This window comes from Pelmatolapia mariae, linkage group LG5 (assembly GCF_036321145.2).
Source record: "Pelmatolapia mariae isolate MD_Pm_ZW linkage group LG5, Pm_UMD_F_2, whole genome shotgun sequence".
In the NCBI taxonomy this organism is placed as follows: Eukaryota; Metazoa; Chordata; class Actinopteri; order Cichliformes; family Cichlidae; genus Pelmatolapia; species Pelmatolapia mariae.
In genome coordinates, this window is record NC_086231.1 from 3,086,685 (window position 1) to 3,149,432 (window position 62,748).

At 41.5% G+C, this 62,748-nt stretch overlaps 1 protein-coding gene and 1 long non-coding RNA gene across 2 annotated transcripts; both read right to left on the reverse strand.

Moving 5' to 3' along the window:
• Positions 1 to 875: 875 nt before the first annotated feature.
• On the reverse strand, positions 876 to 22,428 carry LOC134627350 (butyrophilin-like protein 1). The gene is made up of 6 exons (XM_063473355.1): positions 22,241 to 22,428; positions 18,058 to 18,399; positions 12,618 to 12,884; positions 9,277 to 9,300; positions 3,010 to 3,108; positions 876 to 2,843 (listed from the first exon to the last, which is right to left on the reverse strand). The coding sequence occupies exons 1-6, from the start codon at positions 22,371 to 22,373 to the stop codon at positions 2,803 to 2,805; spliced, it is 906 nt and encodes a 301-aa protein (XP_063329425.1). The 5' UTR covers positions 22,374 to 22,428; the 3' UTR covers positions 876 to 2,802.
• A 35,981-nt stretch (positions 22,429 to 58,409) lies between these two features.
• On the reverse strand, positions 58,410 to 59,542 carry LOC134627349 (uncharacterized). Its single transcript, XR_010093897.1, has 3 exons — positions 59,433 to 59,542; positions 58,943 to 59,120; positions 58,410 to 58,506 (listed from the first exon to the last, which is right to left on the reverse strand). It is a non-coding gene; the product is annotated as an uncharacterized LOC134627349 (long non-coding RNA).
• Between the last annotated feature and the right edge of the window lie 3,206 nt (positions 59,543 to 62,748).

Below are 62,748 nucleotides of genomic sequence, written 5' to 3' on the forward strand. Positions count from 1 at the left end.
TTGGATGGACATTGCTGCTCAATTATGTTTTTCATCAGCAATTTAGCAAAGTTGATGGTGATGGTGGTGTGTGTGTGTTAGTGAAAGACAGAGAGGGAGAGCAAGAGACAGATTTTGTGTTACATATTAGCTTTGTAATATAAGCTTTGGTAACACTTCATACTACCAAGTTCAAATTTGGATGCAAAATGTGAGCACTCAGGTCACATCAGAGTACAGTGTAAGAACAAGCATTTTGACCTACGAACTTCTAATCCCTGTGATTCCGTTGTACAGTTTGAGCAGGAGCTGAATAATGCAACTGAAAAAAAAAATCAAAAAAAAAAATCGCAGTGTATGCCCAGCTTAGCTCCACAAAGAAAATGAGTTAATAGGAAATACCATTTTTTATCAATACATCTGGAATTTAAGAATACCCTGAAATATTTGGTTATACATGATGGATAATATTTCATAATTATCTTTTTGGAGGAAAAGAGGTTAAATGATTTAAATGAACAAAAGATAAAAAGGAAATTCACTCTTCTGCACTGTTTGTGTAGAACAATTAGTTTTTTTGAACTTCTTAAAAGGATTCTGGAGAACCCAGCCCAAATGAGATTCTGGATGATCGTGAAATGGTGTGGCCAGCCATGCCATCAGATTATGGAAAATCTCTGAAGAACTGAGGCAAGCTGTGCCTTGGATTTCACATAAACACTATGCACTATTAGTGCTACCTGTTAATAGACAATTGGGTTTGCACACTGACACTTCCTTACAGTAGTGCTGTTTGGGTCTCAATGAACATTAAAGGACAACAACTCAGACTGGAATTTTCTCACTTCAGGATGGGAAGACTTTAATTTGTTTTATTCATTTAAGGAAGCTCCAATACAATTCAATGCAACTGTTTTCATGTCAATTTCTTATTTTGTTTTGTTTTATATCTATTGACCCTCCACCAAACAAAGCAGTATTTGTATGCAAACTTGTTGACTGTGACTGTATATGTTGTTGATGATTTGTAAGGAGGCAATAAAGATCCCAGTTGTTCACTTCCGAGACAACCCCTTTTGTAAATCTCTAAATCAAAACCACCTAGATGTCTAGGATCTCTATTGAAACTGATATTGTACTGTCCTGAGTAGAGGCACTACATATACCAGATATTATTTTGTGGATAAAATCAGTCAATAGAGGATAAGAGTCCTGGGTTTATATGTTTTATTAAAATGGTTTCCTGGCCTCAAAATGTCTTTTATCAAAGCACAGCTGCTTCAAAATAAGAATTATTTTGAAATTTGACTAAGACAGTAATACATTTCCTCTCTTTATGAATCTTTAAAGAAACACATACACCAAAAACAAAATAGTAAACACAGAAGTTTGTTGTTTCATCTCTTATTCAGACTTGTGCACCCTTAAGGGCTCTCTGAAATGGCACGAATATAAAAAAATCTGCCAACAATTAACAGCATAAATATAACTTGTAAATAAAAAAATAAATAAAAATCAACGGAGCCAACAACTACATACTACAGCACAAGTGTACCTGACAGGCCTGCTTGGCAAACAGAAATATTTTTATATAATAATAATGACAATAATGTATACTTAATTGTTCCCTGTGGGGAAATTCCTCCCTGCATTTTACCCATCCACTCAGTGAAGCAGTGGGCAGCCACTGGGCGCCGGGGGAGCAGTGTGTAGGGACGGTACCTTGCTCAGGGATACCACACGGTAGCCGCACAGTGGATTTGAATCCACGACCTTCCGATCATGGGGCCACCACTCTACCTACTGAACTATCCCTGCCCCTGCAAAATACTCACATTGATTTACAAGAGAAGTGCTGAGGGTTCAGTTTAATCAAGTATTCCAACATGAGTACACATGTTTAACTAACCTGAGTTAAATATGAGTCAAGAAGTTTAGATTCTTCACCATCTGTATGACAGCTTTCGACTGACAAAACCTGATATTTTAACTTCTCAAGTCTTAACATTAAGGGTCCCTTTTATCTTAGGTAAATTAAATTTTGCATTTCTTATTATTTATCAATTTTTGTTAGAGCTACAATTATCTTAATCTGTTATGATGAAAACAAACCATCACTGTCCCTATTAATAACATGAATGTCAGAGAAACCTCCAAAAGTTGATTCTGTTCATCTGGACGTAGCGTTTTGTGGGAGAAACATTTCGTCACTCATCCAAGTGACTTCTTCAGTCTCAGCTGACTGCAGGTTTCCCCAATCTTATAAACAGTACATTTGCATAATGACTGAAACCAGCCCACTGAAGGAACAATGGGCTGGGAGGTCAGCATGCATCAAGAAATGTCAGAGAAAATTTGGTCAGCAAATTATTTATAGAGCTGCACACTTTTATGTAAGAACACATATCACAATGACATGAAGTCATTTTGTCATTTTGACAAAAGTCAAAATGTGTTATTCTAACAATATCTGAGTAAGACAGTATAATTACTGTTAAAGTCATGTTTGGAAGCAAGTTTTGATTACTTTAAGCTTAAAGTTAGGCAACTACAGTAAAACCTTGTACTTTGGTGCATTTAAAAGAGGATTTCTTGAAACATCTTCATGTCATTAGCAAAGCTTTCAAATGCAGCTCAGATCTGTACTGAAAATGGGAAAGGAGTCAGGAGGAGCAATGTCCTGAGCCAAGACGAAGAAGAGTTAACACAAACCAACTTGCTCTCCTGTCCTGATTAAAATCTCAGATGAATCAAAGGGAAAAAAAACAGATTTAAAGTACCACCACTTCACACTTTTGAAGGTTGTTTAGAATCAAGAGCACTTTACACCACACCAAGTTGTCCATTTTCTCTTCTTTGTGAACCTGCAGGAAGGAAATCAAAATATTCAAGAAGCACACAACTACACAGGTCACCCACTGAATGGAGCAAACAAAGTATTTATCTTCTTTGACATAAATCAAAGGTTAAGACCTAACATCAGGGAGTTATGAAGAATTTGTGATATTATAGTACATTAGTAAAACTCACCTTTCTTCACACAGTGTTTTTTAAATGTAAGCCCAGCCACAACACCAACAATAACACCAACAATAACACCGATGAGTGCAGCAGCCCATACGGGGAGCCCTGAAGAAGAAGAGAAAAAAAAAATTCAGACTGTGACTGCATGTCAGCAATAAACAGCAGGTTTAAACAGCGAGCTCAGTGATGTCAGCATAGATAATCCTGTTTCCTCCTGCTTGTTTCCACAGTTAACAGGTTGGTTCTGGTTTTGCCCAAAGCAGCGAGGGTGATAATGTTAGAGCTTCATCCTCTATGAAGGATGTTTGAGTCTCTGGGCTGCTGCTCAGAGACATTTTGCTTACATCTGAAAATAGAGATTACAAATACTTGAAAGAGGAAGTGACATGATCTGGAACTGATTTTCAACCTGGATCTGAATAGGGATCATTTTTACAATTTCAACTGTGATAACAATAACGTGATTTTTTTTTTTTAAACATTACATAAACATGAGCTATTTCAAGACTTTTTTCTTCGATGTTCATTCTTTTTAATTGGTTAAATCTAAAGGTGTCCCTGCTTTTGCCATCAGGAACCTTCAGCTTTGGCGCAATGCCTCTTTTCCACTAGACCTACGTACCACCTCAATGTGTGTGGGGTCATAATGGCAACACAGCTGAAAGTCCCACGATGTATTTGTATGCGGCACAAACACAAGAAAACAATGAGGGACACTATGGCCTTTTGTCAGACTCAGGGATGTTTAAAAAAAAAAGAAAATGGCAGTTTTGAATTCTGTGAAGGAGATGTTCTCACGTCTTAGTGGGTGATGCCATTGACTAGCCAATCAGTGGCATCCAGTCTGTTGACATCACATTTTCGACACTTGCTTGGAATCTTGACTAAGTAGGTACTTAAAAAAAAAACAAACAAAAAACAAACAAACCCTTAAATCTCTGTGTGGCGGGGGCGTGGTCTCTGGCCTGCTGCAGAGGAGGGGTGATGCAGTGTGCTCAAGGGGTGGAGCGAAGAGCAGGTGTGCCTGGGCAGGGGATTAACGTGGAGTTGTGTTTTATGTTGTCAGTGAGAAGCAGAGAGGCAGAAGGCAGCAGTGAGCCACCAGGGGAGTGTCTGTGTCCCAGGCTGAATGAGCAAAAACCACAGTGTATTTGTGTGTGGCAAGTAAAAGGGTTTGCTGCCTTCATTATAATTTTAATTGAAAAATAAAAACAGTAGAACCAAAGTTAGTTAGTGCCCTTATTTTCTTCCACATGTGTGACTGTAACATTGCTGGGTTTTTACATTTTTTCCCTCCATCTAATCTGCTGAGTTATCACTAAAACACTCAGTGGTACATTTGGCTCAGTGAGTTTGTTTTCTTTTCACTTGTGGTTTTGAACATATAATTGTTTGTCATGATCTTATTTCCTAAGGATGTCTTTTTATGTCTTTAACAATTGTGTCACACCAGCTTTTTCTAAATTCATCACTAAATTATTGTGAAGTGTATGAGATTACTGTGAGTGTGTTTGAGTGATTTCACTCAAGAAATGTCTTTCATGTCACTTCATACGGACTCATTCCTCCTCTCAACACCGCATCATTAAAACAGAGTCTGAGAGCCTCAGTAAGAGTCTGACTCTCACAGCAGTTTAGAGGCTGACGATGAAGCTGCTTCCTCTTCCTGTAACCTGTGAGCAGTACAGATGACAGTGCAGGTCTTTTCAGTGACCCGTTTAGTAAGAAGTATGTTTACAGCTGTGTCCTAACAAAACATTTCAGGTTTTAGAAAAGCACTGAAAAATATGCATATTTTAAATCACTTTAAGTGATATATTGTATAACGGGTCTCCTGATTATGGCAGTTTTAGTCAATACTGAGCTCATGATTGTTTGACACAATTATATAAAGACTCAGGAGAAACTGTGGAAGTTTATAAAAGGAGAAACTTTTGTTTTAAATTAAGTGAATTTCTTTGAAGTTTAACCCTAAAAAGTCTCAGTCATCATCAGGGACCTTAACCCTCAGACTATTAGAATGTGATTTAAAACAACAACAACAACAACAACAACAACTAATTAAATACCACCAAAATAATCACAGATCGGGCTGCCTGGCATTAATGTCATCCCCTCCCTCCAACCAGAGGCTGTTCTGTTGCCCCCTTGTGTCTCTCCCCATTTCTCTCCTGCTTCTCTCTCCTTCTTCTGTGCTCACTGGATCTGGTTGTCTGTGGTTCTCGGGGGTGGGGGCTCGCCCAGTGTGCCTCTCCTGGTGGCTCCATGGGAAATGGTATGCCAAGGTCTGATGGCTTTGGGAACTTCCTCTTCTTTCTTTTCCTTTCCCCTTGATCTAACCCCCTGTGCTATGCCCAGTCCTCTAGAGTTGGGTGGAAACCTTCCACTCTTCTCAGGAGGTGGCAAGCCGGATGGGCACTCTGTGGGCTGGGTCATCCTGTGCCACCTGTGCCTTGGTTGCGCCTGTTGGATCTTGGGAGGTGCCTTGAACACTGGTGGAGGCCTTCCTGCATGTTTCTAGCTTGGCATTCTGGTGTCCACTGCGACTTGGTCTTTGCTGTAGGTTGCGGCCACTTGGAGTTTCTGCTTGTGTGGGTTTCTGTCACCATTCTGTGTTTTTGTTCAGGCTCTGATAATTTGGATGGCAACCAACATGAGCCACCAAACGACTTGCTGTTTTTTCTGTCCTTGCTTGAGTGTTTGGTTTCTGGATTTCATGGTGGTGTATTTTGCCCTCTTTGACGGTAGATGGTTTTTGAGGATATTAGGGGTGAGATGTTTGTGAGGACCTGCGCACATATTCACAGGGGATGAGGGGTTGACTGATGTCTCAAGCTTTACCGGCTGGCTTATATAACATTTCAGTTTGCTAATACTTTCTTTTTTCCTTGCTTAATACTTAAGGCCCCTCCCCCTCGGCCCCATGATGCTGCCATCACCATGCTTCACTATAGAAATGGTGTTGGTCAGGTGATGAGTGATGTCTGGTTTCCTCAAGACATTATTTTTGGCATTCAGGCCAAAGTGTTTAATCTTGTTTCATCAGACCAGAGAATTTTGTTTCTCATGGTCTGAGAGTCCTTCAGATGCCTTTTGGCAAACTCCAGGCAGGCTGTCATGTGACTTTTACAGGGGAGTGGCTTCTGTCTGGCCATTCTACCACATAGGCAATGTTCCCTCTAATTGTGTGAATGCCTCAACAGGCATTCACACTATTGAGTTCCTGTTTCTCTTTATACTTTATTATTATTCTAGTTGCTCCGACCTTTGCTGGTTAACTACTCCCTCAGTTTTCAGCCGATTTTCACCATTCAAACTTTAAACTGTTCCGCTCCTTCTGCTGAAGCATGCTATATCTTTTGGTGCTCATAACTTTTATACTTTTTCAGATATTAAGCTTTTTATGCCAATTTTTGGCCCATTTTGCTGAGTGGGACCACATTATCAGTGTGATCACAAGTTTTGCTTGCCAGGCTGAGCCATGTTTTAGCTCAGTGAGATGAGCTGCCGTTCTCAGACTGGGAGGCCCGGGTTCAAATCCCGCTTATGGCAGCATTTTTTTCAGTTAACAGTTCAACTGTTTTAACTCTTTTCAACACAAATTTCAGCTTTTTCACCTCTTTTTAGCAGAATTTTCAGTTTTTAACCACTTTTCAGCACAAATTCCAGCTTCTTAAGCTGTTTTTAGCACAAACTTCAGCTTCTTTACCTCTTTTCAGCAGAAATTCTGCTGATTCACCTCTTTTCAGTACAATTTTCACCTCTTTTCAGTACAATTTTCACCTCTTTTCAGCACAATTTAGCTTCTTCAGCACAGTGCACATTTTTTCTCTCATCATATCTTTGCTTAAGACCAGACCTGGTTTGGCTCAGTGGGATGAGCAGCTACCGTGAGATCTGGTAGGAAGGGTTCGAGTCCTACATGTGATGGATGCTGCACATCTTCCCTGCTTGCATGTAATGTGCTTTCTTAACACTGCTTAGTGTACCATCTCAAATACAACAGTTTTTAGGCAAAGAGTTCAGTGTTTTCAGCAGGTAGTTTTCCTTCTTCTGCTGTTTTCAGATTCCACTACACGGCATTCACACTGCATTTTTGCAGGAAATGCAACTTTTTCTAGTTTTTCATGTGTCTGAGCAAACACACAAACTCCCTGAGCGGTCCCTTGGACCACTGTGAGCAAAAGCAGACGTGTGCACTGTGGTCACGCCAGCATCAAATCCATCCAAGTTACATGGTTTATTAAAATAATCAAATTACAGCATTTACATTTATGTTAGACTACTTTTAATTAACTGCTTTAGCCCACTTACAATGAAAAAAAAAATCTTGTTCATGACCTGTGTAGTATGTTAACACTATTGGAAGTAAAAATAACTTGAACTCCAATTTTGAAAACACAACTTTCTTTTTTTTTAATAAAGCTCTGACTTGTATTATGAGTCTGAGTCTGTGGTCTGGGAGAGAGTCCTGTAACTCTGTCTGCCAAATACAGTATATAATGACCAATGTTGGGCAATTAATTATATAGTTACTTCTTCAAAAAAGTAACTGAGTTATGGAAACAAAGTTTTTTGCACCTAAAAATGCAGCCAAGGTGTTTTTAAAAATAAACATTTCAAACTATTTACAGAACAATCAGCTGTTCTGCATCAAATCTGATGCAACACAAATTATTTGTGCCACTCCAAAAAATTATTCTGTCCTGTAACACCTGTAACATTCAGCAGTCGCCTCATTGTTCTGACACACACAACAAAACTATTGACTACACTACACACTAACTACACAAGATTTGCGCTAAACATCGCAAATCTCTCACATCTCAAAACACCGCCGTCACTCCTAAAACAAAGCAAAGCTAGCTAAAACTCTCTCCCAGACCACAGACTCAGACTCATAATACAAGTCAGAGCTTTATTAAAAAAAAAAAGTTGTGTTTTCAAAATTGGAGTTCAAGTTATTTTTACTTCCAATAGTGTTAACATACTACACAGGTCATGAACAAGATTTTTTTTTAATTTTCATTGTAAGTGGGCTAAAGCAGTTAATTAAAATTGATTAGCTGCGTATATACAAATGTGAATCGCATTATTGGCTGGACTATGGGATAAGGTGGCATCGTTCTAAGATTTTTTTTTTGTGCGCAACACAGATTTTCTGTGCGCAGAGACCGTGCCAGCAGTGCGCAATTGCGCACGCGCGCAGCTTAGAGGGAACATTGCTTATAGATGTGATTGGTGAAGTGCTGCAGAAATGTTTCTTCTTGAAGGTTTTCCTCTCCACAGAGCAATGCTGAAGCTCTGCCACTGACAGATGACTGATGCCTCTGTGCTCACTGGGACCTTCAGTGCTGCAGTCACTTTTTTCTACCCTTCTACCAAATTTTCATTTTTCTTATTGAATTGAAAAATTAATTTAATCCATTTTGGAATAAAGCTGTAACAGGACAAAATTTGGAACAACTGAAGTGAGACAAAATTTTTAGAATCACTTCATTTATAACTCAGCACCATAAAGTTTCATCTGTTATAAAGTTTAATTTAAATTACATTTAAATTAAATGTTAAGGTTTTTCTGACATTGTTATAAAGGTATTTGAGGCTGAGTAAATGTTGATATATCATACAGCATTAAATTATATATTCTGAACAAATCCAACAAACAATAATATGATAAATGGTAAACCTGCACACTGATTTCTGTAAAGGGATCGATCTCTGATTTTACACATGGAAATATGCAGGACCTGAGCAGTGTCAGTCTGCCTGTTAAAACTGCTGTAGTATGTGTTCTGTTGCTCAGGAGAAGCGGTGTATAATCTTTAAATAAAGTCAGAGTAAAGCCATCAGTGTTTTGTCTCCTTCTGAAGAAGTCAGTGAAGCAAATCAAATATAAAACTGACAGTTGCAAATTCCATTTTTTAAAGTCATTCTTCTTTGACTTTATAATTTCTGCTCACCTTGCACTCCTCCCTATTTCTCTTTTTACATTTCTAGCCTTCATTAATCTAAAAGCCTGTGCCTGCATAACTTGTAACTTCAACTGCCGAAGAAAATTAAATACTTTTAAACAACAAATATTTCTCCTTTATTTCCTTCTAAAAAATTAAACATTACATTATTCGATTTTTTTTTTTTAAACTTTACCATGACTTCTTTATGTTCTTAACAGATCTTTTTGTGTGACTTATTGTGCTGGTTCCTGGAGTCGGGGGGGGGGGGGATATTTTTTTGTTTACCTTGCTGACTGGCTGGTATTTTGGACTTTACCTGAGGGTGGTTGATCCGTCTTTTCTGTGGAAACAGTACAAAAAGTTTCTCATTAGACAAGTGTAACAGACAAAGATGCATACACATCAGAAAACAACATGAATTTGAGAAAACAAATTGTGTAAAATGGTGGCCAAACCTTTCCAACATAAATGTTCATGATTAAATAGATGAGGCGGCTCATAAAAATACTTTTCATTTACTACACTTACTCCAACTAGTAGCAATTATTTCAGTTTAGGTAACAAGCTCCATGTAAAGTTTGGCTACAATAGGTGACACCAGGAGCCCATGGCACATCCATGTTTTTCTCTGTAGAAACCTTGTTGTATTTAAAATATGTGGTGGTAAGGCAGAGGTCTAACAGTCTGCAAATCTGATCGGGGGTGAAGCTGGTTCTGTTTTCTAAAAAGCTGTCTTGTTGTAGTCGTTTTCTGACAGTCTCCACTGCCTCAGTTGTAGGTATGTATGTGAACAGAGACTACATCGAAGGAGATTAGTTTCATCATGATCCATCATCTCGAGTTTTTAATGTGATGGAGCATGTTCCTCACGAGGGGAGCTAGGATAGTGGTGAGGTGCTTGGAAATGTTGCAGGTAGCTGAGTTAATATTGCTAACAATGGGGCAACACTGGCCAGAAAAAATTCCCTCCAAATTGGAGTCTATTAGATAGATATGATACAAACCACTGCATGCACAGTAAAGAAGGTCAGAGATCAACTAGGGAGAAAGACAAAGTCAGCCCTTATGTTGCAGGTTTATCAGAGAAACTCCGGAGATTCTTCTCCAAGCACGACATCCCAGTGTACTTCAGACTCAGCCACACACTCAGACAAAAACTGGTTCACCCGAAAGACAAAACTCCTAAACACAAACTTAACAACGTAGTGTATGGTGTACAGTTCAGCAAGGAGTACTCAGATCTCTACTCTGCGGAAACCAAACAGCCAATCCATAAATGTATGGCACAGCATAGAAGAGCCACCTGGACAGAACAAGAATCGGCTGTACATCTGCATCTAAAGATCAAAGCATCTACATGAATGTTAAAATCACCCACTTTATTTTATCTGAGCTGAGCACTAAATCAGATTAAAAAAAGTCTGAGAAATCAGAGAGAAACTCTGTGTAAGGCCCAGGTGGATGATAGATGATAACAAGTAAGACTGGTTTGTGAGTTTTACAGCTGGGGTGGACGAGGCTAAGCATCAGGCTTTCAAATGAATTAAAAGTCTGTCTTGGTCTTTGGTTGATTAATAGGCTGGTGTGAAAAATTGCTGCCACACCGCCCCCTCGGCCTGTGCTTCGAGGTTTCTGGTAGTTAGAATGACTCGGGGGTGTTGATTCATTTAAACTAACATAATCATCCTGCTGCAACCAGGTTTCTGTAAGGCAGAGGAAATCGATTTGTTGATCAATTATTAAGTCATGTACTAACAGAGACTTGGAGGAGAGAGACCTAATATTTAATAATCCACATTTCACTGTTTTACTCTTTGGTTCAGATGTGGATACTGTATTGTTCTTTCTTTGTGATTTTTTATGTTTAAGTTGTTTATTGCTGGTTTTTAGTTTGTTTTTTGTCTGTCTGGGAGCTGACACAGTCTCATTGGAGATGGGTTTTTGGGGGGGTAGCAGGAGGAGAGAAGCTGCAGAGAGGCGTGTAAGACTGCAACTCTGCTTCCTGGTCCCAACTCTGGATAGTCATATTTTGGGGGGGGGGGGGTTAATAAATTTGTCCATATTTCTAGAAATGACAGCTGCTCCATCCAAAGTGGGATGGATGCCGTCTCTCCTAACAAGACCAGGTTTCCTCCAGAAGGTTTGCCAATTAAAGCCCACAACGTTTTTTGGACACCACTCAGACAGCCAGCAATTTAAGGACAACATGCGGCTAAACATGCGAGTCATGGTATGACTAGGGAGGGGACCAGAGAAAACTACAGAGTCCAAAATTGTTTAAATTTCCATCAGTGTTGCCTGCTCTGACCCCTGGAAGACAATTGACTATGGGTGCTGCGGTCTTTACCTTCACATGTCTCAGAACAGAATCACCAATTACCAGAGTTTGATCCCTGGCAGGTGTGTCGCCGAGTGGGGAAAAACGGTTGGATACATGAATGGGTTGGTGGTGTACCAGGAGCTTCTGTTTAAGACTGTGCTTCCTCCTCACTGTCATCCAGCCATCCTGTTTCCCCGGCTCAGGACAATATGCTGGGGCCTATGCTACCTTCGGCTGCACCGGCTACAGGGGCCTGGCTAGCTACGGGTTGTTCAAAGCCGTAATGTCAAGTCTCCAATTCAGTAATCCTCCAGAGCTGCAAATAGGCTACATTTATTACAAGTATCATTATTACTAAAGGAGGCTGAGGAGTAACTGGACAGGAAACTTCAGGAGGTACAAGTGAAGAGGCCATACTGCTAGTGAGTCAGCTACGAGTCAAGCTAACAAATCCCTAAAGACATAGTGAGTGAATACTGTGACTATAATTAGCGAGTGAACTAACAGAGTGCTTCAGTCAGGGCATGTGAAGATTATACTATGAAATAAGACATTATATAGAAGTTTTTAATTAAACTGGCTACACAGATAAGCTACACAAAAACACCACTGTGTCGTAACAGCAACACAAAATGATACTCTAGAGCAGGGGTGCCCAATCCCAGTCCTCGAGAGCTACCGTCCTGCAGCTTTTAGATGGATCCTTGTTCCAACACACCTGAATCAAATGAATGGCTTGTTATCAGGCATTTGCCAAACTTGATGGCATGCTGAAGAGGCAATCAAACCATTTGATTCAGCTGTGTTGGAGTAGGGATGCATCTAAAAGCTGCAGGACAGTAGCTCTCGAGGACTGGGATTGGGCACCCCTGCTCTAGAGAGAGCCAACAACAAGTAATAGCACCACCCAGAATGTGAATGTGATGCCATTGATGTTTAAAAATAAAAAACAAAGCAGAGTAAGATTTACCATGAGAGTGTTATTTCTATAAGTGTCTGTGAGCATGCTCAGGTTTAAAAAACACCAAGATTTTGATGGAGAAATGAGCTTGGGGCATCATGTGAGAGTTCATAAACAAATCAGTCACAACAGCAAGTTCATCTTTTATAATATACAGTATATGTTTTTGAGTTTAGTTTTTTTAACATTAGGTTAGGAGCTGACAGCTTTTTTTCAGCACGCACATTGTCGCTCCTGAAGCCAAATCTTTTTTATGTTCATGTTTTCATAATTTAGCTTTCAGTCTTTCCTCCCAGACCACATTCTTAGTGTTCAGTCTAAGCACATATTTACATTTTAGTCTTCAAACTTCTTTGAAGAATTATATCCCACTCACCATGATGCACACAGATCTCTGAAGAAATCCGATGCCACTTTTCCATCTGTGTGGCTACACAGCGATAACAGCCAGGCTCAGTCACAGTAGTCTGGACGATGACGTGAAAGCGACCTTGTTCTTCTTCTTCCTGCACCGTCTTGGAAGGAAGTGTTTTGTTATCACTGTCCCACCACTCAACTGTAGGTTTAGGAGAAGCACCTGGAACTTCACACTCCAGCAGCCCCTTTTCTTTAAGTATTGTGACATATGGTTTTGGAGCTGCGCCTGTGAGCACATAATAGACAACAAACAACAGTGTTAACAATGTAACAATATGACATGTTATCATCAATTGTTTCTACTGTTTCTGCATAAATTAGTTAGTCTGATAAAGAAAAAGCAAAGCAGAGTACCACCTTAATCCTCCAGCATTGTTAACATGAGTCTGTGAAGTTTTTACCGTAAATAACACTCGTACATTATAAAGAGATGAGTTTGGGCAAATTTGCAGAGAAAGAGAGAATGATGCATTAGAGCAGCTAGTCTATATATCCATTGGTTGCAATCAGGGGCGATTCTAGGATGCCTTGCAATTAATATTAACAGAATATGCTACTTGCAAACACATCCAGTCTTTTTCAGCTTTGAAAAACTTACAGTGGCTTGCAAAAGTATTCGGCTCCCTTGAACTTTCCCACATTTTGTCACATTACAGCCACAAACATGAATCAATTTTATTGGAATTCCACGTGAAAGACCAATACAAAGTGGTGTACACGTGAGAAGTGGAACGAAAATCATACATGATTCCAAACATTTTTTACAAATAAATAACTGAAAAGTGGGGTGTGTGTAATTATTCAGCCCCCTTTGGTCTGAGTGCAGTCAGTTGCCCATAGACATTGCCTGATGAGTGCTAATGACTAAATAGAGTGCACCTGTGTGTAATCTAATATCAGTACAAATACAGCTGCTCTGTGACGGCCTCAGAGGTTGTCTAAGAGAATATTGGGAGCAACAACACCATGAAGTCCAAAGAACACACCAGACAGGTCAGGGATAAAGTTATTGAGAAATTTAAAGCAGGCTTAGGCTACAAAAAGATTTCCCAAGCCTTGAACATCCCACGGAGCACTGTTCAAGCGATCATTCAGAAATGGAAGGAGTATGGCACAACTGTAAACCTACCAAGACAAGGCCGTCCATCTAAACTCACAGGCCGAACAAGGAGAGCGCTGATCAGAAATGCAGCCAAGAGGCCCATGGTGACTCTGGGCGAGCTGCAGAGATCTACAGCTCAGGTGGGGGAATCTGTCCATAGGACAACTATTAGTCGTGCACTGCACAAAGTTGGCCTTTATGGAAGAGTGGCAAGAAGAAAGCCATTGTTAACAGAAAACCATAAGAAGTCCCGTTTGCAGTTCGCCACAAGCCATGTGGGGGACACAGCAAACATGTGGAAGAAGGTGCTCTGGTCAGATGAGACCAAAATGCAAAACGCTATGTGTGGCGGAAAACTAACACTGCACATCACTCTGAACACACCATCCCCACTGTCAAATATGGTGGTGGCAGCATCATGCTCTGGGGGTGCTTCTCTTCAGCAGGGACAGGGAAGCTGGTCAGAGTTGATGGGAAGATGGATGGAGCCAAATACAGGGCAATCTTGGAAGAAAACCTCTTGGAGTCTGCAAAAGACTTGAGACTGGGGCGGAGGTTCACCTTCCAGCAGGACAACGACCCTAAACATAAAGCCAGGGCAACAATGGAATGGTTTCAAACAAAACATATCCATGTGTTAGAATGGCCCAGTCAAAGTCCAGATCTAAATCCAATCCAGAATCTGTGGCAAGATCTGAAAACTGCTGTTCACAAATGCTGTCCATCTAATCCAGGGGTGGGCAATTCCAGGTCCCGAGGGCCGGTGTCCTGCAGGTTTTAGATCTCACCTTGGGTCAACACACCTGAATCACATGATTAGTTCATTACCAGGCCTCTGGAGAACTTCAGGACATGTTGAGGAGCTAATTTAGCCATTTAAATCAGCTGTGTTGGTTCAAGGACACATCTAAAACCTGCAGGGACACCGGCCCTCGGTGCCTGGAATTGCCCACCCCTGGTCTAATCTGACTGAGCTGGAGCTGTTTTGCAAAGAAGAATGGGCAAGGATTTCAGTCTGTAGATGTGCAAAGCTGGTAGAGACATACCCTAAAAGACTGGCAGCTGGAATTGCAGCAAAAGGTGGTTCTACAAAGTATTGACTCAGGGGGCTGAATAATTACGCACACCCCACTTTGCAGTTATTTATTTGTAAAAAATGTTTGGAATCATGTATGATTTTCCTTCCACTTCTCACGTGTACACCACTTTGTATTGGTCTTTCACGTGGAATTCCAATAAAATTGATTCATGTTTGTGGCTGTAATGTGACAAAATGTGGAAAAGTTCAAGGGGGCCGAATACTTTTGCAAGCCACTGTAATTCAACTTTGTAAACATCAAAATTTTACCTTTGAAAATTATATAATCAGTTAAATGACCTATTGTCAGAATTATTTGGAATGAATAATCACAATTTTCAATATAATACACCACAAAGGCTCAGTTGTGTTGACCACAATTTTCAAAGTAATTTTAAAAACTATTTGCACCATATAAGAGAAACAACAACAGTGGAGCTACTCATGTCATGTTTATGTTTGGAACTTTGATTTCTTTTTTTGGGGGGGGGGGTTTACAGGGTTTGTTTGGAGGTGTGCTCCTCAACCTTTGATCAGCTGTAAAACAGCCAGTTTTAGTTTAAGGGTTGTTTTCAATAAATAGCATGCTCATTCCCATGTCTTGTTGCATGGTCTACTTGGAACCTTGTTAAGAAATATGATTTTCAAAAAAAGAATAAAAAAAAAATCAATCAAAATATGATTTCTTTGCCCTTTTTCAAGTGGTCACAAACTTTCGATTGGGACTGTATGTTGTGTTGTTATTCATCTCAGGTTGAATTTGCCTAATTTTAAAATCTGCTAAGGACAGACCAACTGTTTCTGTTGTTACACAAACCTTACAATTGAGGGAGTACTTTCTTTTTAACCATGGCTTCTAATAAACAAAGGAAAAAACAACAGTAAAATAAAACTAGTACATGAGTATTAAAAGAGATGTGATCTGTCCCATGTTCTCTAACAAGGCAATGCAAAAAAAGTTTTAAAAATATATGCATCAAATAATTTAAATGTGATATTACAGCATTAAGTTTGATTATGCTGCCCAAACATAAACCAAATCATCAAATAGAAGCTGTAACTTGGGTGCAAACAAAAGCCGAGGAAAGACTTCATTATCATCTTTTTTCATTTCATTTCTTTGCTTTTTTTTTTTTTAAGTAGAAATACTAATTGTATTTTACATGAGAATAGAATAGCCCTTTGCCATTGTACACAGATGAGGAAACTGTACATGTAAAATGGCTGAAACATCTGAAAGGTAGTAGAGATTACAATAAATACTTTTTAAACATAAAAAAATATAATCCCCATTAACTATGATTGTCCAGCACACCAACATTGTAGCATAAAAATTTCTTATATGTGCGGATAAAAAACCAATATCATAAACATTTACTTTAACCGTGGACTGTTTATAAAGATAATCTTTAGACCTTATGTAGTTCTCACCAAAACAGGTACCTTTTTGTCTTTTCCTACTACTTACACGTTCACATAAACACAAACGAGCATGTTAACATCAGTATCGGCACAAACAGGACTCACCTGGAAAGTTTCGGATCTTTAACCTTTTGAAACGCAGAGGTTGTATGCGACCTAATTTTACCTGTAAAATTAATAAATGAAGATACTTGATATTCTCCTGTTGAACGGAAACACAGATACAGTCGTATTACACGTCGTTTGAAAGCTCAGATATTCTTTTTTCAGCAGATTCATGAATGTCAAAAAAATTATTTACGACATAAAAACACTTACGTCTTAATTTATTTTAGTAAATAGTTAGTAACGTTAAGGTTAGCATGTTGCATCCCCATTAGAAAGTCGTTAATCGGACCAAAAAGAGACATCTACAGACAAATAGGAGCTCGTTTTAACGAACAAAACTCACAGATTAACTTCCGCTCGTTTAAATTCAACCGGGAGTAAAGATATCCAGAAAAAGGTGAATTTATTCTCTTGTGAAGTTTTATCGGAGTTACAGAAACTTTTAAAATAAGAAGATTAAAAGCAATTTCAAAGCGTTGACGACTAATTTGTACCAATCATTGTAACGTCTCTGACATCAGGAAACACCCACGAGCAAAATTACCCAATCAGCATCGATTGCCGACATAAAATAACGACCTCACGACACAATTAATTCAGTCAGCCAATCAGAAAAGAGCATCATTACGACAGCTACGTGGGTGTTTGATTGACAGCTACTCTCATCCAGTAGAAAGTCACCGCAGTGAAACCACTCTCAGTTTGAAGCCGGGAAAACCACCTGTCTGACCATATATGGAAGGTAAAGTAGTTGGCCTCGCTGTTACAATGAAACGAAAACAAATCAAAGAAAACTATTTAATCTGTCAAAAAAGACCCGATTAAAGTATAATAAATGTGTGAATCTTTGTTTTAATTATTTAGGACATCGTTTTGAAGTTGAGTTTAGCATCTAGGAACATGAGAAATGTAAAAAAAACCTGAATGAATCCTTATTATTTGTTAACTTTGAAGAGATTTTTGTGGAGTTAGAAATAATTTGTCATAGATTCTCTGCTTTGCAATTCGAATTAATCTCTTTAATATCTTTAAGTTAATTCAGATTATCAGCATGAAACTTGGCATATTTATTGTAGATTAAAAAAAGATGATATCCTGTAAATTTCAGCCTTCTAGCCCTCATAATGACCGATTACCTGTCTTTAAAATATGAAGTAAAATCTTAAAAACATCAAGGCTTCAGTGATTTCCTGTATAATCCTCAAACAGACGATCTGTGTTAGAGCTAAAGGTAAAATTTACAGACTACATTAAAGATCACAGATTTTAGTTCACAGTGTTGAAACAAGCAGGTATTAGCTATTTAAGGTTTAGAAATTATTAAAAAGTTTATTCTGGTAGTTACAGACATGCAGAAGTGCACATGGCTGTGAGAGGCTCTAACAAGTTAATACGGGCTCTGAAAGGAAAAAAAACAACAACAGGTTAGTAGTGGTAGGTTCTCATTAAGTTGGCAGTCAAATAAATGCAGTGTTTATAGCTGCATTCACAGAGATTTTATTTTTTAGGGCACTTCAGATTTTTGATATGGCGCAGGTGCAGGACCAGCATGCACATGGGAAGGTCTCAGTCTTTTTCACTAAATATTGCAAATATCACTGCAGGTGTGCTGTAGGAGTGAGGCCCTGCCAGATGTGCATGCTGACTTTTTCATCTGTAAATAATCAGCTGGTTTGTAACAGCACTCACCAACAACAAGCTCAATGCGGAAGATTTTTTCACTGGGCTTTATGTCTGGGAATATACAGGTATAGGTTCCATTGTCCTCCACCCTAGTTTGTTTTAGTCTTATGGAGGCGTTTCCGTACTTCAGCTCTTCTGGAAAATGTGAGACTCGACCTTTGAACTCCACATCTTGACCTGGCAGACCATTATTGTAATGATGGCGATTACGATACATGAACACCTCCTTTCGAGGGACTTCCTTAACCCAGTCAAACAGCATTGACTCAATGTTCTCATTGGTGTCGAGGGAACAGGGTAAAATAACATCATCATCTTCTCGCACAGTCACTCTGGCCACAGGTGTCTCTGAAAGACAAAGCATGTTTTAAACAGGGATAAGGATAGAAGAAAAGTCAGGTATGAGGCAGGGGCAGTCAATCAGAAGGAAATTGGCTTAAAGCACAACGGTTTTATTTCAGAAACTAAAAAACAGTTCAGACTCGAATTTTAGCTTTCACGAAGATTAAAAACACATAAAAATCACAATGCATTCACAATTAAAACCCTTCTTTATTTTTTCCTACAACAAGAATTCATATTTATATATTAGTTACCCTATTTTCCTGTTGTCATCACAGTTCCACCTGTAGCCCCACAGTTTGAATGACTGGTTTAAATGGAGGCTGAAGGAGCTGAAGAGCTTGTTACAGAGAGAACTAACTCAGAGGCACCAAGGCCCAGACTGAGATAAACTGTTCCAGCAGAGTCCAAGACTAAAACATGGAGCTGGAAATGAGTATAATAGCTCATCTTTACTGCATGTATTACATTTCTGTTTACAGAAGTCAGAGGGTGAGGTCCATTAAAGAGGACTCTCTCTGAATATTGATTTCTGCTAATATGACTGCATCCACATGAAATGCTCCTCCATCCTACCAACACACAGCTCCACTGAGTAACATATATGTGATCAGAATCAGAATCGTGTTTATTGGCCATGTATATGTGCAGACAAATACAAGGAATTTGGTTCTGGTAGATGGTGGCTCTCAAGCACAGCAATGTAAATCACACACACACACACACACACACACACACACACACACACACACACACACACACACACACACACACGTGTCTATATATACATTACACATGCACACACATACATACACAAAGCTGTATAAACCAACTATAAATAACTAATCTAAACTTATATACATAAAATACAGAAATGAAATGAGGTGGAATGAATACTACAGAATGTACACAAGGTGCAGTTGCAGTCTGGCAGTGGGAGCAGTGTGACAGGTCAACTGTTTAGGAGGGAGATGGCGAGGGGAAAGAAACTGTTCCTGTGTCGGGTGGTCCTGGTCTGCAGGCTTCTGTACCGTCTGCCAGAGGGCAGCAGATCAAAAAGTCTGTGTCCAGGGTGTGAGGGGTCTGTAATGATTTTCCCTGCCCGTTTCCTGGTTCTTGAGAGGTACAGATCCTGGATGGAGGGCAGAGGGGTGCCGATGATCCTTTCTGCTGCCCGTACAGTCCGCTGCAGTCTGCTCCTGTCCTGTTTAGTGGCTGCACCATACCAGACTGTGATGGAGGAGCACAGGACAGACTCACTGACCGCAGTGTAGAACTGGATCAGCAGCTCCTGTGGAAGACTGTACTTCCCCAGTTGTCTCAGGAAGTATATCCTCTGCTGGGTCTTTTTGAGGATGGAGTTGATGTTGGTCTCCCACTTCAGGTCCTGGGAGATGGTGGTACCCAGGAACTTGAAGATCTTCACAGTGGATACAGGGCTGTCTGATATGGTAAGGGGGAGCAGTGTTGAGGGATGTCTCCTGAAGTCCACTGTCATCTCTACGGTTTTAAGAGTGTTCAGCTCCAGATTGTGCTGACTGCACCAGAGTACCAGCCGCTCAACTTTCTGCTGGTATGCAGACTCATCACCATCCTGAATGAGGCCAATGACGGTGGTGTCATCTGCAAACTTTAGGAGTTTAACAGCCGAGTTCGTGGAGGTGCAGTCATTAGTGTAGAGGGAGAACAGTAGTGGTGAGAGGACACATCCTTGAGGGGCACCAATACTGAGGGACCGAGTTTCAGAGGTGATCTCCCCCAGCCTCACTTGTTGCTTTCTGTCTGTCAGGAAGCTGAAAGCAACAAGTGAGGCTGGGGGAGATCACCTCTGAAACTCGGTCCCTCAGTATTGGTGCCCCTCAAGGATGTGTCCTCTCACCACTACTGACACTGTGATGACACTGTATTTATTTTTTTCTGTAAATAGAAATATCAGCTTATTCACGATTAATTTTCTAATCTTAGAAATATTCTGAATCCTCAGCTTTATAACTGTAACAGTTTTCTATAACAGTATTACAGCTGACAGCAGACCCGACATGTCTGTGAGCTGCTGTTTGGTTTTCTTTGTTCTGACTTTTTGTCTTTCTGTTTTTGGCCACGATCACAAAGTTCAGTACAGATGTGACTTCTCCATCTTCCTGGTTTGTCCTTGGATCCAAGCACCTGATACCTGGATTCATAATGAAACACTCCTCAGCCGACCTGCAGGCATTTACTCTGTTATCATACTGTTGTCATGTTGTACCAGCTGTTAGCATGCGACTGCAGCATTTGTGTTGTTTTCAGCCTCTTCTGAAGTATTTCATTTTAAAATTTAAGAGCCCGTCAAATACTGCAAATACTGCAAGTTACTACAAAGCTGTGTGGAAAGATTGTGAATTAATTTCTGGTTTGGGGCAAAGATCTTCACATGATTAAGGAGAAAATGAACATAGGTGTAAACCCTGATTGCATTATTGTAGGCTGATGAAAGTTGTTTAGCAAAATAGCAGGGAATTTATCAACCTCTTAACATCCAGCAGGTCACCAGTGAACCACATGTGCTAGTGTTAGGTGTAGACTGGCTTTTAGCTACGTGCTAAAAAAGCAGAGTTTCAGAAAGTAGAACATGTTGCCTCTCAGTTCAAGTGTCTGGTGTGCATTTTGGTCTTGTAGTTCTTCTGGGATGATATTTCTGTGTGTGGCAAATGCATAAAAAAGTCATATAAAGAGATAAAAGTGAACATAATCCTGCCCCCAACCAGGTCACCAGGACCAGGTGGCTCGAGGTTAAAGAAAGTTTCTGTGACAGCAGGTTTCTTCATGTACACTTGATGAAATATCACTAATTCAGGCAGCAACAGTGTCAACACTGTGAGGCCAAAAATGTTTCACTGATAAAGATTTGAAACACATCCAGTCTGTGTCCTTTTCACCAGCTGAGCTCTCAAAAATCTTCCTGCCAGTTTGAACCTGCACATCAGAGTCAGTAACAGCCTCATGTTAATGGGCCACACCAAGGGCGTAGATTTGGCATGGACGGAAGGGACATGTCCCCACCAATATCCAGTGATTATTGAATCGCTGGATATTGAATTGTAATTTTAAATGGTTTAAAAGTATGTAGAATAGCATATGTAGGCAAGTATATTTGTCCCCTTTTATCAAGAAGCAATGACAAAAAGGAAAAAGAAAAGAAACAGGGCAGCGTTCGGGGGTTGAATCATCCGTCCCCACCAATGCCAAAACCAAATCTACGCCCTTGGGCCACACAGTGTTTTAACTCTGACTGTAAAAACCTCAGGAAATGGAAACAGGGTACAGCCACTCTCCATCCTTTTTGGGGCCTGGCTGTGCCACTCCCTTTAAAACTGGCAGCAGGTGGCGCTGTAATAACACATACAAGGAGAAATGAACTTTATATACACTTGCCTACTTATGTGTTTATGGATGACATCTGTCCTCCTTTTACTAATTAAGGATAATAATAATAATAATAATAATTTTATATCATTGTTGATGTATCTGAATCTCAGTTGTTTCAGTTTGTAAAGAAAAAATAAAACACACAAATTTCATTTTCAGTGACAAACAAGTGTCGCTGTTCCGACAGGAAAGAAAACAGATGTGTGTTTGCAGGAAACACAAACCGCTAACAAATACGCCACACCTGAAAAAAACGTCAGGGTGAAATAATAAGATAATCTGATCTTAAATAATAAAAAGAACATTATCATACTGTTGTAGAATTGCTGCACCATTATCTGCTCATTATTTCAACATCAAAATGCGGCTGCGTTAAGCAGCAACCTGAACATCGCCAGCGCCTGCACACATGATCAGTCTAAATCAATGCGTTTCTTACCGAATTCAGCACCAAAGGTCAGTCCGGACAAAGTCAGGAAACAGAAGCTCAGAAACAGAAGTGCTAGAAGCTCCATGTCTGCAGAAATACGGCAACTATTCTGTGTAACCAAGATCAGAGCCACTCCTCTCATTTTTACTGCACTGACGCAGTAAAAAAACAGTTTCAGGCTGTGTCCCAATTCAGGGTCTGCACGCTTGAAGTACGCGCACTACGCACGGTGCGTACTATAAGTACGAGAAGTGCGGAAGTGAGAGGCTTGTGAAATGGGACGGTCTAGCCTTCGTCGCGCTGTTCAGGTTGCCTAGCAACCATGATACTAACCGCGAGAAACGTTACATACAGCAGTGTGTGACAGAAATGAAGGAGAAAAAATGTTTTGTTGGTCATTCATTTTTGTCATGACCAGGGGCGGATCTAGAGAAATTTTCTTAGGGTGGCATGAGGGTGGCAAAGAAATCAAATGGGGGGGCAAAATCAAAGCCTTTTTTCCCCCCAAACACATGCAGGTGGTTACATATGGTTAAAATGATTCAAATGCAGTACGTACACACGTTTTTCATATAAATATAGTCTATAACTTAATTATTGCCTGTAGCCCACATAATTACACACTTTAGTTACATAAAACATGTGAGTTTTGATCTTATGTACTGTATAGCCTGTATAATAAATAAATATGTAGCCCAATAAGTATAAAATCCAGAAAGCTACACAACATGGGGCGGTTCATTTACAAACACAAGTTTAACTTGAGTTTCACACTGTTTTTTGTTAGAAAACAATCACATTGTTACATACTTAAATTACACAAAATGTCAGAAATCTGCACTGTCATGAACAAAAATTTAAACCTAATTTTTCATGATTTGATGGATTAACCCACTGAGGTCTGAAATACAACCGGCCATTTTTGACTCCTTTTGAGTTTACGTTTGTATTTCACCCTCAAATTGTTTCATTTTCTTTTTTCCCCCTTGCCTTGTTTGGTATCATTCTTTTCAGCTCAACTGAATTTAGTTGTTTTTTTCACTGAAATACTGCATTAATACTACTATTACTATTAATAGTACTATTACTGATCTGAAATCACACAAAGAACTTAAAATCCTAGTAGTAGTTTTTACTGTAAAAAAAAACACAGACACGTTGAGTAAATTTTTATAACTTGAAATGCAAATATAAATTGTACATTTTGTAAACATATACAACTATTTATCTAAAAAAGCAGCCAATATACCTGCCGTTTTTTTTTTCATTTTCTACAAGCATTTAAAAATATTACTAAAACTAAAATGAGAGAACAATCAGGTTTCGCAATAAGATGCCCCAAAAATGATGTGTGCCAGTAAAAAAAAAAGTTTGTCCACCAAAAGACAGATGAGAACAGCACAGGGATAAACCTGCAGGCCTGACAACAGGAGGTGTATCACTCCGCTGGTTTTCTACTTAGTGACAGTGTTTACATTGCAAATGTGCCTTAGTGACATTCATTAGTGCCCTCACTGACACACAAAACAAAACGACACAACAGAACAACTACACAAGACAACACAACACACTATGTATACACTCCACACTAAACGTCACAAATCTCCCACATCTAAAAACTCTCTCTCTCACACACACACTCGCTCGCTCTGTCTCGCTGCCGTTACCATCACTCCCAAAACCTTTCCCTTTTCCTAAACCAAATCCCACATGTTGACTTTTTTTTTTAATTGGTCGACATGGTACATTTTTCCACCGATAGGAAAGAGGTGGCTTTTTTTCCTTTCTTTACTGTTTTCGCGCTGTCCTTAGAAAACGCTTAAAACACACACACACAAAAACGTGACGACAGTATTTAGAAAAAAGCGGGGCTTATATATATTATCATAACTCTGGATTTACTGGCCTGTAATTAAAATTTAAAAACTTTGAAGCAGAGGTGGGTAGTAACGAGTTACATTTACTCCGTTACATTTACTTGAGTAAGTTTTTGAAAAAAAATGTACTTTTAAAGTACCTTTTTTGCACGATACTTTTTACTTTTACTTGAGTACATTTGTGAAGAAGAAATGATACTTTTACTCCGCTACATTTGCAAAATTTGACTCGTTACTTTTTAAAAAATAATTAGTTTAACACATTAGATAACATGCCGCCAGTGGAGTTTCCGGTAACTTTTTTACCAATCAGACGTGGCCATGCAGTCAAATGACCAGTTTGAAACTGGCGGGCAGAGCCGCCCTAGCGTTTCAAAGTAGCGGACACACGGAAAGAAGAAACACATGAAAACATGGCAGAGCCAATTGTCTACGCTAGAACTGAAGAGGATGAACACCCTTAGCCTCATATACTAAGAATGTTTCGCTTAAAAGCAGTACAAAAGAACAGCTGTGTCTGCAGTGTCGGTGTCTTCAGTGAGAGCCAAAACAAACCAACTTTTCAGCGTGAAAAAACTCAACTCGTGTAACCTGAGGAAACGGTAAGTTTTCTCTAAATATCTTTTTAGCTGTGGTTAGCTGGATGTCAGTCTTAGGTTACAGCAGCTGTGTCGAGCTCGAGCTGCGAGTCATATTTAAGGCGCTACATTGTAGTGAGATAAGTTTGTGGGTGTTTTGTGCAGCTTCGGCTGTCCTTTTAACTGACGCTGGTTAGCTAGCATGAGCTATAAGCTAACAGCTATGCAGGTTAATGACGCTAGAGTTCCACGCACATGCAAACAGCTCGTCTCTACTGCTTTAACTGTTAAAACAGAAGGGTGACAGGGTTTATTATGTGAAACAGCAGCTTGTGTAGTTTAAACAGTCTGCATTAAGCTGGGCAAACACTGTGCGATTTTTTTTCAGTCGCGTTATTCAGCTCCTGCTCAAACTGAATCGCAGGGGTTAGAAGTTCATAGGTCACAATGCAGGGTCTCACAATATACGGCCTGCTGCTCTGATGCGACCTGAGTGCTCAAACTGTGCGCCCATAACATGAAGCTTATCATACAAAATCTGTCTCTCGCTCTCCCTCTCTCTGTCTTACAGACACACACACACCACTACCATCAACTTTGCTAAATTACTAATCAAAAACATTGACCAGGCAGCTGCATTGAGCAACAATGTCTATCCAACTCTTTTCATGGTTGTTGTAGTTGTGATAATTTTGTGAGGCCACATTGAAAAGCCTCGGATACGGAAGCGTAGAGCTGCCACCCAGGCAAAAGAAAAATAGAAAAGTGAAAAGTATATTGTTCTAACAATATTCCTTTCACGTTTGAACAATATAATATCACGTTTTTACAATATACATAATTATCACGTTCGTACAATATAAAAATTATATAGGCTACATCGCAGCTCCAGTCACGGCTTCCATCACTGTCTTTCTTGTCTTTTCCCAGAGTAACAGCCAAACAGGAGGATCCATTGGCTAGCACTGCTTAGCCTTGCACTCGTTCTTATTTTAAACTTAATTTAGAATTCACTGCAAACTGTTTGTGCGGGATATGAATGACAAGATTTTGTTTTTCAACAAGAGTTAATAAAAAAACATCTCCAGTGTGATCAAATTTTCTTGCCAAACATCCGCAGCTTGGCAGTGTATACAGCACTATAATGACCAGACCTAATTCTTTTGAAAACCATACATCTTTCCACAGGTCTCAACTTCATCAGACATCACCTAGACACAGAGCTGGATGAGGCCAGCGCAAACAGCAGCCTAACCGACTAAGATGATGGATCCATGGGGTCAGGAAAGCCAGAAGCAGGGGAGCTGGAGAGGTACCATACATGTCCATTCACTGGAGGTATGGATCTATTGCATGGCGTTCCTCACATCAAGAAGCTGTTGATCAAAATCAGTACAGCTCTTCCTACATCTGGAGCTTGTGAAGGACTTCTTAGTCATGCAGGACTCCTGTTCACTGCTGAACAGTTAAGGCTTCACAGAAAGAACCTTGAGAGCAAACTGCTGCTGAAGCTTAACCATCACTTCACTGAGTGAAGAAATGGCACATTTTTGCTAAATATGCAGACATAAATGCACACTTATACAATTTATGGAAAACTGAGCTGCCTTGTATGTACATATGTTGAAGATGCCTCGTTCTAATGTTTTCTCTGAGGCTGCTGTGCCATTTGGAGCAAAAATGAATATAAAGTTTATAGCATATCTTGTCACTGGAAATTGTTTGCACTGTTTATATATTTATATTATTTACTGTAGGTATTGGTAAAAAAAAAAAAAGCTTTATGTTGTGAAAAACTGAAATCTGGAAATTAGAATTGTTGTGCCTTATGTTGTTGATGTTTTTACATGTATTCCTTTTGAAAATACTAAAACTTGTATATTTATTTTTGTTTGTCTGACAGCATTTATTTAAAAAATAAATCAGACATTTCAAACAGTTACTCGCTACTTGAGTAGTCTTTTCACTAAGTACTTTTTTACTCTTACTTGAGTAACTTCTTTGAAGACTACTTTTCACTTTTACTTGAGTAATAATATTTTAAAGTAATGCTACTCTTACTTGAGTACAATTTTTGGATACTCGACCCACCTCTGCTTTGAAGTACGAACTTTCAATGTGGGCTGAAATAGAGAGTCAGGGACCGGTCCCATCCAACTACCGACCAATAACCGGGCAAGAATACCAGAGGCGCAAAACACCAGCTACTGGTAGACAGGACAGTCAGCCGAGACTGCAAGACCAGACTGACCAACCTGTGCACTGCCTGGATTGATTACAAGAAGGCCTATGACTCAATGCCCCACAGCTGGATACTGGAACAAGATCAACAGGACCCTAAGAGCCTTCATCAGGAACTCAATGGGGATGTGGTGTACAACACTAGAGGCCAACTCCAAGCCCATAGCACAAGTCACCATCAAGTGCGGGATCTCTCTGAGATGCTCTGTCCCCACTGCTGTTCTGCATAGGCCTGAACCCCCTCAGTGAGATCATTAACAAGACTGGCTACGGATACCGACTACGGAACGGAGCAGTTGTCAGCCACCTCCTGTACATGGATGACATCAAGCTGTATGCCAAGAGTGAATCAGAATCAGAAAGGGTTTTATTGCCAAATGTTGAGCAGGTTTACAACATTAGGAAATTGCTGCGGTACTTAGTGCAAACATACTGTTATACAACTCTTAAATAGACATAAAAATAAGAATTAAAAGTGCTAAGAGGATAGATATGTACATGAGTGCAGGTGGTGATCAGTGCCAAACATGGAATGATGCAGTGAACACAGTGTAGGGTCATGTGTTAGTGGTGGGAACAGTCATATGGTTATTGTTCATGAGTCCAACAGCAGAGGGGAAGAAACTGTTCTTATGGCGAGAGGTTCTGGTGCGAATGGACCGGAGCCTCCTGCCTGAGGGGAGCAGGTCAAACAGACTGTGTCCAGGGTGAGAAGGGTCAGCTCTGATCCGAGCTGCACGCCCCAGTGTCCTGGAGGTGTACAGGTCCTGCAGAGATGGGAGTTTGCAGCCAATCACCTTCTCAGCAGAGCGCACAACACGCTGCAGTCTCTGTTTGTCCCTGATGGTGGCTCCAGCGTACCACACGGTGATGGAGGAGGTGAGGATGGACTCGATGATTGCGGTGTAGAATTGCATCATCGTCCGTGTTGGCAGGTTGAATTTCTTCAGCTGCCTCAGGAAGTACATCCTCTGCTGGGCTTTCTTTATGACGGAGGTGATGGTGGGCTCCCACTTCAGGTCCTGGGTGATGGTGGTACCCAGGAAGCGGAATGAGTCCACAGAGGTGATGAGGGTGTCAGTCAGGATGATGGGGGGGAGTGGGGCTGTGTGCTTCCTGAAGTCCACAATCATCTCCACTGTCTTCTGGGCATTCAGCACCAGGTTGTTGTGGCTGCACCAGGACACCAGACGTTCAACCTCCCTCCTGTAGGCAGACTCATCCCCGTCCGAGATGAGTCCAATAACGGTGGTGTCATCTGCAAACTTGATTAGCTTGACAGACTGGTGGGTGGAGGTGCAGCAGTTGGTGTACAGGGAGAAGAGCAGAGGAGAAAGAACACAGCCCTGAGGGGAGCCGGTGCTGATGGTCCGGGAGTCCGAGACATTCTTTCCCAGCCTCACATGCTGCTTCCTGTCCGTCAGGAAGTCAGTGATCCACCGGCAGATGGGATCAGGCACATTCATCTGGGAAAGCATGCCTTGGAGATGGTCTGGAAGGATGGTGTTAAAGGCAGAGCTGAAGTCCACAAACAAGATCCTGGCGTAGGTTCCTGGGGAGTCCAGATGCTGCAGGATGAAGTGTAGAGCCATGTTGATAGCGTCGTCTACAGACCTGTTGGCTCTGTATGCAAACTGCAGGTGGTCCAGGAGGGGGGCCGTGAGGGTCTTGAGGTAGGAGAGAACCAGGCGCTCAAATGACTTCATGACCACAGATGTCAGAGCCAGATGTCTGTAGTCATTTAGTCCAGTGATCCTTGGTTTCTTGGGGACAGGGATTATGGTGGAGGATTTGAAGCAGACAGGCACATGACATACCTGCAGTGAGGAGTTGAAAATGCCAGAAAACACTGGGGCCAGCTCGTTTGCACAGTGTCTGAGGGTGGCAGGAGACACACCGTCTGGGCCAGGAGCTTTTCGAGCATTCAGGCTCTTAAACTGCTTCCTCACATCTGCTTCATGAATATGAAGAGTTGTGGTAGGAGAAGGTGGTGTGAAATCCTCCTTGGTGTGGGGTGTGGAGGGAGGTGTTGTAGATGAAGTGTTTGATGGTGGTGATGGCTCTATGGAGGGGGGAGAGGTGGGGAAATGAGTGTCCAAAGTGTCTCTATTGTTGGGGCCGTTGGAGGTGTGAAGGCTGCTTGACGGCTCGTCAAAACGGCAGTAAAAGTCGTTAAGGGTGTTGGCCAAGAGCAAGTCATCAGTGGAGTGGGGGGTTTTAGGCTTGTAGTTGGTGATATTCCTAAAACTTTTCCACACAGAGGCCGAGTCATTCTCTGAGATCTGCTGCTGCATCTTCTCAGAGTGCTGATGTTTAGCAATGTCCACTTCTTTAGTGAACCTGTACTTGGCCTCTCTGTAGCAGTCCCTGTCTCCGCTTCTGAACGCCTTTCTCTTTTCCAGCCACAGCTTTTTGAGTTTAGGAGTAAACCAGGGTTTGTCATTGTTATAACTCACCCTGGTGCGTGATGGCACAATGCTGTCCTCACAGAAGTGGATATAGGAGGTGACAGTGTCCGTAAACTCGTCCAAGCTGTTAGAAGCAGCCTTCATTGTGTCCCAGTCTGTGGACTCCAAACACGTGCGAAGCTCCTCCACAGCCTCGTTGCTCCACACCTGAGGCTGTACGCTAAGCGGAAGGAAGGGGGCCGGGGACTGGTGAGTGTCAGCACCACAGTCCAGGATGAGACAAGAAACATCCACGAATACATCACGAAGATGGCCCCAACTGACCGAGTGCTCAGTGAATACCTCAGGCAGCAGAAACCCAAGAAAGAGGAGGGAGACGAGGAACCATCATGGAAGGACAGGCACGGTATGTACCACCGGCAGATAGAGGTGGCTGATATCCAGAAATCCTACCAGTGGCTGGACAAAGCTGGACTGAAAGACAGCACAGAGGCACTAATCATGGCAGCACAGGAACAAGCACTGAGCACAAGATCCATAGAGGCTGGGGTCTATCACACCAGGCAAGACCCCAGGTGCAGGCTGTGTAAAGATGCCCCTGAGACAATCCAGCACATAACAGCAGGGTGCAAGATGCTAGCAGGCAGGGCATACATGGAACGCCATAACCAAGTGGCCGGCATAGTGTACAGGAACATCTGTGCCGAGTATAACCTGGAAGTCCCGAGGTCAAAATGGGAGATGCCCCCAAGGGTGGTGGAGAATGACCGATCTAAGATCCTGTGGGACTTCCAGATACAGACGGACAAAATGGTGGTGGCTAACCAACCGGACATAGTGGTGGTAGACAAACAGGAGAAGACGGCCGTAGTGATCGATGTAGCGGTTCCAAATGACAGCAATATCAGGAAGAAGGAACACGAGAAGCTGGAGAAATACCAAGGGCTCAGAGAAGAGCTCGAGAGGATGTGGAGAGTGAAGGTAACGGTGGTCCCCGTGGTAATCGGAGCACTAGGTGCGGTGACTCCCAAGCTAGGCGAGTGGCTCCAGCAGATCCCGGGAACAACATCGGAGATCTCTGTCCAGAAGAGCACAGTCCTGGGAACAGCTAAGATACTGCGCAGGACCCTCAAGCTCCCAGGCCTCTGGTAGAGGACCCGAGCTTGAAGGATAAACCGCCCGCAGGGGGCGAGATGGGTGTTTTTTTTTTTTATGTATATATATGTATATATATATATATGTATTAGGGGTGCAACGATACACAAAATTCACGGTTCGGTTCGGTTCGATCCTTTGGTGTCACGGTTCGATATTTTTTCGATACAAAAAAATGTTCATGCCTTTTTGTCATTTATTAAAATTACAAATATATATTTTAACTCAAAAGTACCGTTTTTAAATTTAATGTTGCTGAAACAACAAAATAATAAAAACAATAAATCTATCTGATCGAGAAATCACTCATCTTTGGAAAAAGAGTTTATTACAGAGAAATGGCTCTTTCCAAAATAAAAGCTATACTATACGCTTCTTCTGGGGTATATTCTCAGCAGCATATTAAACATATCAGGTCCCCATAAGGAGAATCATGTGCTAACGGCTGTCTAAATGACTCGGGTAAAGTTTGTAGCATGCGTGCTTGTTGTTTTTGTCTGCTTCCACTTGTCTTCGCACTAGGATGATGTCGGCGTAAATGTGCAGTCATATTCATTGTGTTCCCACTAGTGCTGTCAGCGTTAATCTCGTTGAAATGACGTTAACGCCACAACACGGCAAATCTCCGTTAACGAGCTACCGCGGATCGCCCCGTGCGTGGGGCTGGACGGCGTCAACACGTTAACGAGCAAACTGCGCTAAGCACTAGTTCCCACCAATGTAATTGAGCATTGTGTGGCACATCCGACATACTGTTTTACTTTTGTCCATGACGCGCTTACCTTTAGGGTCATACTTCACATGAAGACCAAAATAATTCCAAAGGCCAGATCTGAATTAGGGTGGGGGAGGTTCAGTTTGCCATGCTGCAACAGCTTAACTTCTGTCTCGCTAGCTTGCGCTGCGCTCAGTGGATCTGCGCTCGACAGTGCAGCCTAGGCGGATAAGTCGAACGCAGATCCACTGAGCTCTCAACACAGACAGCATCGTCAGAAGAAAAGTTGATAAAATAAATAAAAAATTTTGTATTGTTAGATACATATGCGTACCGAACCAAAAGCACTGTATCAAACGGTTCAATATCGATACGAGTATCGTTGCACCGCTAATAAATATATATATATATATATAATGCTACTACTTGCGTAGTAGCATTCCAACAACGCCCTGTTTTCGTCAGCCCACCGATGCCTTCTTATTCCAGTAGCCACTTGTCATCAGGGTGCCCTGGTTCCTCAACACCTGACGCGGACCTTGTTGATCCGGGCGACGTCCGAGCCGGCATGCCTTCATATTTATCTGTCTCGCTCATGTCTGCGGTAGGCTCGCTTAGCATAGGGGGTCTAGCCTTAGGACCCTTACTGGATACAGACGCCCCAGGCGGGAATCGAACTTGCGATCCTCTGCTCCAAAGGCGTGTAGTCTAACCACTACGCTATCCAGCTGCTTGGTGTCAGCCTGTCCTCACTCTGGACACTTGCAGTTGTCACACATGGAAATCAAATGTGTGATAAGCTGCAGGATTCAAACACAAGTGTAACTTATAAATACATGTTCATACTTTTATTCCACAATCAGAGAGAAAGAAAAAGAGAGAGAGTGCAGGACAGACAGACAGGTGACAGTCTCAGGTGTATACACTGCTACAAAACAGCACAAGAGAAGGAGGATTTAGTGTTTGTGTTATTACGAGTGCTAAACAAGAAGAGTTCCCAGATGGTACAGTGGACACGTGTGGCTCCTGTGCAAGGGCGTAGATTTGGTTTTGGCGTTGGTGGGGACGGATGCTTCAACCATCGAACCCTGCCCTGTTTCTTTTTTTTTTCTTTTTTTTTTCCCTTTTTGGCTTTGCTTCTTAATAAAAAAAGGAGAAATATACTTGCCTACATATGCTATTCTACATGCTTTTAAACCATTTAAAATTACAGTTCATAGTTTTATATGTGAATTATATAATGTTAAATTAAGTATTTAACACTTTAGTTTATTTGAGCCATATTCCATATAAATCAGGTATCATACAAAAATAAAAACAGAGTCATGACAATAAAAGAATATGAATGTAAGGACTTAACAACATTACTTCAGTTATAGTACACCAACATCTCTTATACATTAGCACTAAGGGAACACTGAACGACCTGGTGGTTTTGTCCATAAAACTACTCATCTAAGATTACCACAAAGTAAAAGATCTCGCAGCAAAATTATACAACATTTAGGCACACTATTGCCCCGATCAAATCAGTGAGCTGAGATTTTTTATTCTAAACATGAACTACTGTTACAGCAACAGACATGGACTACTGGTGTCCCACACAACAACTCAATGTCCAGTATGTGAAGGAGCCAAACACATGCCTGCTCCTCTCATTAACTGAGAAACTGCTGGCATATTTGTTTGACATCTATACTGTCCAGTCTCTGCTGGTGAACATGGCATACAGCAGCATTGTTTAATCTCATTTGAGTCATTGTTGACCGTAGCCATGTTTTTAGTCTTCTGAGAGCACTGAAGCTTCTTTCAGCCTCAGTACATGTGTTTTATCCTCAGATTAAAATTATTATTATGTGCTTGATGTGCCTCACCTTTGGCCCTGGCTCTTCCCCTCTGACTGCACTAGAACATATTGCTACCTGATAAAATAACACATTGATTCGTGCCATATAAAAAGTGAGACATGTCAATTCAGATTCTTTGTCAAATATACACTAATGAATCAATTTACATCAGCAGCCTAACAACTGTCATGATAATAAATACTAGTTAATCTATAGCCCCAAAACATCAGTCAGTCACCTGTGACCTCGCCTCTTCACCTCTGTCCGAGCTACAACATGGCAGAGCTGCCTCTGTCACCTGATAAATAACAGTGAGACATTCCACATGCATGCAGTCACACATGTGCTTCAAATACAGTAATGAACCATCAAGCCATCATCCAATTTCACCTGAGATCTTGTATCACCGTTACTCTCTGAGCTTTGTGTTGGTTCTTCTGTCACCTGACAAATAGGACATACATGACAATAAGAATAAAATGTGTAGCTGCTTCAGTGTTTCTGTCAATTTGTGCAGATCTTGACTCATCAGTAATGTTTGTAGGGTGAGTGCATTTTTAAAAAAATTTGTGAAAACTGCACTATAAGGTGGAATATTTGCAAACTCATGACCACCTCATGATATTTTGTCTCAAAAATTAACCCTATGATTATGTCAGTACCATTAGGATGTAATATTATATAAGGGTGGGAATGCATGTTTGTGTCTGTGTGTGCCTGTTTGTCTGTGTCTATATGTCAGGTCGGGTCTTAGACTCCACCTCCCTGGGAACACCCAGGCCCTCCAAAGTGTGGAGGTCTATCTCCCCTCACCACACTCCCTGCCAGTGACTGATGGCGCCGAGTATGGCAGCCTCGTCGCGAGCTCCCCCAAGCAACAGCTGTTTTTTGTGTTTAATTTTACTTTTTCTTTATTTTTTCACGAGTAGCACATGTCTCCTTGTGTACGACCGACAAACCTTACTGGACATAAAAGATGGACTTTCTCATCACTTTCCGGAGTTCAAGTTTTGCAACACGGACCCTCCGTTTGCAGACCCCCCATTCATCTCACCTGAGACGCCTTTGTTCTGGGCCCGTGGAGGCCGCAAACGCCGACGCAGAGGGAGAAGATCTGGCGTTCTGGTTCGACTGAGACGGCGCACTAACAGACCACCGTTACCCAGTTTATTACTGGCTAATGTGCAGTCTCTGGAGAACAAGCTGTGCGAGCTTCGGGCACGGATCTCATTCCAGCGAGAGATGCGGGACTGCTGCGTGATCTGCCTCACAGAAACCTGGCTATCGGACAAGGTACCGGACTCCGCAATACAACTACCGGGGTTCTCTGTGCACCGCGCGGACAGGTCACAGGAGCTTACTGGGAAAAGCAGAGGCGGTGGTGTATGTTTCATGATCAACAACAGCTGGTGTGATTATGCGAACGTGCACCCGGTCAAATCTTTCTGCTCACCGGACCTGGAGTACCTGATGATTAAGTGCCGGCCATTCTGGCTACCGAGGGAATTCACAGCAGTGATTATTACGGCTGTTTACATTCCCCCACAAGCCGACACTGACCGAGCACTCAGGGAACTGTACAGCGCGATCAGCAGTGAGGAAACCGCACACCCAGAGGCGGCGTTTATCACGACCGGGGACTTTAATAAGGGTAACCTGAAGAAAGTCTCACAAAAACTCCACCAACACATCCATTTCAGCACTCGTGGAGACCGGCTTCTTGACCACTGCTACACCTCTTTCCGGGATGCATACAAAGCCCTCCCCCGCGCCCCATTCGGCCAATCAGACCACCGCTCCATCCTGCTCCTGCCCGCCTACAGGCAGAAGCTGAAACAGGAAGCTCCAACCCTGAGGGCGGTGCACCGTTGGTCGGACCAATCGGAGTCTACGCTGCGGGACTGTTTTGATCACGCGGACTGGGAAATGTTTCACGTGGCTGCTAAAGACATTGATGAGTACACAGACTCAGTCTGCGGATTTATCAGAAAATGCGTGGAAGATGTCGTCCCATCCAGAACAGTTAAATCCTTCCCAAATCAAAAACCCTGGATTAACAGAGATGTTCGCACAGCACTGGCGGCACGGAGCACCGCTTTTGCCTCCGCGAACACATCGGACTACAAACACGCACATTACCAACTCCGGAAGACGATCAAAGCAGCCAAACGTGAGTACAGGGACAGGGTGGAGCAACAGTTTGACAACCCTCGGAGTATGTGGCAGGGACTAAACACAATCACAGACTTTAGAGGGAAAACCAGCACACCGCAGACCACGGCCTCTCTGTGTGAGGATCTAAACGTATTCTACGCTAGATTCGACACAGCGAACACCACGAGACCGGACAGTGTGCGCACCGCGGATGACGTCAGTGCGCACACTGTGTCTGAGGAGGATGTGCGGAAGTGCTTCAGGAGGGTGAACGCACGCAAAGCTACTGGTCCGGACGGGATTCCCGGCCGCGTCCTCAAGTCATGCGCGGCTCAGCTGGCTGGAGTGTTTACACACATCTTCAACCTTTCCCTCTCTCTGTCTGTAGTCCCAGCCTGCTTCAAAATGGCCACCATCGTCCCTGTACCCAAATCCTCCACCATCTCCTCATTGAACGACTGGCGACCCGTAGCCCTGACCCCCATCGTGAGCAAATGCTTCGAGAAGCTGGTCAGGGACTTCATCTGCTCTGCACTACCCGACTCACTGGACCCTCTACAGTTCGCATACCGCCACAACAGGTCCACTGATGATGCCATAGCCCTGACACTCCATGCTGCCCTGTCACACCTGGAGAAGAGAGACACGTATGTGAGAATGCTGTTTGTAGATTACAGCTCAGCATTCAACACCATCGTTCCCTCGAAGCTGGACAGGAAACTGCAGGATCTAGGACTGAGCAGCTCCCTCGGCAGCTGGATCCTTAACTTCCTGTCTGACAGACGCCAAGTGGTCAGACTGGGCAGCACCACCTCATCCCCCATCACACTGAACACTGGTGCTCCACAGGGGTGTGTACTGAGCCCTCTCCTGAACTCACTCTACACCTACGACTGCACGGCCACTAGAAACTCCAACATCATTGTGAAGTTTGCGGACGACACTACAGTGGTGGGTCTTATTACCAACGGTGATGAGACGGCCTACAGGGAGGAGGTCAGCGCCCTGACCCACTGGTGTCAAGACAACCATCTCACCCTCAACGTCGCAAAGACAAAGGAGTTGATAGTGGACTTCCGGAGGTGCAGAGGAGTACACACCCCAATCACCATCAACGGCGCCGCTGTGGAGAGAGTGAGCAGCTTCCGCTTCCTTGGTGTACATCTGGCTGAGGATCTTACGTGGTCAGTACATATAAACAAAACAGTGAAGAAGGCGCAGCAGCGCCTCTTCTTTCTCAGGAGACTGAAAAGATTCGGCATGAGCCCCCGCATCCTCAGGACCTTCTATCGCTGTGCCATTGAGAGCATCCTCACTGGATGCATCACCACCTGGTACGGCAACAGCACCGCTCACAACCGCAAAGCTCTCCAGAGAGTAGTGCGGTGTGCTGAACGGATAATTGGAGGTGAGCTTCCCTCCCTCCAAGACATCTACAGGAAGCGGTGCCTGAGGAAAGCGGGGAGGATCATCAAGGACTCCAGTCACCCCAGCCATAAACTGTTCAGACTACTACCATCAGGAAGGAGGTTCTGCAGCATCCGGTCCCGTACCAGCAGACTGAGAGACAGCTTTTTCCATCAGGCCATCAGACTGCTGAACACTTCATAGACACCTCACCCTCACTACTGGAACTTCAACATTATGCACTCCATACTGTATATAAATACCACTGTTTTGCACATGTCAACTACCAACCTCTGTATATTTTATATATCTTATTTTATTGTTTACTTTATTTCATTTGTAAAACATGTATATACACACTATATACACACTCAAACACACACACGTAGAAAAACATATTTAGTATACACATTCAGTAATGTATATACCTTTACATATTGTACATATATTTATTACTTTTTAGATTAGCCATTTTTATATTTTGCTTGTTTTACATTATTGTATTTTGCACAACTCTGTTGCTTGTGAAGCTCGCACACAAGAATTTCACTCACATGTACTGTACCAGTGTACCTGCACATGTGATGTGACAATAAAAGTGATTTGATTTGATTTGATTTGATGCCCTCAGGGGTCGGTGCATTGGTGGTTCTTGGTGTCCGGGGCTGGGCGCTCAGGTATACACCAGCTCACTCCCGGTGGCTACTTGGCGGGGCCTGGTGCCTGTCGCTTGGTCAGGCCTCTTCCGGGGCAAAGGGGACCCCCCGGGCCTCCGGCCTCGGGGTCTGCGGCTCGGTTCACTCTGGCACAGCTGGCTGCCGGCAGAGCCGGCGGGCACGCCAGTGCAGCCCCCTCTGGCTTCTGCTCCGTGGCTACTGGGTGACCCCTCGTCTGGGGATCTCCTCAGCCCTTCCCAGGAGGGTGGCACGGATGCCCCTCCGGTGGTCCACCTTGGGCTCTCGCACTCTGGGGCCTCTGGATGTCTGGAGCCTGGATCTTCTCCATGCCTGCTTCATGCCCTGGGGGACGGGGCTATGGCCCCCCACACCCTCTAGCAGACCGTTACATGGGGAAACCTTTTGAATACAAGCGCGCTGATCCACACAGGTGTGCACACGGGTGTTCACTGTTCGTAGACATAAACTACACCTTTCTTAGCTGCTACTTCAAAGCACATTGTGCGCTGTCTGTCCTGTGTGCTGCACAACAACATTCAATATTTAGTATTTACTGCTGTTCACACTTAGCTAGATTAACGGGATGGTGTTGTGTTTAGTATGTTGCTTTGTTTTTTTTTTTGCTTGTTTTCTCTTCTTTTTCTCTCAACAGGTGATCCAGGAGATTTTTTTTTCTTTTTCTCTTTGTCTTTGTAAGTGCCCTTTCTCACTGTCCCTCTTCCCTTCTGTTTTTCTTTTCCTTCCTCTCTTTCCTATCCCCCAGTCATGTCTGTCCCATCTGTAACAACTGAAAATAAAATAAATAATAACAACAAAGGTTGATCAAATGGACCAATACGGCAATGCCATGATGATCCATTTGGCAAAATAAATCCATTTGGTATCCTTGTTGGTCTTCAGACAACAATTCTGACGGCTAAAGAACCAAATGGGACAGACAAAAAAAAAAGAAAAAAAAAAAGGATGTAATATTTTGTCACCAACATTTTAATGTTAGACATATAATTTTAACAGCCTCTGTAAACTAATATCCTGGCTTACTCGAGCCTGCCGTTTTCTCTGACAGTTTCAATCAAAGTTAGAAATGCTACTCTGGGAGACTAGGATAACTAATAGTGCTGCATGTTGTGCAAAACACGTTATTCATGGTTACATACAATTTTAGACTGATGTGGGCCAAAGCCTAGCATAGCCTGTAACGTTATTATGACGGACACATTTTATGAGTGAACTTGACTTTAAGTGACTTACAGGTTTCTTTGAAAAATACTTTCTTATATCCAGGTTCTTCCTTTTTGCTGCCATCCTCCTCTCCTCCTTGCAGGTCCTCGCAGCGCAGGCTTGCCGCTGCTAAAACTAAACAGAGCTCCCTGAAAGGCACAGCCAATCACATTGGCCATATTTGTCACATGCGGTGGATCTCCAGTAGAGAACGTAATTTAACTCTTTCTGCACCGCTGGGTGAATGAGACGTTGACAGATCGTTTTTTTCTTTCTATCGGGTTTGTTTTTCTTTACTCGAAGAGATCAAATTATTGGTGGGGACATTTCAATAATCGCTGGATATTGGTGGGGACATGTCCCTTCCGTCCATGCCAAATCTACGCCCTTGCTCCTGTGATTAAAGCATCTTTCTTTCAGCTTAACGAGTGAACCGTCAGCTCGTTCAAACACACGTTAAAGTCCGTTTGGCTCGACACCACCGAACAGAGGCAGCAATATAACATAGCTAACATTAACAGTGCAGTGAATCCTGCTTGTGCCATGATATTCAGGACTGCAAACCGAGCAGCATTCACTGACTTTCAGCTTGTTGTGTTTGTGGATATATGACTGACTTTAATTATCCATAAAATCATCACATTCTCTGTAAGATTAAGGTCAACTATATATATATATCTAGAAGTAGAGGCTTCGAAGACCGAGAAGGCCGGAAGTGCGAGGCTGTGAAACGGGACGGTCTACCCTTCAGACTTGCGTCACCGCTGTGTCGGTGGAGTTTAATAAACTCGGCCGTCTGCTCCTTGCTATCTAAAATATAACAGGACACTGCCGTAAATTCTCGACCGTCTCACACTTCTGTTTAATCAGTTTTCTGTTTGACGTTTATTCAGCTGTGTGAAAATCCCGGAGGAACCCACCCGATGGATTAATAAAGTTTTATTTAATCTAATAACTTTGATCTCAGCCAAACCGATTTACTTTGGAACAAATAAAACACCGAAAAAAGGCAAACAATTTTTAAGTTATCCGAGTGACTTATATATCATGTTTAACCTGAGTAGCGAAAGAGTGGGGGTCTGAAAACCTCGCCGGCTCGAGTGACCATTGAACCCCCCGGTTTGCTATCGAGCGGGTGGGTAACAGACGTCTCCGAAAACGTCGGCACACTTTTGCAAATATACGATGTCTTGATAAACCAAGCAGATATTTGAAATTTACACAGCTACTTTCTCGCCTGAAAATATGTTAAAAGTTTATTTTGTAACCCAGAAAGATTAATAAGACTAATTTTAAAACTTAGTAGCCGCCGCCATTGTTGGCAGCTGAAATTTTGCTGGGCCCGCTATGAATTCTGGGATATGGTGGGCCATTTGAAGGAGTCGACGAATTGGGAAAGCCTTCGTCGCCTGGCTGTGACGTAATCGGCCTTCAAACCCGGCCTCCGGAGGATGCAGCCGACGTTTTGGGACACAGCTATTGACTGTATAAAAGATGGTGACACCGCCCCGAAAATGAAGCCAAAACGTCTCTATCGCCCCCTGGTGTCTGGCTGCAGTATAGATCATAAACCCCGCCTCCTCCATGTTAGCGGATGGGACTGAGGTCAGACTAAAATAAATTAATTCTCCTCAGATAATTTTTTCCCAAAGATTCTTTCTTTTGTTTTCAATAGTTCTCATCACGCTGATTTATGTCCAAGGGGTCTCCTTTCCCATAAGTTTGATTCTAATTCCTACCGCGGTGATGTTAAATTGGGGTGAAACGTCATCATAACAGCTTTGACTGGCAGCTGCAGTCATGGAGAAACTTGCGTATCTCTGTTCGGGAATAGCAGATAGAGCGTAGGCTCTGAGAGGAGGGCCAGCGTTTACGCTACGAAAACACGACCGACTGTTTTAACCTGACAGCCTGAGGTGTTCTTCAGTAAACTGGACTACCCGACAGAAGGACCCGAGGCCGCGCTGCACTTTTTCGGTAAGTTAAACGTGTTTGTAAGCTAATCCGTAACTACCGTCCTTAGCTAGGTCCTGAGACCTAGCTAGCTAAAATGAGCACTCGGCTGTCAGAGTTCGTTTAGCTAATCTGTGCAGGTGAATGAGTTTACTAAAGAAATCAAGAGAAACGCCCCGGGCTGCTCAGTCACTAATTACTGTTACTGTACTTTTATTACAAGTATTATACTGTAAAAGCAACAGGCTGCACTCTGCTTCAGCTCCTGTGCAGAGCTGAATATTAAATATGTGCAAACAACAGCATGTTTTCAGTCTCTTGCCACATCTGTAAAGACAGTAACATTTTTTTTAAAAAGCTTGTACTTCAGTAACTCCTCATTAATCAGGAACTATGGATTAAAGTACTGTAGTGTACTGTAATACTGAAAAAAATGTAAGAGAAGAACTTCAGATCCTGAGTGTGTGAGGACAGAAGAATCAGCTTTATTTCAATATTGAGGGATAAAATTTATATCTGAGTTTGATGGTTCTGTTCTCTTTGTGATTACAGGAGCTGCCCTCAGATTCAGACCTCAGCACCACCCAGTGACAGCAGACAGATCATCCAACATGTTCACATGTTAACTGCAAAATGAACTGATGAAAACAGTACAAAGGTTAAAGTACCACACGTGCTGTAGTGAAAGCTGCAGCTTTATTGATAAAGTTAAAGACAAAAAAACAAAAGGATTAATCACTCATGTAACTGTGTCACTATATATCAGCATTAACAGGACCTCAGTTTGGTGTTTCACAAAGCTGCTGATCTCAGACCTGCACAGCTTCCGTTTTAAACACTTGATGTACTCAGCTGCATGAAGAGCACATGAGATTTTCTCTGACACAATTAAATAAAACCTGATGAAGGTCAAAGGTCGTCACTTGTATGTTGAACTACAAACTTGTCATCTGGAATTCTTTCACAATTTTTTGCAGATGGTGTGTTATTTACCATAAAGTGATTCAGAGTTATTCATACCAGAGTAACCAGAGAGGATCATATATTTTTAAATATATAACTTTCTACAGGACTGAATATAATATCTTTATGTAAAATCCTGGAGCCTCTGGGGAGTATCCGAGTATTTATAACATTACACAAACCAAAGGTCTCCATCACAGTGTTCATGAAATGCTGGGTTTATCCATCTCCTGGATCGGGCCTACGGAGTGCTGAAGATTTCCCTGTGAGGGAGCTGCTGGTGAAGATGATGAGTCCTGCTTGATCAATGCCATGAGCTTCAGTGTTCCTGTTGTTTCTTAAATGATCCCTCTCTCAGTGGGTCAACAGAACTTCTGGCACAGGACAGCTGTGATGAAAGAAAGGGAAGAAGTTTCTCCAAACCTCTGGACCCAGAAACCCAGCTTGGTCCTGATGGTCTCCCTGTGTCCCAATTAAGAGACCGCACGCTTGAAGTACGCATTTTGAGTGCGATTACGTCACCGCCACGCGACGACGGCTGTCCCAATTCGAAGTGTACTTAAAATGTATACTCCAAATGCGCTGTCGATTTCCCCAAATATCAAGCGTGGTCCGGTGCACGCTCCATGGTCCCATATATCCCACAATTCATAGCGCGGCGGTGGGTGTGGATAATTTTGCCGCAAAATACGGCAGACGGCAGAAGGGAGCAGCCGAAGAGTGAACTGTCAAAAGTAAGTACTGAATATGATGTCACTTATTTATGTGCAAATGTTTAATAATGAAGAACATTAAAACATTACTGTTGGCCACATGTCGGCAAAGTTATGTGACATTAGTGATGTTTGTACTTTTAGCGTCAGCTTGGTTTTAAAGCCTCTACTTCTAGATATATATATATATAGTTGACCTTAATCTTACAGAGAATGTGATGATTTTATGGATAATTAAAGTCGGTCATATATCCACAAACACAACAAGCTGAAAGTCAGTGATGCTGCTCGGTTTGCAGTCCTGAATATCACGGCACAAGCAGGATTCGCTGCACTGTTAATGTTAGCTATGTTATATTGCTGCCTCTGTTCGGTGGTGTCGAGCCAAACGGACTTTAACGTGTGTTTGAACGAGCTGACGGTTCACTCGTTAAGCTGAAAGAAAGATGCTTTAATCACAGGAGTCACACATGTGTCCACTGTACCATCTGGGAACTCTTCTTGTTTAGCACTCGTAATAACACAAACACTAAATCCTCCTTCTCTTGTGCTGTTTTGTAGCAGTGTGTACACCTGAGACTGTCACCTGTCTGTCTGTCCTGCACTCTCTCTCTGTTTCTTTCTCTCTGATTGTGGAATAAAAGTATGAACATGTATTTATAAGTTACACTTGTGTTTGAATCCTGCAGCTTATCACACATTTGATTTCCATGTGTGACAACTGCAAGTGAAACAAGTTTAATATTCAGAAACCTAAAGTATGTATCAGCAGCAGAATGGAGCTAAAAATAAATGTTTGTTTCAGTTCTATGAAGCTTTGAGTATTTTGGATTAGTAGCACTGCTGTGTTTGTTGCATCATATTGCTGTAATTGTTTATATGCTTTATATATTCTGAGGTAAGTTGATCTATAGTGTTACATCATATTCTATAAGGATGTTATGTGTTTGTATACTTTCTGCCCAGTTTGACCCATTTAGCAGAAGTCAGCCTGTTTAAGGCTCTGATATCTATTCTGTATGACTTAAAGCAGTTATGACATGGTCTGATTTTCTCACCCAGTAAAGGAATATTTAATATATCAGTCTACTCTTCATTCTATCAGAGACAGTTATCACAGCTCGTACATTTCCTTTTTACACATGTATGTAAGTATTGAGCCAAATTTAGTAATGCCAACATATTAGACGAACAATATTTGTCTCTTACATATAGTACATCTATATATACACTGTCAAAGATACTTGTCTTTGAGTGAAGATTTAAGGTGATTGGAAATATATTTCTTTGCAAACTCCTTTGACTATAAATAACTGCAACTTGAATCTTTGACCCAGAGTTCAAGCTCACTGCTGTAATATATCCTGTAATATTTATAAATATATCATAATAATCTGACAATACATATAATATTGGCCATATTATATTTACATTACCACAGTGAGATGATTTTAGTCTCATGAACAACATTAGCTGATTGTTATTTACTAACTAATCTTGAAATGACTGTTCAGTACAGAAATGAAGCCCAACTATCATGTTTTACAGTCCCGTGGTCTCAGCCTCAGATACTCAACTAATCAAAGTGATGTCATAAAAAAATGAATGAACAAAAAAACATTTTTTCTCCTTCATTTCTGTCTAACAATGCTGTATAACACGTTTCTCGTGGTTAGTATCATGGTTGCTAGGCAACCTGATCAGCGCGACGAAAGCTAGACCGTCCCATTTCACAAACCTCTCACTTCCGGGGAGGACGGCAAGATGGCGAACTAAGCGGCTGTCCTTAACTTAGCTCTGGTGCAAGGTACCTTTTAACCCTCCTTTTTTGACGCTTTGTTCCCTCAAAAATCTTACGCTGACTTCACAAAGATGCCAAAAGAACAGAAGAAGGACAGAAGGGAAAGGAAGTCTTCCCAGAACGATAAAATACAAGATTTGGCTTCAGCTGCGGATGACCACGACTACTGCCTCTCAGACATGGAGTTTGAAAGTGGCGGCGGGGAAAAAAGAAATCTGGAGGAAATGAATGACTTGCTTCTCTCGACTCCGTCTAAAGGTGACCATCCGAGAAAGATTGCTAAACCCAGTCCCACAGCGAGCGACATCCTGGCAGCTATTCAAGCTCTCCACGTGCGATTTGATAAACAAGATGACAAAATGGCGGACATTAACAACAAATTATCGGAGAATGTCTCGTTGATTGCCAGTCTTGCCGAGTCCATTGAGTTCAATGCAGCTGAAGTCCGTGATTGTAAAGATAAAATCGCGTGTTTGGAGAAGGAAGCCTCAACCTTACGGAGAGAAGTTGACGATCTCAAAGAAAAGGCAAGAGAACGAGACCGGTATTCACGAAGGTGGAATCTCAGGATTAAAGGAATGAAAGAAGGCATGGGCGAAGATATCAGAAAAGACGTGATCAAAATTCTCGCCAAGATCGCCCCAGAATGGTCAGATAATATGGAGGACATTGCGGACACTGTGCACCGGATTGGAAGAAAAGAAGAGGGCAGAAATCGGCAAGTCATAATTCAGTTCACAAAGCGCCTACACCGAGACGGAATATGGAAGAAGTCCAAAAATGCTCAGATTTGTGAGAGTGAAAAAATCTGTTTTGCCGAGGACTTGACGAAGGAGGATCGTGTGGAGAGGGAGAAAGTTTGGCCGAAAATTTTACAAGCCAGAAATGCGGGGGAGAAGGCTTACTACAGAGGAGCTGTCGGTTATATTAACGGCCATCGCGTTCTGGCGGATGGCTGAAAGGTGTTCACTTTTACTTGTTCTCTGAACTCTGCATAAAGAGGGACGTTTGACAGTTTTGAATGGGATGGGAGGTGCCGGCACCGCTGTTCTTTCACCTTTCCCTAAACAGGAAAGTAAACTAAATTTTTCTTTTTTGTATATATTCAAGTTTGATATTCTTAATATTTTGAACTCTATTTTTGTTTATTTTTAATGCTACGCACGTGTTTATCCTTTGTGTCGTTGAATGTTAGAGGTCTCAGGGATAATGTTAAAAGAAAAGCAATGTTTATGTTTATCAAAGGGCTAAAAGTGAATTGCGCCTTACTACAAGAAACTCATTCAAGTGACGCTGATGCCACCTTCTGGTCAAATCAGTGGGGTGAAAAAATCCTCTTCAGCCACGGATCCAACCACTCTGCTGGAGTAGCTCTCTGTTTCTACCGATGTCCAGGGAAGGTCGTGACTTTTCAGGCTGATAACTCAGGACACTGGCTGGCAGTTGTATTGAATATTGATGGTTCATTTGTGATTCTAGTAAATGTTTATGGGTACTCCTCTGTAACTCTAAATAAGCTCATGCTGGAAAAAATAAGAGATGTCCTTTCCGAGTATAAACTTTTATACCACACAGACCATGTGTTACTAGGCGGTGACTTTAATCTTGTTCCAAATGAATGGCAGGATAGAGATCCTCCTAGATACAGTATTAATCAGTGGAATCCAACTCTAACAAAGTTCATTGATTCAAACAATTTAAGTGATATATGGAGAGAGAAAAACCCTGGAGTTACTCAATTCTCTTGGATTAAACCAAATGGTAATAATATGTCCAGATTAAATCTGTGGTTGGGCTCGACTTTACTATATAGATATGTTTCACATGTTTCCATCTCAGCAGCCCCGTTGACAGATCACAGTATTATTACTCTTAAACTTAACCCTGAAAATAAAACACAATTTAAAAAAGATTACTGGAAATTTAATGCAGATCTGTTAATTGATGTTAAGATGGTTAAAGACCTCCATAAAATTTACAATGATGGAACAATTGGTACTTACACACACAGATGGGAATTTTTTAAATTTAAAGTTAGAGAATTTTCAATTACGTTTAGTAAAATGAAAAGTAGACAACAAAAGGAATTTGAAAGTAAATTACTTTACAATATAAATAACTATTGTAATAGACAGTTTATGTCAGAGGCTGATAAGAAATCCCTTTTGTCTTTACAGGCTCAATTAGATGATTTATACAAGAAAAAGGCTCATGGAGCTTACATTAGAGCTCGTGCAAAATGGATAGAAGAAGGTGAAAAAAGTACTTCATATTTCTACTGGAGAAACGGAGGCAAGAGAAGAAATCTATTAATACATTAATTGTAAATGGGGAAGAATGCACAAATCATAAGACTATAGCAGAAGAAATACATAAATTTTATTCAAATTTATAGTCATCTAAATATTTAATTACTGATTCATTTACCTTTTTTGATCAGACTGAACCTTATATTCCAAAAATCGATTCTGTATTCAGAGAAATTTGTGATTCTGATATATCACTGGATGACTTAGATCAAGCCTTAAACAAACTGAAAATGGACAAAGCTCCTGGTCAGGATGGCTTGACAGCCATCTTTTATAAATTCTTCTGGAAAGAAATAAAAGAATTTTTCTTCAAAACTATTAGGGAAATCATTAGTAATGAAACATTAGCAACGACAATGAAACAGGGTCTTATCTCCCTTATTCCCAAACCAGCCCGTTCTCACTCCCGAGGCGTAACATGCTGACGTTTTGTCACGTCCCGCGGCGTTCCTGAGGAACGCGAAAGGAGACCTTCGGCGTTCTTATGGTACGCGGCGGGTTATGGCTGAAATCCAGTGCAATGACGCTCCCGCGGTAATAGACGTTCCAGCCCTGTATTCCAGCCCTAAACCTAACCTTATCCCTAACCCTAACCATAACCTTATTCCTGACCGTAACCAGGACGTGAAATAGCGTGTTTCTAAGCGATTTGAAGAAAAAGAGCGAACATGTGTAGATTGAGTCCAGACGGTTCTCACATTTCCTCATTTTTCCGAGGTCGTCATTTAGGAACGTGGTGGGTAGCCGAAAACGTAATATGTTGACGATTTGTCACCTAGCGTAAAATGTTACGCTTTGGGAGTGAGAACGTGTTGTCCCAAACCTGGTAAAGATAAAAGATTAATCGATAATCTACGACCAATTACTCTATTGAATACAGATTATAAAATTCTTGCTCATGTTATTGCAAACAGATTAAAGGACGGCTTAGATCAGATTATTAGTGAAACACAATCTGGGTTCCTTAAAAATCGTTCTATCCACAATAATATTCGATTGGTTTTAGATCTACTGGATTATAATCACTTAATTGAAGATGATGGTGTGATTTTTTTTTTTTAGACTTTTATAAAGCATTTGATACGGTCGAACATCCTTTCATTTTAAAAGCTTTACAGTATTTTGGTTTTGGTAAAAAATTCATAGATTTAATTTCTTTGTTATACGCTGACATCAATAGTTCTATTTCTTTACCTTTTGGAACGTCTAAACGATTTAACATCAGTCGAGGGATCCGTCAGGGGTGTCCAGCTTCTCCATTACTGTTCATTATTGTAACGGAACTTTTAGCTATTTTCATGAAACACAATCCAAATATTCAACCACTGAATTTGATGGGAGCCCCATTGATCATAAGTCAATTAGCAGATGATACTACACTATTTTTAAAGAACATGTCACAGGTTCCTCTCGCACTAAATGAAATTTCACGATTTTCAAAGGCCTCTGGTTTGTACCTGAATATTAGAAAATGCGAATTATTAACTATTCATGATTGTAAACCCAGTATCTCTCTTAACATAGCTATTAAAACTAACATTAAATATTTGGGTATTATAATCTCAAAGAATACAAATAATAGAGAAAATCTAAATTTTGAGCATATTACCCAGAAATCTAAAAAGATCCTAATCAGCTGGTTTCAAAGAGACCTCTCCATCTTTGGACGTGTCTTGCTTACTAAAACAGAAGGTATCTCTCGACTGATTTATCCATCACAATGCTTATATGTTTCCAATAGACTAATCAATAATATAAATCAAATTAACTTTAATTACATTTGGAGAAACAAGCAACATTATATTAGGAAGAATGATGTAGTGAAGTCATTTGAAGAAGGAGGTTTGAATGCGATTGATTTTGAAGCAATGGATGGTTCCATCAAACTCAAATGGTTGCAGTCTTTCATAAATAACTCAAACAGTATTTGGTTTTATTTCCCTAAAGTAATTTTCGAGAAGCTTGGTGGCATTGAATTTCTCTTAAAGTGTGACTTTGAAATTTCCAAATTACCAATTAAATTATCCAATTTTCATAAACAGGTTCTCCAGTACTGGAAAATGATTTACAAGCATAATTTTTCTCCACATACAAATTCGATTTGGAACAACAGATGTATATTGATAAAAAGAAAATCCATCTTTTATAAGGATTGGATGGATCATGGAATTTGGACCGTTTTACACCTTTTAGACAATGATGGCAATTTATTATCGTATAATAAATTCATAGATAATTATGGCTTATCATGTACTCAAAGTAAATTCATTAAAGTTGTGAAAGCCATTCCCCCTGCAATGATTCAGATGGCTAAAGCTAGTTTAACCTATTCTTCCTCTATAATTCGTGAACCGTCCTTAATTATTGATGATCGTCAATTTAAAGGAAAGACATGCAATAATAAATTTTTAAGGACAATTCTAACCTAACAACTTTTTCCTTCTCAATTAAAAAGAAAATATTTGTTTAAAGATTATAATTCGAGGTTTTTGACTAAGTATCTTTCTTTTCCAATTCCACCAAAAGCAAAAGAAAATCACTTTAAAATCTTAAATGCCATACACCCGTCCAAGGACTATCTTCACAAGAAATTCAATATAGATACGAACGCATGCACTTTTTGCAACACTGATATTGAGACTACAGAGCACCTTTTTATTCATGTGAAAGTTCCAGATCTTTTTGGGCTGATTTTCAGTACTGGTTAACCTCTAAAAATATTGAGTGCCCTTCTCTAACCTTTCAAGTAATTAGATTTGGCCTACAAACAGAAAATAAGAAAATAGAATTTGGGATTAACAACTTATTTATAGTTGCAAAATTTTTCATTCATAAATGTCGCTTCTTGAAAATTACTCCGATTTTTGCTGGTTTTAAAAATGAAGTCCTTCTATTGAAGGCTTCATTAGACAAGTGTAAATTAAATAAAGCTCACACCTTACTTGAATTTTTGATGCTGCTTTTCAACTGATGTAGCTAGACTGTGTGCGTACTTTTGTTTTTTGTTTTGTTTTCTTTGTTTTTTGTTTTTTAATTGTTTTTTTTTTTTTGGAAGGTCATTTAATGTACTTGTAGGCTGCTTTATGTTTTTTCTGACCTATATTGTTCTTTTCTTTTGTTCTTTGTTCGATGGCTGCTTTGTTCTTAACCACCTATACATGTACATATGTTTTTGATTTGTAAGATATGCGCTGTATTTGTTAATTTGTACAATTAAAAAAACAAACAAACAAAAAAAAAAAAACCTCTCACTTCCGCACTTCTCGTACTTTTTTTTTTAATTTATTTTTTTTTGCCTGTCCTGTTTGGATCTTTTGCCATCAGAATTATTGTCTAAAGGCGAAGCAAGATGCCCAACGGATTTACTTTACCAAATGGACCATCCCAGCCTTGCCGTAATGGTCCATTTGATTCACCTTTAATTGTTTATTTTATTTTCACTTGTTGTATGCGGGACAGACTTTACCGGGGGAAAGAAAGGGGAGAAAGAAAGAGGGAAAGAAAAACAGCTGGGAAGAGGGACGGGGAAAAAGGGCAAAAAAACAAAAACCAACAGAATAAACAGACAAAAAACACATATTGACCACCTGGATCACCTGTTGAGAAAGAAAACAGAAAACAAGCAGAAGAAAACAAGAGTAACAGAATAAACAACATCACAATGATATATGGGAATATGGCAGTAAATACTAAATGTTAAACATTATTGTGCAGCACGTAAGATCGACAGCGCACAGTGTGCTTTGAGGTAGGAGCCAAAAAGGGTGTAGTTTGTGTGTGTGATCACCTGTGTGTATACCTGTGAGCATGGACGCGCTTGATTTTTTAAAAGGTTCCTTCATGTTATGATCTGCTAGAGGGTGTGGGGGGCCACAGTCCCATCCTCCAGGGCATGAAGCAGGTATGGAGGAGATCAAAACTCCAGACATCCAGAGGCCCCCAGAACACAAGAGACCAAGGAAGACCAACAGAGGGGCAGCCGCGCCACTATCCCAGAAAGAGCTGAGGAGAGTCCAGATGAGGGATCACTCAGCAGCCGCGGAGCAGAAGCCAGGGGGGGTTGCAGTGACGTGCCCGTGAGCTCCGCCGGCAGCCAGCCGCGCCTGAGTGACCGAGCCCCAGGCCGAGAGGCCGAGGGCACCCCACCTTCGAAGTGGCCCGAGCGAGCCCCAGGCTCCAGGCCCCGATAAGCAGCCGCCAAGGAGTGAGCCGGTGTGTACCTGGGCGCCCACCTCCGGACACAAAGAACCACACTTCTCGTACTTATAGTACGCACCGTACGTAGTACGCGTAGTGCGCGTAGTGCGCGTACTTCAAGCGTGCGGTCTCTTAATTGGGACACAGCCTCTGGCTCCAAATTTGCAAGATGGCAGCCTCCACAAGCGGGATATTTTGGCTTCATTTTTACACAATGGGAGGAGGCTGTGTCACGTCGTCCATCTTTTATACAGTCAATGGTAGTGACACGGACCATGCTTGATATTTGGGGAAATCAACGGCGCATTTGGAGTATGCATTTGAAGTACACTTCGAATTGGGACAGCCGTCGTCGCGTGGCGGTGATGTAATCGCACTCAAAATGCGTACTTCAAGCGTGCGGTCTCTTAATTGGGACACAGCATCAGTTTCTAGTGTCTTAAACCAGTCCGCCATATCTGCCATAATTTCCGGCGTATTACGTCACAACGTCATGGACGTTTAGATTTCACTTTTATAATATCAGTGACAGTCATACAGAAACAGTGACAGGAGAAAGATTAATGAGCAGAGTCTGTTTATAGAAAGCAGATACAGGCAGATGTAAGAGAGGAGAGGACCTCCTCCCTCTGCAGCCTTTAAGGTCAAAGCCAGCTGCAGTTTTTGACTCTTGAAGATTACTAAAATAAAATAAAATAAAATAAATAGTTAAGCGTTACTATATTACCTTTGTTGGTTGTTTTTTTTCCCTACATCTGTATGAATATAAAATCTGCATAAAACAAAGAAAAAACGACGACAAGGTTAGCAATTAGTAGGACTTACCTCTGACTACTTTAAAATTAAAATGTAATTAATTTTATATAATTTTATATAATTTCCAAGTATTTTGAAAGTATGATGCTGTGGAGGTATGTAAAGACAATAAGAGAGATCCCAATATTCTACTCCAACTTTTAATTCAGCTTCACACATTCAAGGCGCATTTAGCACAATCAGCAACTATTTTATTAGGTACACCTGTTCTACTGGTCATCACAGTAAACATTCAAGGGACCAAAACCTAACCCTCTCACTTCCCCTAACACTGTGTGTGAGTGGAGCCACCTGGTGGTCCACCACAGTGTGATTACCTACAAATATTTAGTGATACACTTGATTAATCAGGTCTTAATTCAAGTTTTTGTAAGAAAAACAAAATAATTATGAAGCTTATGAGGAAGTTCAATAAGGAAGATCTATGGTCTCACATCTGTCTGCTCCCAGCTGCTGGCTAAATCTAAGCTTCACATCACTTCCACTTTCCCACGCCAGCCACACATAACGTCACACCACGGGCCAAACAATAACAAGAGCCAAACAGGTAGCACTACACCTAATCAATATTTTAAATTTTTTCTCAGTCACTTTGGCTCAATTCTCATAGCAGAAATTTCCCCACTCTTCATGCAGTTCTCACAAACATCAGGGCATTTTTCATAACACAGTCTCACCTGTGCAAAAGACTCTCCACCAATCAAAACCAGTCAATCACTCCAACTGTGTGATGAATGAATACAAACCTTTCATCAGACTTTAAAGACTGAGTCATCAAAGTGTTTAGTTTTTGTTTCATAAAACTTCACTGCCTCTGGAAAGAGTTCTGCACACATGTCGGCCTCATGGAGAGTAAAAACCTTTCAGACACAAAAATGAGATGTGAAGGATTTTTTATAACATGGAGGAAAGCAAAATGATGTTCATGAAACCATATGCATCAGAAAACAGACAAAGAAAACAAAGAACATCAACAACAACTGTACAGTCCAGTAAAGTCACATGCATTCAGCAGCCATTTTATTAGGTACGCCTGTTCCACTGGTCATCACAGTAATCTAAATCTATAACTGACCTTTCACCTCAGCAGCAACTCAAAACATTTAGACATGTAGACATGATCACCACAGCCTGCTGGAGTCCAAACGAGCATCAGAATAAAGAAGAAAGATGACTGAGTGTGGTGTGGTTGTTGATGTCAGACGGGCTGGTGTGACTATTTCAGACACTGTTGATGTGCTGACATCTTCAGGATTTATAAGGAATGGTCTGAAATGAGAAACTATCCAGTGAGCAGCAGTTCTCTGGGTGGAAATACTTTGTTGATGTCAGAGAAGAACAACCAGATTACTTTGAGCTGATAGAAAGACAACAGTAAGTCAATCGACCACACTTCTTAATAAACCATGCAGAAGAGGATCTCTGCACGACCAACACATCTGACGTTGAAGCTGATGGGCCACAGCAGAAGAAGACCACACTGAGGGTCACAGCTGTCAGCTAACAACAGAGGCCACATTTACATCTGCTCACCAAAATTAGACAACGAAGACTGAAAAACACTCCGAAGGCCTCCACAGTCACCACATCTCAGTGCACTGAAATTTGGACGAGCAGCTGTGACACAAGTCTGAACTTATGTATTTCTATTTGTTGCAAGTAAACCTCTGACAGTGTGGTACTGTATTTGCTCTTTTATACATATTTGAATAAATATGACGTCATAGAATAAGTGAACTGAAGGGCTGTTTCCTGTAGTTATGATCAGTGAGAGACGCTAACATGTAGCAACCTGTCAATCACAAAGTGGATCTGCCATGAACCCTGCCCTGGTTTATCATTCTGACTCCAACAGGACCATCATTTACAAAATAAACAGTTTGTGTCAAATAAAACTTGAAACTAAGACCAGTGATTGAAGACTAACATCTGGCTTTCAGTCTGCTGAAGTTCATCTCTACAGCCAATCAAAGCTAGTGAGGAGAGCATGGAGGAACCGGTTCTCTATATAAGCTTCAAATCTGTGTTTGGATTGGTTGGTTATCAATCAATCAATCTTTATTTATAAAGCACGTTTCATACAGAAATGTAGCACAAAGTGCTTTACATGGTTAAAGGCAGCCCACCCCCCCCCCCCCCCATGTGTGGGCTGGGCACACATGAGCCAGGTGAGGAAACACTATCACAGGGAGCCGTCTGCACCGGGAGCCGGTCACAGACTGCAGCCTCCAGGCTGGGCACACAGCAGGAGGGAGGCAAAGAAGCCCCCCAGCCAGGCTGAGAAGACCAACAGAGCCCCAGCAGCCACGGTCGATCACAGCCCCGGCGCAGAGAGCCCCCTCCGAGGAAACACTGGAGATATGACCTAATAAGAATATATACAGGATAAAGAGATAAAATAAATAAGAACGGGATTCAATATAAATATAAATATAAATAGAATAAGAAGATAAAAAATGAATAAGAATAAAATCAGTAAATATTAGGTAAAAGCTAAATTAATAATATAAATAGAATAACAGGATAGAATAAATAAGCATAAAATAAATAAACGTTAGGTGAAAGCTAAATTAAAAAGGTGGGTCTTGAGCCTGTTCTTAAAAACATGTACGTTCTCTGCGGCCCTGAGCTCCTCCGGCAGGCTGTTCCACAGACGAGGACCGAACCACTGAAAAGCTGTCTCTCCGTGAGTATGTGTCCTGACTTTAGGGACAATCAAAAGGCCAGTACCAGAGGACCTCAGGGTCCGCGAGGGTTCATATGGTAAAAGCAAATCTGAGAGATATGAAGGCCCAAGACCATTAAGACATTTAAAAACCAATAAAAGAACTTTAAAATCGATCCTGAAACACACGGGGAGCCAATGCAGCGATTGTAAAACCGGTGTAATGTGGGCCCGCCCTCTGGTCTTCGTCAGCACACGAGCTGCAGAGTTTTGTAAAAGTTGTAAAGGTGAAATATTCTTTTTAGGAAGACCAGAGAGCAGGGCATTACAGTAATCAGTGCGACTGGTAATAAAAGCATGCATCAACATCTCCGTGTTGGCCCGAGAGAGAATAGGGCGGACTCTGGCTATATTTTTTAGATGATAAAATCCAATTTTGGTTACATGTTTAATATGAGGGATAAAACCAAGCTCAGAGTCAAAAATAACACCCAGGTTTTTCACTTGTAGTGAAGGGCATAGTGAAAATGCCTGTAATTTAGACAAGAGTTTCTCTCTCTGAGCCTCGGGACCGATGATTAAAACTTCAGTTTTGTCCTGGTTAAGCTGTAAAAGGTTTTCTGCCATCCAAGATCTTATATCTAGAATACAGTTAAAAAGGGCATCCATTGGTCTGGTGTCATCAGGAGACACGGAGATGTACAGCTGAGTGTCATCAGCGTAACTGTGGAAGTTCACTCCATGCCTCCTGATGACACCGCCAAGAGGGAGCATATACAAATGAAAAAGTACAGGGCCTAAAACCGACCCTTGAGGCACACCACATGTCATTTTATGGATCTTAGAGGAGCATGTATCCATACTCACCATAAAAGTTCTGTCTGAGAGATAGGAAGTGAACCAGTTGTGTGCAGTACCAGAGAGGCCCACCATGTGTTTCAGTCTGTTTAAAAGTATAGCGTGGTCTACTGTATCAAAGGCTGCGCTTAGATCCAGTAGCACCAGGACTGAGAGCTTTTGGGAGTCCCAGTTACATCTAATATCATTTAAAACCTTTAGGAGAGCAGTCTCTGTGCTGTGGTTCACCCGAAATCCAGACTGAAATATCTCCAGGATCTGTTTATCATTCAGAAAATCATTAATCTGAGTAAAAACAAGTTTTTCTAAAATTTTACTTAAAAATGGTAAGTTGGATACAGGTCTGTAGTTATTAAAATCATTACAATCCAAATTGCTCTTCTTCAGAAGGGGCCTCACCACCGCTGTTTTAAAGTCAGCAGGGAAGACACCCAACTGAAGAGAGCAATTCATCATGTATAAAAGCTCAGCTTCAAAAAATCCATAAAGTGTTTTAAAAAGTGAAGATTGGATCTAAAAGACATGTGGTGGGTCTCACTGTGGAGAAAACTTTCTTAAGGTTCTCAGCATTAACCAGGACAAAGCTGTCCAGTGTCTCCTCAGGTACAATCGAGCCTTCAGATGTGTTTAAAATCATATCACAAGAAGATAAAATATCATATCTGATGGTGTTGATTTTTCCCCTGAAGTGGTCAGCAAACTGCTCACAGAGTGAGTCTCTGGGGGTTCTTTGGGAGCTGTTAAAATCAGGGTTAAATAAGTGATCTATGGTGGAGAAGAGGACCTTGGGATTATTTTTGTTATTACTGATTATTTTGGCGAAGTATGAATTTCTTGAATTCCTTAGTGTATTATTGTACATTTTAAGTTGCTCGCAAAGTATTTGATGGTTGATTTCATTTTTATTTTTCCTCCATCTCCTTTCTGCTGCCCTGCAATTTCTTTTGAGTTTTTTGACTTCTTCGTTTCTCCAGGGTGATACACGTTTTACGTTAATCTTTTTGGTGGTGAGTGGAGCAACGGAGTCAAGGCTTTTCTTCAGTTTGTTGTTAAAATGATTAAAAATAAAATCACAGGGTGCAGGTAGAATCACAGGGGGGCATTCGTCTAAAACCCTGGTAAAATTTGCAGCCACTTCAGAGGTTAGATAGCGCCTCCTCACAGTTCGCACCGAGGTCTCCCGCTGAATAAAACCGGTGATGTTAAAAAACACACAGTAGTGGTCAGAGACAGCCAAGTCAACAACAGAGGACACACTGGTGGACAGCCCATGGGTGATGACCAGGTCCAGAGTGTGTCCTCTGTTGTGAGTCGGCTGCGTGACGTGCTGGGTAAAATCCATACAATGAAGAATGTTTAAGAATTCTTTTGATGCAGGGTCAGACGGATTATCTATGTGCAGGTTAAAATCACCGGTTAAAATTATCATGTTATATTTTGAGTGTATGTTTGTTAAAAATTCTGAGAATTCCTTGATAAAAGCAGCACTGTCTTTAGGTGGTCGATAAACTGTGACAGATAAAACTGGAGGGCTGCTAAAAATAATAGCGTGGAATTCGAAAGTGGTAAAATGATCAAATAAAATTTGTTTGGTGGTGAGTGTGTTGTTGGTTAAAGATGCAGTCCCACCACCTCTCTTACCACTTCTAAAGGAAAAAGAGAAATTAAATTTGGTGGGGAGGCCTCAGTGAGAACAACTGGTGCATCCGAACCCAGCCATGTTTCAGTTAAAAATAAACAGTCAAGTTTATTATCTAAAATTAAATCATTAATAATAAAAGACTTGTTCAACAGAAAGCGGACATTTAAAAGTGCCATACTGATTGAGACTGGTGGATTTGTGACAGTAGAGTTCAATGAAGTCTGACATTTTTGAAGAGGCCGGAGGTTATTAATGTTTTTGGAGTTACTGGATTTATGATAATTGTGTTGCTCTCTGTTTGTGATTATGACGGGTATTGTGTTGACTGTGGGAGAGAGAGGTCCGAGTCCAGAGTTTTGTGTATTACTGTTAAAAGTGGAACAAATATAGGAGCTGGGACCAGGGGGACATCAGTCAGTGGCGGAAAGATCAGCAGGTAATGTCGGTTTGGGGTAATGACAGGGCGGTGTGAGGGAGTGCTGTACGCCAAATGCCAAATTGGCGGACAGCAGACGGCGTCCCCAGGCGTTGAGGTGGAGCCCGTCTGCCCCAAAAAGATGCCTCCTCTCCCAGAAGGCATCAAAATTGTTAATAAAACCCACACCGTGGGAGACACAGGCGGAGGAAAGCCAAGTGTTAAGGCTGAGTAGCAGGCTGAAACGGCCTATCCCTCTGCCGCAGGTGGGGGTGGGCCCGGAGGTAAAAGCACTCACCTGCAACTGACCTGAGGCTGAAGAGTTGGAGGAAGTCCAGCTTCAGCAGCTCGGATTGCTGTTTGGGGATGTCATTGGTGCCGATGTGGATGATGAGCCGGTTGGCCTGTGGGTGGGACGCCAGGATGTTAGGAATTCTGTCCACTATGTCGACAACGGTGGCTCCCGGGAACGACAGCGTGAGCGCCCCCCTCATCCGCACATTCCTGACGATGGAATCCCCGAGGACCAGCGTGGAGAGAGGAGGTGCCACCGGGGGCTGCTGACCATCTGAGACGCCGCGCCGCGGCACCGGGGGTGTTCAAATGGAGATGCACCAGCCGGACCGCGTGAGTGACTCCCAGGTTGCCGCGCCGCTGGTCTTCTTCTCCGAGGAGCCGGGGTAAAGCACAGCTCTCCGCGGCGAGTTTGCACGTGGAAACCTGATTTCAAAATAAAAGCTCCTGAAGCATGATTTCAAAATAAAGGCCAACTTTCAGTAAATTAAGAGCACATTCACAAATATCAATTAGTCTTGTTTGCACTCTGATGTTGGATACAAATGGCATACCCAAGTATTCTAGTAGCAACATGTCAATATTAAAGCCATCTCCTTTTGGATTTCAAAGTACCCAGAGAGCAAGGAGACACTGAAACAATGTTTAGTCAATATCAGGTGATTCTATTGAATCAAGGTTGAAATCTGATGTTGACCTAACGTCACTCTTGCACCCTTTTTTAATATTGAAACAATGTCAGGTTTTGATATTGAATCGATGTTGAATGCTGCCATTGATTTAAGATTTAATTATGACACACTGTTAATACTGAAACAATGTTAGATTCTGATATTGAAACACTGTTGAACTATTTTCCACCTCTTTCGCACCGTTGGTTTCTATTGAAACAACAGTAAAATCATGACTGGAAATCTACAGTTCTGTATAGGTATTTCAATACTATAGAGAATCAATCAATACTAAACTAGTGCAAGTTTCCATCAATATTTAAACCACCGAAACAGATAATTGTACCTATTCCACAAATTGGCCACCCTTTATATGTTAAAAATGATCTTACAATGTATCATGTCAATAGTAATACCCCGAAAATATAAAGCATCGGACCTCATGTAACAGAGAAAAAAAAACAACAAAAAAAGATCAATAGACATGTATCATTTCCAAAATACTTTATTAAACGACAAAGTTTCCTTTTTACATTTCTTTGTTTCACATCACTTTTTGTTATTTACTCCAGGATGGGGATGGATGTTGGGCGTTCTGCGCCACCCACACGATATGGAGCGTATCTGAGCCATTTCTGGACTGCTTGAGCAAAGACAAACTCAGACATAGTTCGCCCCTACCTGCTGCGTCAGGCCATCTAGGACAAAAATAAACACAAAAAAAATACAAAGAAAAAAAAGGGAAAAGGGGAATTAGAGCACATGAATAAGCTCTTGTTAATTGTCTTCAGCAGGGAGAAAGTCTGTAAACTACTAGGCTGATAAACATGAAAGTCACCAGGCGGAAATCAGCAAACTGCCACATCACTTTGATTTCGAAAGAGCTATTAGCAGAACAATTGATATGTCTTAGCATGGTGTGCCGTGTATCCTTTCAAAAAAAGAAAACATGGGAAGCCGAAGACCTACGACTCCATCTCCAGAGTAACAGGACATAAAAATCTTGTTATTAAGAAAGACAAAGAAATCTAGCAAAGACCGGACATAGGAAATGTTAAACGTACCCAGCACATCAATTGATCCCTTTATTGTTCACTTTAGGCTCATAAAACAACAATAAAAGGTCAAACTTACCAAATATGCATCTGCACAGCGCTGTCTCTTTAAATGCCCTTTTTTGCTTTGTCTAGTCCTTGTTTTTTTTCCCTGCCCAGTTGAGTACAGAGGCCAGCTTGTTTGTAATGGCATAAGCCATTACACGGCGGACTCGCACCTCCAGTGTGGTCCCTCCAATCAACGCAAAGCGTCTCACCTATGGAGACATTTTAAGAGATGGAATTAGCGTGTCTCATGTCTTAAATGTGTATGCAAGTGCTTGTGTGTTTACTTCATGCAATTGATGACAGAAACATATCATTTGGTTTTCCCTAAAGCCTGATTTTCAAGCCATACAAAGAATAAACCAAAGTATTTGCAGTAGAATGTATTTGTTAGTAATATGTTAGCCTGCTGTTGTATAATCAAGCAGATAGTACATCAACAGGCTGTTGTTATGCATTTTAATCGAATTTGACAGCTATTGCACTTCTTAGTTACAAAGTTTACAAAACTTTTAAATACTTACCATTGCCTTATTTGCCTCTGGTGATTGCAGAGCTGCCTCTGCATTGTTTAGCTCCTCCATGTTGTGCAAGGGCACAACATAGAGGAGATTCATTGCTGCAGAGATGGCGGTTGGCTCTGACCTCCTCACGGAGATCGTTAACTGCTCTGGTCAGGTCTGACACCATCGTTAAAATCTTATGTAAGGTCGCATCTGTTTCAAAGAACAATTATAGAAAGATTAATGACTTGTGACAAACAGATTAAGCAGTGTGATGCGAGAAACTATTATATCCATAAGTGATGGTTTCACATTCTGCATTCAAGTATAAGTTGTTGTAACTGCTAAAAGTGTTTACTAGTTTTTGCCTGTCACATATATTTGTAATACTATGTAAACTGTCAAATTCCAAGATTTTATAACTTGCCTCGTAATAGTGGCCTCACAGAGTCTCTGGAATCTAAAAAAATCAAAACAACATGACATTCAACAGTATAAATTTGTGTTTTGAAGATAAGAGTACAATGATATTGTGACGCAGCTTAATAACTGTTTTAAAGCATACCATCCCTAGCGATGGCATTGACATCAGACTCTGCATGCTGGGGAGATCGCAAAGCTGTGTCGGTTTGTGTGCTGTGCCGGAGTGGCAAAAGGTGCCGGAAGCTGGGCGGGGCATTATGATGGTTGCTATCAGTGGGCTGGGGGGCAGACTGCGGAGTGGTGGGGGCTGTTTAGAAATTTTTTTTTTTAAGCATTTAAGAATACAGACAACATGTCTACAAAGTTTCCTTGTGTCAGACACAGATATGTACACAGACACTAGACAGTATTTTATTACCTGGTATTTTCACTCGAGGGGCCTGGGGAAACCGTTTTTTTTAGGCTGCTCATCCTCAGAGTCCGTATAAGTGTACAGGGATTTGGTCTACAGAAATGAAATGAAAAACGTAATTGTAAATGTGCTTTTGGCGTATTTTTTCCAACAGTTACAGTTTCATTTGTAACAATACACACATGAAACGGAGACGTGCAAGAAGGTACAGTATATAAGGAATTTTTGAAGTGCACAAGTGTACAAGGCTTTAAATTCTTGCCTGTCTATGCTTGGGTGACAACAGTGGGACACACCAGACTCTTCTGCCACCCGCGGTCGCTTAACTTCAACCGGTGCATTGTCGCTTTGGATATTTTGTTCGCCAACCATCTCTTCAAAGCGCCGGAGTATATCTGACTCTGCGGCCTCAACCATTGACCTTAATTTGCGCCTCATTGACCAGCGTGATGCCATTGTCAGTGTATATCAGATTAAAAAAAATGGCCAAATAAGTAAATGGTTAAACACTAGGAATTATTTAAGGACGTGAGTTTCTTACTTGTTTATGGATGGATGGTAGTTAACAAATCTGATCTGAAAAGAGAAAAAAAAGGGGCACCATGTCAATAAAAAGAGGAAAAACATGATAGCCGAGATACATTACAGGTAGGTGACTTATAGGGCTTTGGAGCGTGATATCACGGGAGGGGGGCCACGCACCCTCCCGCCATGACAGTAGGCCAAAGAAAGCACACGGAAGCGTCAGCTATGGTTCGTACGTGCTGTGTTGCAACGTTAGATCACACGATAAGGAAGGCAAGAAGCTGGAAAATTGGCTCTCTTTTCATCGTTTCCCCTCCTGGAGGCAACGGGAGGGATCTCATGTATCCGATATTACTAAACGAAGACGTCAGGCTTGGATTGCAGCGGTCAGACGAGCGGATATCGAGTTCTCTGCCATCCCCAATTTTTTGTTGGTTTGCTCGCGGCATTTTCTTTCCGGTGAGTTCTAAATAAATTCATATCTCTCTTAATAGGCTTTTAGTGTTATTTTGAATGCGCTGAGGTCATACATAATGTGTGATGCTGCAGAACCACGTCATGTTGACGGAGTAGCTCATTATTTGGCATTATTGCAGGCAAACCAGCATATGAAATGACTGGGCTCCAACGCTGCACATGGGGCACGACGACACACCTGTGTCAAACTCGGACCGGTGTTCCAGATCTACTGGCGTTTAGATCAACTGGCGTTGGTCGAACAGATGTGTGGCAGTCTTGCGTTTCAGGAGCTGCTACCGACAAACCAGCAAAAAAAACGCCAAATGTGTCATCTGTGACACTTGTGAGGGTATCTCAAGCACACTCCATCAATCTTGATGCCGTTGAACAACAAAATGTTTAAAAATGTCGCGAGTTTACCTGGTGATATCCTCATGCGCCACACGATCGCGAAAACGGCAAACAATTAACACCACGCCGATGTTGTTCACAGTACAGCAAGAGTAAACGATCGGGAGACTCTTGTCGTCGTTATCGTTCCCCTCGCACGTTTTATTTCTCCGGTTTCAGCGTTTTTGCTTCACAACTAAAGCGTGCAGTTTACTTTGTGTGCACTAACATGGACTCGAATCAACCAGCGCCACCTCTGGCCAAGTGCCACATCTACAGCCAGATCAACTTGTGACACACATCTGCACCACGTTTGAATTCGTTTCATGCACAACACATTTGTACCTTTCAATTGTGTCTGTTTGTGCGTCATGCAAATAAACCTTTGAAATGAATGAAATGACACTAATATTTCACTAGGGTTGTAACATCACATGTCGTTAGCGTAGTCTGCCTGTGTCTTTTCTCTGCGAACAAATATTTTAGAGTTGGTTGTTATATACAGTTTGTATAAGTGTGCTTAATCTAATGAACATTTGTAAGGAGATGGCAGTTACTGTGAATTTACAGCAGTTACACAGTGATTAGTAATAAACAGAGCCAGTGAGAGTGAGTGGATTTAAGAAAGTCAGTGACTCAGGTGTGTCATCTGTTTTTGGGACTGGAGGAGACGTAGAAATCTTTTGTTTTAAATCTAAGTTAGGAAGATTCCTGTTTTAAAACAAGCACTTTTTGTGAGAAATGCAAGAAGTACATCTGCAGAAAGCACACAGTTACATTCTGTCCATCATGTGGACAAAATTGAAAATGTTGAACATTGAAAAACTGAGAACGTTGGGCAAGTTCAAAAGAAATGTGTTTGTAAGAACGAAAAACCTTTACCAAATTGTTCCTAAAATAGTTATGGAAAGTCTAACTGTTGTGTGTCTGTGTTCTACATGCTTATCTAATGGAAAATAAAGTTGCTATTGTTTTATTGCAGTTTCTTGACAATTCTGAGTGGATTTACACAGTACGGGTCAAAATGACCCGCAACAAAATCAATGTCATTTTTTTGTTTTTCAACATAATACAAGGGTTAATTTCCAAAATGTGCATATGATCTTCAATTTGTAGCAGATCCACTAT

Excerpts from the sequence above, each read along its gene's own strand:
- LOC134627350 (XM_063473355.1), bottom strand. The coding sequence starts at position 22,373 with ATGAGAGGAGTGGCTCTGATCTTGGTTACACAGAATAGTTGCCGTATT. Across the intron at positions 9,301-12,617 it reads AGAGATCTGTGTGCATCATG|AAAAGACGGATCAACCACCC; the intron begins GTGAGTGGGATA and ends CTGTTTCCACAG. Across the intron at positions 2,844-3,009 it reads AAAACACTGTGTGAAGAAAG|GTTCACAAAGAAGAGAAAAT; the intron begins GTGAGTTTTACT and ends TCCTTCCTGCAG.